We start from the raw sequence: 72,089 nt of genomic DNA on the forward strand, positions 1-72,089 counted from the left end.
CCTCTGAACTATTGGGGAATTGACACTTTGAGTAGAATTGGTAGTTTGTTGGTGTCCCTATTTGTGCCAATGAATGTACTTCAAGGCAACTTAGGGTATCTTTTGCTAAAATTCTTGTTAAGGTTGATGTTACTTAAGCTATACCTGATTCTGTTTGGATTTAAAGCCCTGCTCGTGAGATTGTTGAGCTAAAATTCAGTTTGAATGGACTCCTCCATTTTACAAGAAGTGTGATAGGGTTGGTCATGACTGCTCTGCTCCTAAGAAAAGGTTTCTCAGGCCAAACAAACTACTCAACCAGTTCAGAATGAAGCTGCTCAAGTGCAAAAGCAAGTCAGGATTCCTATGCCTCAGACTGTTGCTTCTCATGAGACTGTTAGACTTACTAAACTACATATCTCAAATCTTGCACAAGATCGCAGTATTTTTAACTCTGATGATGGCTGGAGAATGGTGGGAAAGAAGACTAAAACCCAGAATACTAGACAGTCTCAGCAAGTGGTTACTAACTAGGGATAATGCTTATAATGATTCAATAGAAAATGAGGTGGCTACTATTCCTATCGGGGGTGATGGTAATCCCCCTCTAATGATTCTTCTTACTTGGAATGTTAGAGGTCTGAATGCCTCTGGTAGAGTAACTGATGTTAAAAGGCTATTTAGGAAACATTCCATTGATGTGATTGGTTTATTGGAAACAAAAGTCACGCATGTTAATAGTAACAGAGTAAAGAGAAAATTTAGTGAGGCTTGGTCCTGGGTGGATAATTATAGTTGTTCAAAGACAGGAAGGATTTGGTTGCATTGGGCTGGAATTCTAATGTCATAACCCTTGTGCCGTAACCAATCATGAATAATAATTCATTCATTATTTAATCTCTCACATAGATCTTTCTTCTCAGATTATGCCTACAGTGACCTATGGGCTTCATTCTTTTCATGACAGAACTCAGCTATGGGAGGGAATTAAAGGCTTAACTATGTAGTAGACTCCTTGGGTTTGTGCTAGTGACTTTAATACTGTCCTGCATACTGATGAAAAATTGAATGATAACCCAATTTCTGACTAAGAAGTCAGAGATTTTCAGAGATTTATTGATGATATGGAGTTTATTAAAATTGAAAGCAAAGGAGCTTTTTATTCCTGGACTAATAAAGCTCATTTTTGGGCCTGTTACTTATACTAGAATTGATAGGGGTTTGGTTAACCAATCTTGGTTGGATATCTTTGGTCATGTTAAAGCTCATTATCTTTCTCCTACTATGTCTGACCATAGTCCTTTGCTTTTTGAGATTACTTCTACTCCTTCTGCTAACGGTAAGCCTTTTAGGTTCTTAAACTTCCTTTCTCATCATGAGCATTTCTTAGACTGTTAAGAACGCTTGGGTTGGCTATATTTCTAGTAATGCTATGCAAAGAGTGTGGTACAAGCTTAAGAGAGTTAAAACTGCTCTTACTGCTCTTAAATCTCTGCATATGGAGCATTTTAGGAATGTGGATGAGAAAATTGAGGCTGCTAAGCTAGATTTGGATCAAATCCAACAAGATTTAGCCAGTAATGTTGATGACAGAGCTTTATTTGATCTGTAAATTAATGCTATTAAAAAGATTTAAGAATTGGAATACAATTCAAGAAAGTATATACAAGGAAAAGTCAATAATTGAATGGGTGAAGCTTAGTGTTAGTAACAATCACTATTTCTTTTCTGCTCTGAAGCAAAGATAGGCTAAAAACAGGATTAATTCTATCTATAATGAGAATGGTGATCACTTGAAGTAACCAGCTCAGATAACTGTAGAGATCTATAATTTTTATAAGATTTTGCCAGGCTTTTCAAGTACAATGCTTCCTGCTCCTGATCATGTAACCTTGAGAAAGGGAAACAGTTGATTGTCAGCTCTTAGGTTTTTCTGACTACTCCTATTTCTCATGCAGAGATTGATATGGATTTCAAGAACATTGATGATAGCAAGGCTCCTGGTATAAATGGGTTTAACTCTTGCTTCTTTAAAAAGGTTTGGCCTGAGATCAAACATGATGTGTATGTTGGGGTCCTGGATTTCTTAAATAAGGGTTTTATGCAAAAGGAGTGGAACTGTACAACATTGACTCTGGTACCTAAGGTTTCTAACCTTGCTTATGTAAAAGAATATAAACCTATTGCCTGGTGCACTGTAATTTATAAGCTCATCTCTAAGGTGAATACTGCAAGGTTAGGTCAGGTCATTGGGGAAGTTGTTAATGATGCTCAGGCAGGTTTTGTTCTTGGAAATCATATAGGTGATAATATTCTAGTGGCTACTAAGCCTATCAAATGCTATTCTCATAAGCATATTACACCTAGGTGCATGGTGAAGGTGGATCTTAAGAAAGCATATGATTTCATAAACTTAAGGTTTCTAAGGACTGTTCTTGATGAGTTGGGGTTTCCAAGGAAATTTACTAAATGGATAATGGGATGAATAACTTCAATTTCTTTCTTTATTCTAATAAATGGGTTTCCTACCCCTCCTTTTAGTGCTAGGAAAGGGTTGAGACAAGGTGATCCGATGTCTCCTTTCTATTTTGCAATTGGAACGGAGTATCTTTCTAGGTGTCTGCATGAACTTTCTTTGAAGGCTGATTTTTTATTGTTTGCCAGGCTAACCTTGCTTCTGTTCAGTTACTTTTTCAGGAATATAGTAAGTTCTCTACTGCTTCTGGTTTGTCTGCTAACCTTGACAAGAGTGAGATTTACTTTGGTGGTATTTTGAGGAGGTGCAATATGTTTTAGCTCAAGCCATTGGAGTGGGGCAAGGTTATATCCCTTTCAAGTACCTTAGTGTTCCTCTCTCTTAAAAGAATTTCACCATTTCTCAGTGTACACCTCTGGTGGAGAGAGTGACTAGAAGGATCAATGGTTGAACTGCTAGGCATCTTTCCTTTGCTGGAAGGCTTCAACTGGTTAGAGGGGTGCTTTTTGGGATTCAGACTTATTAGGCTCATATTTTTGGTCTTTTCCCTTATGTTAAGCATCACGAGGCTCCGTGGTCGCACACACCTTCTAGATAAGCATACAAGGCTTGTGGTTGCTGCTACGCGTAGGTGAAGCTGTGCACTCAGTTGTGCGCGTGCGAGGAAGTGCGAGCTGCTGCGCCCGACAAGGCTCTCGTGTGAGGGGGTACGAGCCTGTCGTCCCCCTTGCTACTGTAGCCCATTTTTCTCGGCTCTCCTCTTGACTATATATGTAATAGACTTTCTCTTTTTGGAATTAAGTAGATTTTTAGTATAATTTTGACTTCCTTATTATTGAGAGAGAAAGTGCATTTTAACATTGATTCATTAAGTTTTAATACAATTCAAGCTTTGATTTAAGTTCTTCTTCTGTATTTTCAATCTTTGTTAGTAGAATCCTTTCTAGGGGAAAGGGCCAAAAATCATGATTGATGGTGATTTGACTTTATTATTTTACTTACAGGTAAGATTAGTGCCTAATATGACTTTATTAATTGTTATTTCACATGAACTATATCTTTTTATAAGTTAAAAACCATAGTTTATTGTTTTGGATTTGGGTGAAAAATTATTACTAATATAGGAATATGTATATTAAAGATAACAATCATATAATTTTACTAGATTGAATAATAAATGCCTTTTTCTATTAACATGATCACTTGAACAATGCATGACATTGGAGTAAATTGTCTCGATTAGCATAAAAGTTAAACCTAGTAATTAATTTCAATTGATCGACTCAATTTGCTTACAACCGGGGGTATGTTAGCATAGTGAGTCCATGATTGATGTCTTTGTTAATGTCCTGTTTTCACTACTAAGAAATGAAGGGGGTGTACATTTAGTTAATAACTAATTCAAGATGTGTTTATGCATTATCTTAATTGAAATTTTTCTTATTTTACAATAATTTTACAATTCAATCTCCTTTTTAACCTTTTATTGCACTTTTTTTTTCTTAGTTTAGTATTATTTGTTAGTTATTAACGTTTTCTGACTACTTTCGTAGCTTATTGTTTAATTAGTGTAAGCTAGTGTTTTGTTAGTCATTATATTGGAAGAATAATATTACTTATGATTATGGTTATTTTTGTGATTAATGAGGTATGTTTTACTTTAGGTTGTTTATCATCGTATAAATAAAGTCACTATTTGAGCTTTAAGAAATAGTTTGGTCATACTCTTGGACAATAAATCGTAGTTCAAGCAATATAAAGAAGGTAAGCTTTGGAAAAAGTCAAGTTAACTTTGTTTATTCATAACTTTTTTCTTCTCACAAGAAGTCCTAATATAAAGGTTTGTATGTTGGACTTAACCCTATCTTATATATGTAAGTATCAATTGAATGTTTTTCCATGATGCTTTACCATAATTTAGATTATTTTTTGTGTAGAGAATAAAAAGAACCACCCCCCCCCCCCTTTTTATCTTTTAAAACTTACCATGATTATTGAGGTAATCTCTTTGGAAACCTTCAAGAGAGCATTACTTGTCTTATTAAGCGACTAAGTGGTAAATTTAGCTTGCTATTAATGCTAAAAATATATCAATGATTGATACAAAAATGAATTTTGATTTATCTCTTTAACATTAGGGAAAGTTGTTGAGTCTTTAGCTGATTTTCAAAGTTGTGTGTTCAAACTTATGGGAGAATGGTTAGCCATATTTTACCTATCCTAGGGTTATTTTTTTCCCAATTTTTATTGGAAAATCCTCTTTGGTAATACCGTACTTTTAATTTTTCTCTTTGGTAAAGTGTGAAAGTTTTGATTATCAATGCTAATCAACAATTACTATTAGAAAGCAAGTTGTGACTTTAGTTAAACATTATATTAATCTCTTAACCATGGTTTAGCAACTAAGCTGTAAAAAAGACATAAATACCCCCAATTAATTCCGTTCCAACCAACTAATGTCTAATCATGTTTAGAGGGAAGGGTGTGGCTTTTCATCTTCCTTCATCAACACCATTAATTTGAACTTCATTGTTGTTACGAAGAATGATTTACGAAGAGCATCACTTTAAAGAAAAAAAACGAGAGCTTTTTAATTAATCTAGGTTGTTTCGTAAATTGCAAGGGTTTTTAATCAATGATTTTGGATTTTTATGGGGGATTATTTGGTGATTTTCTGGGGAATTGTTGTAGAAGATTCGTGAGGGTATTGGGTTTAGTTACAATCAATGAATGTACTTTGGGCTTTAAAGTTCCAAGCTTTGACCCTCATTGGAACGAATTTACATCTTTTAATTCGAATCAAAGCCAAGTACATTATCGAGGAATATTGGGGTTTTTATACGGAATGGTCGTTATGGTGAAAGCCCTCGCTGAAATAGAAGAAGAACTTTACTATGAAAAACTCTAGTTAAAAAGTGTGATAATGGAGGATTGTTTGAGTTATTACAAGGGATTAAGGAGCAATCGAAATAGGAGTGAAAACAACCACTATAGATTAGAGGGAAATAATTTTTTAAGGGTAGAATTGTAAATTCTTATTTACTTAACCAAGATTAACCCTTGGTTAGTTGTTTAGTGGTGTATTATTGTCATTAATGTCACCACATGCTTAGTAATAAAAATTGTTGATTACTATTGATAATTAAAACTTTCATACTTTACCAAAGATAAAAATTAAAAGTCTAGTGTTACCAAAGAGAATTTCCAATTTTTCTTTTTATTCAACCTTTATCCCCTTTTCAATGAATTCTAGATATTTTATTAATCCACCTCCCTTTTAGTAATAGTTTGTTATTTTTCTCCTTTCTCCTCAAAAACAAAGCTTTTTCTACCCCTTTGACCTTAGAACATTTAGAAAACTTTCCTCTGCCTTCCATCCTAGATTAGTTTGAACACTTCTTTTTTGCAAAAGAACTACTATTATTTTAATACATTTCCCATTTCACTACCAAGAATTCAATGCCTCACTTCTTTCCACATTAAGTAATATAATACCCTCTATCTTCTACCAGATAAGCTTTTATAATAAAATAATGTTATACTATATATCTCTTTTTGTATCCACTATCCTATCAAATAGTTACTTTTAAATTTTTTAGCATACAAAGGGGGTTTCACGCCTGCTCGCTTCTTCTATAAGATTTTAAGCTCTAGCGGCTTGCAAGGGAGAATGCTTTACTTTATATAAGGCCACATATTAGAGCATCTGCTACAAATTTAATTAATATTTTTTTTCAAATGTGCAAGAGAAGAATATATACTTGAGATACAATTAGGGTTTCATCATAAATGAATAAAGTAAGAAAGTCCACTCAAAATATTGATCATCTGCTCAAATTCAATAGAGAAATTTCATATCCAAAGTGTGCAAGATACGAGCACTTATTCTAAGTGGGTGCTTTGAAGTTGTAAAATCAACTTGAAGTGCTTCCTACAAATGTGAAACGCCCACTCTTATGTTCGAAATAATTCTTATTTTTGAGGAAGAAGTGAGATAATTGAGAAAGAAGCCAACTTTAGAAACATATACATACTTATAGAGAATTAGGGAACTTTTTCAACATAACTAATAATTATTAGTAATTTCTAATCAAAATTTAAAACTTTTGTCAATATGTAATTTAGGCCCTGTTCACTTCACCTTAAAAAAATAATATTCAGTAAAAATAATTTCAATTCAGTAAAATTAATTTCAGTTTAGTAACAATAATTTCAGTTCAACAAAAAACTTTCAATTCAGTATAAATAATTTTAGTTTCGTAAAACTCAGTAAAGTTAAAGAAGAAATATAATAGAAAATCAGTAAAAAATAATTTAAGTCCAACAAAAGTAAATATAGTTGAGTAAAATTAATTTCATTTCAGTAAAAATAATATAAGTTCAGTAATAATAATTTCAGTTCAATAAAAATAATTTCAGTTCAGCAAATATAAGGTGAAGTGAACGGCGCTTACTTTCTCTCTTTCTTTCTCTCTCTCTCTCTCTCTCTCTCTCTCTCTCTCTCTCTCTCTTTCTCTCTCCATGTTCTAGAATTTTCTAATGTTCTCTTACCTGTACAATTTCAGATAAGGAAACAATTGCCGTCAAAATCCATTGAAGTGTTTGTCAAAAATTTTATTTTCCTTTCTTTTCTTCGTTTTAAATCCTTGAATTTTCAATCTCTTCATTGTTAACTTTTTTGTGTACTCGCTTTAAATTTAGTGTGTTATTTCTGCAAAATAGGGTTGTGATTTTGAGTGTGAGATGTATGGTGGATTGACAGGGATTACGAAGAGAGAATGAAGAATGGTAGTAAGAAAGATGAGAATAATCTTTGACGGAGAAAAATGAGTTTGTCAAGGAGAAGAAAATAAAAGAGGGGAAAACATAAAAAAAATAAATGTGCTTAATTTTTGAGCTATACGGGTTCTTTTTTTTGTACTAAAATGTGCATAATCTTTCATATACATAAGTTACCTCTGGAAAATTTTGTAGTACTATTGAGTAGTGATTCAATGTTGAATATATTCTTTGAAGTAAAGTTGTGAATGATTCCACAGTATCTCCGAGAATATCTACCTTGAAAATAACAAACAAGTCACTATTAACCAATTAGCACATAATGTTATAATATCAATAAATTTTTTGTTAATACGCGATTATATTAAAGTTTATTCTACTAAAAAATTTATATTTATAGGTGAGACATAGAATCTATTATATTTTAGCATCTAGCATTTTGTTCTATTAAGAATTTCATTACCAAAATAAATCGTTATCTTGCTTTAATATATCGAGATTTATCTAATATATTTAAAATAACATTTAAAATTGTTATATACCTCAATTTCAGCCTTTTGAAGGTTTTGGCATCTTTGTATAAAAGCAGTCTTGTATGTAATTTGTTCTCTCTTAATATACATGATTTCATGAGTTAAAATCTTAACATGGTCATTCAATTTCTCCAACCTGCAATATGACATCAGTTAATTATAAATGATCACCATCATTTAAATAGTATGACTTTTTTTTTGTGTAATAAATATGTTAATATAAAAGAGAAATGTACAAACCTCAAATAACTTTGAGCTAACTTTTCTTGCAACATAATCCTAAAGTTATCTACTACATCATAAAACACTTGAGCACATAAAAAATCCTGATGAAATATGAAAGTAAGAAGATACCTTATTAGCTTGGTGCTATTATTTAGAATTTGTATATCATTATTATCATCTTTTTTTGTTCTGATTTCAATAAGACAAAGCTTGAAAATATTAAAAGCATATTTTGTTACCTCATTGTTTTCATTCAGGACCGTATGTGGAGACGATTTATTATCCTTGGTGTAAAATCTTGGATTGCATGAAGAATCCACATGAGCTAGTCTAAAACATGGTAAAGCGTATTTCACCTCTTCTTCAACTTTTTCAAAATCAATTTGTTCTCTTTTTATTATGTCATCACTTCTTATTTCTCTCAATTTTTCTTTGAATTCATCCAATTGTCGTAGAGCTTTTTCTAACGTAGAGTTAAATTCCATAGACGGGACATCTTTATCTATCTTTAGCCCATCATAAATTTTATCACTATGATCACCAATAACTTCGATGCAAGTTAATTTCAAGTGACTATTCTCATTTCTTAGTACACCACTCTTCCCTTGACCATAAAACAAAAATAGGGATTGAGAAATCTTTATTTTCTCAATTTCGAAGTCACTGAATGGAAAACTAAGTTCATTAATTAAGCTATAAAATCCTTTTAAATGAGTAATATTTGAACCCTTTCTCGATAATAGTTCGCAATGTTTGATTACCTCAGAAACTACACACCACTGAATATATTCTCTAATTAAATATTCGTATGTGTAATCAACACATTGTGATTTCCATAAATTAAGCATTTCTTTCAAATAAATCATTTTCAATTCCTCTTGAATTAATATAGGCATATGAGAATCTAAATCATGAATTTGATGCACTTGCTGCGAAATACCTCTCCCATCTTGTTCTCTAGTACATATAATATTTGTACGTGTAGTTGTATCTTTACACTCATTTATTAACTCCTTAAAAAAAATATATAATAATCCTTCATTAATATTGGAAACAAATGTACACTCTTCAAGATGATTACTTAATTCAATAGAATTTTTTTCTTTGTTATGTCTCATTTCCTCAATTGATTCCTTGAGAAATTTCGTATGTACATCTTCTTTAATTAAGTTTTGTACCACATATTCATCTAATCTTATATCATAATCATGTGTCAAATATTTTGAATTATTGGCTACCAAATATTGTAAGTTCAATTTTTTCATATGTTGTTCAACTTCATAATGATATCTAGCTATAAGGTCTTTATGATTAGGATCTTTTGCATTTTTTTTGTCCCTTGTTGAACATTTTGATTTTTCATGATTCACACAATTATTGCTAAAGCTAGAGTCCAAACTAATCACCCAAGTAATAATTTCATCCATTTTTCGTAAAATATTCTTAGGAATGTACTTTATTATAGTTTCATATTCATACAAAAAACAAGGTTTAGTCTTCTCAGTATCACTTTTTTCTTTTTCAGAGTCCTCATGAACATGCTGCCATAATTTGTCATCATGTATAATGATCTCCTTATGTGAGTCATGAATTTTTATATCTTTTTTTCTTTCCTCGTATGAAAATTTCACCTTTTCCAAAACATCTCGTAATAAGGTCACATCGTGAATAAAATTTGACCATGTTTGAACATATAGAGGTCTAGCTGAAACCAAATGGTTATTTCCAATATTATTTTTAACTTGTAACTCGTTGTTTACAATTTCCACAAACTCTTTCAAGAAGATTGTGAGTATATCTTTTTCTATCATACGTAACCACTGTTGTTCTAAAGGGTTATCATCATACCTTGAAATCATTTCAAAAGTTGTGTCCAAAGTTTTCTTTAAACTATCAATCTCTATTCCCATATGACCAAAACTCGTGAGAAATTCACATGTACATTCAAAATTATTATCTATCTCCTTTACATAATCGTTTTCTCTATAGGCTCCAGTTTGAGACTTAATATCTTTATCAAGCTCTATATTTTCAACAATCTTAAATGGGGAAGAGTCTAGTCCCAACCTTGCAGTTTTTGGAATTCTTTCACCTTCTAAGTGTTGTTTTATATTCCAAACATGTTGATCCATTCTATACTTTAATTCACTAATGTTTTCATAAATTTTGCTATTGTCACTTTTTTGGTACTGTTGTAACTCCTTTTCTTTAGCTTTCAATATTTGTTGCAATCTAGTCTCATTTGCGGACCTTTCAATCAATTCATTATCTTTTTCAGCTATTGCTAGCTCAGTTTCTTTCAACCTGTCTTCAAGTTTATCCTTCATTTCTAATAAGTCAAATAAAAGTCTCTCATGTGTAGTTTCAAGTATGTAATTACCTGTTTCCTCTTGGACGAACTTTAGGCAAGCTTCTAATTGCATGATGGCTAATTCATAGAACTTGGATTGCTCATTTAATCTTTCAACTATCCCATGCTTCGACTGAACTTTTGCGTGTGCCTTGTTCATTGCTGAATGCAAAATGCACATCATAGTTGAATCTGCCATAGATACCGTGAACTTGTTGTCAACCTCCATTATAAACTCATCCATTTTTTTTTTTTATTATAATTGACCTAGAAAGTAAATATAATTATTAAACTTAGAGGTTATTTAAACATAATAAATAATTAATTAAACTAATTATCACCAATAATGAATAACGTGAAAACATTGTTATTTTATTCAATAGATTTTGTGGGTATAGCTGAGATCCAAAAAACTAGTCACATTATTTGATTTTGTCCATAACAATAGGAATGAAATATATAAATAACTTTGACCTTTTCAATGATCTTAAATTTAATGTAGCATACTATATTAAGAATAAGAGAATAATAATTTTAATTTATTAAACAAATATATATTTTATGCATTGTATTAATGATTTTGTGAATAATAAAAATGTAAGATTTTTGTGCCACAAATTTTGTTATAAAGAAAAATAGTAATTTAGAGGAATAAATTTAAACAACATATTAATATATTTGTACCAAAATATGTAGATTAGTGTATATTGATGACATTTGGAACAAGGATGGACTTCATATTTTTCAAAGTGGTATTGTTTATGAGTTATAAACTTTAGTTGACAATAATGATATCTTTAATTTTTATTGAATAACAATAGAGGTACTTGATTAACACATTAAATTAGTATATTATATTTAATAAATACAATTAATTCATAATTTTAATTACCATATAATTAAGTTATATTAGGTTCTTTTCATATATATATATTTTAATTATATTATACTTCACTTTTGTTAGTTCCATAAATATTGCATCACGTTGAGTTATACACTTTGCAATAGGACTTAAAATTAATGAATCTTGTCAGTGATGATAATAATTATATAATATTAATATTGTTAACCTTATAGTATGAATAACCTAACAAAAATATGGTTTTCCTTATACACAAATCATAATAGATGCTAAATAAATTTAAATGTTGCTAAATTTATGAAATTGCCTACATAAAACTTCGTAAATGTAAATGTTATTTTATACTATCGTTGTTTTTGACAAAGTCTCCAATGTCGAATTTCATTAATGATATTTTTTGCACCTAATGAAGAGGTTTGTATTGCTATGGATACTATTCAAAGTTCATGCCGCTACATGAATCTTATTCAAAGTATGTGTTGTTGAGACTAATTTTACCAATAATTTTTTGGAACAATTATTAAGAATAATACAACCTTTCAGCTATTTTCTTAAACATGTCAACCTTTTGATTATTTCTCAATTTTACACCCTTTAGGGGGTATTCTCTTTAAACAAGTTACAACATGTTGGTAACCTATTTTAATAGGATATTGTGACATGTGTCGCTTTGTAATTCGTTAATTGGTCTTTTAAATTTATTTATTTACTTTAATTTTTTCTTAATTTCTTAAAAAATAAATAAATCCCTCCTCCCTGCGACTTCAACTACAACCATTAGCCTGCCTTTTCCGCCTCACTCCTTCCTTTAGCTCCTTACCACTTACTCCTCTTCAAACTTAGCCACCGTCATAATACACCTACCAACTACCGCTAGTCAAAGGACTCCCTTTGACCATTACTATTGATGTCACCTTCCTAAAGTATTTCATTAATTTGTAAAGAAATGAACTTTTCTCCATTAGTCATATCTTTTCCAAAGTCACGTTTAAGCTAGAAGTACACAACGTCAAGAGTGCTGGTGAAGATATTGGTGAGAAAAGGGAATATGAGAAGAAAGCTAGGGTTACTGGTGGTCATACATGGAGGGAGGGAAAAGATGACTATGGGGGAAAAGGAAGGAGGAAGATAATTAGATAACAATAGTTATGGAGGAGAGGGGGGGGGGGGGGGAGGTGAGGTTTTAGATAAAAAGGAAAATTCACATTGTTACCACTCTAGATTTTGCTTTTCCCAATGGTACACTATTAACTTTTTACCTTCCCATCGGTACACCTGTAGTTTATGTTTTTCCCCAACCGTGACTAACATTGTTAATATAATTAGCCAATGGCACTAAAAAAAAATCTTAATCGGTGTTAGTCACAGTTGGAAAAAGACTAACTAAAGGTGTACTGGTGGGAAGGTAATAAGTTACGTCAATAGTACACTAATGGGAAAATTCAATTCTATAGTGGTATTAATGGGATTTCCCTAAGAAATAAAATTAAATAATAAATAATAGATAATAAATTAATTAAATTAAATAAGTTAGCTTAGACTAATTATATGATGACGCGTGTCATGGTTAACTTAATTTACTGGTCACAATTTTTTGACCTATTTAGAGTAAATACCTACTTGATGAGTGTCATTTATGGCACTCATATGGTAGCATCTAGGACGTTTTACTTCTCTTTTATAGCTTTCCTCTTTAAATTTAAAGGAATGGTGTCCTTCGAACAAGTGTATTATTCCAATAGAAGGTTCGGAATTAATTAGAAATATAATTATTAATTGAGGTCAAGTGATCGGAATGCCTAGCTGGAGGCCGCTTTCGATTAGTAATATTAATAAATAATTAATATTACAGCTAAATCTTGACTGCACCGTTCCGGTCACACCTAATCGTGTAACAGAACCAAAATGACAAATTAATCCGAAAGATTAAATATGCCGATAGAGATTTTACGAACTAAGACGTCGAATTCTGAGCTTAGAGCATTGACACCGAGCGTTAAGCGTCGAGTCAATTTTAGGAATCAAATGACGTATCGTGCTAAACTTACAAGGGTAGCACGGGTCCTAGCCACGCCTCGGATCAAAGGCAAGTGGCTAGGGGCCGCAAGCACCGAAGCACCAAGCCACCGCAAGGCCCAGCTAGGCTGGCCGTTGCGTGTGGGGCTAGCTGGGGTAGCTTAGTAGGTCTGCGCGCCAAGGCAGCCTAGCAGGCTTGCCTAACAAGCAGCCAGTGCTCGCGACGCTGCTGTTGGGCCTGTGCTGATGTTGTTTCGTGTTGCGGTAAGGCGCATGGGCCTGCTACTAGGCGTGGGCTTGCGGCTAAGGCCCAGCAGGCCTAGCCTTGTGGCGCAAGGCTGGCAGCGTGGCTGGCCTTGCTGCCCCAAGGCCGGGCAGCTGCCCTAGCTGGCCGAAGTGGGTGGGGCAGCTCTTGCCTTGTTCTTCAAGGTCAAGGTGGTCCTCCCACCTACTCCCTCTTTGTGTGATGACACTTGTCATTTGATTATTATTGCATGGATTTTAATTTAATATAGAATTCAATTAAATCTATATTTTTCATTTTTATTAACTATCCCGCATCGAAAGATGATGGGAATTCTTGGGAACAATTCCCTGTAAATACCAATCATTTGGCATTTGGGACTTTCACTTGAGTTGGTGAACTTTAAGGGATCTCCAAAAAAGAAAAAAACCTTATTTTGCAAACTCTAAGTTGTTTTGGTCTAGCCTTGACTAAGCTTTTCGAGGTAGGGACCGGTAATGATTCGGTAGCGAGGGTGTGAGCCGTTGGAGGTTCTTGTACTTGCGGAACCAGAAGCTTTCAAGTCGGAGCTCAACGGTTGAGCGAAGCACGCTGCTAAGGTGAGCATTCTTTCTCTCTCTTCTCTCTCTTCTCTTATGTTTAATGTTTATTTGCATGTTTTTATATATGTTGTAAATATTATGCATGTGATTCGGTTATCGTGTTTTATTTCCGCGTGGTGTAGGACACCGCAAAACCCAACAGCGCTATTAGAGTCTCTTGAATTTAATTTTTCAACTAAAAATTAATTAAGGTGATTTTAAATGGATTTAAATTTCTGATTTTGCTTCCTAATTAGAATAGGAGCTCGTTTTTAATTGGGTTAAAATAGTATTTATGTTATTTTTGGCTTACGAACTCCGATTTTGACTGAAAATTAGTGAATTTTTGGTGGAATCGACGTTCTAAATCATTATTTATCCACAAAGTGATTAAAATTGACCTTCTAGAAGCCAAAATCCACCTAGAAAGTGGTTTTTTAAGGGGTTTTTCGTTTTAAACGAATTTTTTTAAATCTTTAAACCTTGATTAATTATGGCATGGAATTGTTGGATTATGTGTTTGATTATACCATTAATCTTCTTTAATTTTAACCTTCATTAAGCATGTTTCTGAAGTCATAATTGGTGCTTAATTTGGTTAGCTATTATTTTCACATAAACTTGCAATTTCACATTTTTGCAAATTAATTGCTTGGAGTGTGAATGTTTATGGTGTAAATGTATTTTTGAAGCCCCTAAAATGTTAATGATTCAATATTTATTCAATTATTTGGTTGGATCTTAACTTTCTAAAATCCATAATTAACAAATTTTTGGTTTTAATCATTTTTTAGTTGATTAAAATCTAAAAATGTTCACACTTATGCTTGAAAAATTATTGTTCTTCATATTGGAAGATTACAATATTCAAATGTGCACAAGTGAGTGTTTGATAAAACATTTTCATTAGATCAATGATTATTTATTCAACTATTTTTGTCAAATCTCATTATTAATTTATGTAGGTTAAATTAATTGTGAGAATAACCCTCAATTTTGGTAGCATCAAGTTGAGCCAAAAATAATTTAGAGAATGGTTTTTGAATTAATTCTGGTTTGTGAACTAAAATTGTAATTTATTTAAGTTGGACTTGTTTTATACTCATATTGCTTAATATTAGTTCTAAAAATAATTTATAATTAATTTTTATGTCACACACAACATCGGAATAAAATTCCGAAGCACAAGCACGTAAAACGAGGCATCAAGCCTCTAGCACAACCCTCGGCTAATTGAGCTGCTTGCGCAGCCCGCATGTGGTTGTCGAGGGAGTGCACCGTGCTGTTGCGTGTGTGCATGCGAGCAGCAACAACTTAGTGCGGAGATATGCAGCTAGGCAGTGTGCAGCTCGCAGAGCGTAAACTAGGGCCAGCACATGCATGCGTGCAAGCACGCTGCTAGCGCCAGCGTAACGCAAGCTACGACACTGTCAGCGACTAGAAGGTCACTTGACGCTGTTGTGCTTGTGCGAGCAGCACCCACGCATAGCTACGGGGCCTTGGTGCCTAACAAGCCGAGCCTTGTGGCTTGGATGTTAGGCACTCGAGCGTTTGAGGGGCTATGAATTTTGCAATTTTGCATTCTTTTTTAATTAATACGAGGCTAGGCCTCGGTTTTTCCCGGCATTTGTACAATAATTTGGCAAATTTTTTGGTTACCGGGTTAATTTATTTTAATTGGATTAATTTTAATTAAGTTGGATGAGGAAATTAGTGGGATCTTCATTAATCGTTTTGAGCTAATATTATTGCGTTAATTCACATAATCGGATTGACTAGTTTTAATTAGGCGCATTAACTAGATTAACCACCTAAGTTAGTAACTAGTTTTGTGCTCGTTTTGAATTGTTGCTTGAAATTATCTGTAACATGCATGGGCCATTCACGTTAGTGAATGGATGAATGGAATAGATATTCTAATGTAGGTTTTACAAAATGGAAACTAGTGGGGCTCGACTAGGATAGTAAATACAGACTGCGTTTCGTTTTTTATTTATTTAAATCTAAATACGGACTGCATGCCGTTAAGTATTTTTATACTTAAATTATTTGGATTAGTCCTAGCTTTACTAGTAATTACATAATTGGTGGTGATGTCTCAAATACGGCGTTTCTAAGAAGACGAAGCAAAGAAGATGCAATGAAGGCCCTCGAAGATTTGAAGACTCAAGTTTCAAGGGGTCATGCTAGTTGTCAAATGCATATTTATTTATGCCTTATATATTTTGTTTATATATATAATTGCGATGTTAGATGCATATTTAGGATTTCGAATGTTGAATGATTAGTTTAGTTCACTTCAATCAACCAACATAGAAACCCTAAGTCCCTAAGAATACTAAGTAAAATCTGCCATTCCAAAATGACACTTAAGGAACTAATAAGAATTGTAATGGGCTACGCTAAAGCCATCGGAAGAGGGTTGCCTTGCTAAAGAGAGGTACCGGCTTTGGTCGAGGGTCTACAATACCAAATTGAGACCCAGTATGCCCCTCCAACCTCATGTGCTTAGATTGACTAGGCTCTTCAAGCATATGGAGCTTCTTGGAATCCCATCGGAGGATGAGATGGCGGGTCATATCTTGCTTGCCTCACTCCACTCGGGCTATGATGCACTTAGGATGCATATAGCTGCGAGAAAGGAGTCACACTCATTGAGAGATGTGGTGTAGCTACTTCGCAAGGCCAACTCCTATGGAGCAACCAAAATGCCCTTGAGATCAAAGAAGAAGGAGTTCAAGAATAAAGTGAAGATGCGATGCTTCTATTGTGGTGGATAAGGCCACTACAAGAGGTAATGCAAGATCTTCCAAAGGGATGAGGAAAATAGGAATGTTCCATCTACCTTAGGTATCTTCATTAACACTTGTGTATAAGCTATTCATAGGTATTGGATACCATGTATGACTCACTTTATGCTCCCATTTTCAGGGACCAAATGAGAGGGCTTCACAAGTAGATGTGCAACTACAAGCAGACAATGAAGATGGTCTTTTTGTCGTGCTTGTAGGCACATTATTTGTCTTTGGCTTGTAGTAGAACTAATTCTTGTTTTATTATGTTTTGCTTACCGTTGAACATATTTTGATCTATGGCTTGGACGCCGGGTTGCTTTGATCACAAGACTATAACAATGGTTGTTTTAAATTTCTTGCTTATATGTTTTACGAGATCACACATTCTAAATGTGAGTAGACAAATGTTAATGATACCACCAAAAGAGCTAATACCATTGAGTTGAATCGAACCTACTTGTTGCATTTTCGTCTTGGCCACATAAACATCAAACGCATTAAGAAACTTCTTCATGAAGGGATTATTGATTCATTCGACTTAGAGTCATTTGAAAACTACGAAGGATGCTTACTAGGCAAGATGATAAAGCAGCCATTCTCCAAGTTGGGAGAAAGGGCTAGTGATTTTTTGGGTCTTATACACACGAATGTATGTGGACCAATGAGCACAACCGCAAGAAATGGTTATCGCTACTTTATCACTTTTTAGGATGACTTTAGTAGATATGGCTATGTCTACCTTATGTCGCAAAAATCTGAATCTTTTGAGAAATTCAAAGAATTTCAGAGTGAAGTGGAAAATCAGCTTGCTAGAAAATCAAAGCACTTCGATTGGATCGAGGTGGCGAGTATTTGAGCTATGAATTCGATGATCATCTGAAAGAATATGGAATTCTCTCATAATTGACACCTCCTGGAACCACAATGGAATGGAGTGTCCGAAAGGAGAAATCAAACTCTGTTAGACATGGTTCGATCAATAATAGGTCTTACCGATCTTCCTATCTCTAGGCCATTACAAAGTGGTATCTGGGAGCTTTGGTTGAGATTTTTATTACCACTAAAACCAAAAACGTGTTTTAAAGTATTTTGGTTTAAACTCGGCCAATTGCTTATTTAATTAAGTAATTTTTAAAAGTCAGTTATTTTAATTTGTTTTGAATTTAAGACAACCAAACATTTATTTATTAATGTTTTTTTTAGAGGCCCAAATTTTCTTTTTTAATTTTGAGAAGTGTGAAATTTTTTTTTATAAGAGTGTCCGAAATTTTTTTTTTTTTATGTTGGCCGAATATTTTGGTCTTTTCGGGGTTTATTTTCGATAATTAATTTTAAAAGTGGATTCAAAAATATTTTTAGTTTGTTCATTTTGCAAGAAAGTAGGATTGAGGTAAGTATTATGTGTTAAAAGCTTTTAAAGCATGTTGGTGAGCTTTGGTAGGAGAGAATTTGGGTCATACAAGTTAGAAATAATCATGTTCTTGTATGAATTAATATTTTAGGTTGTGATGTTTGATCATGTGGATTGATTAGTTGAAAGCATGTAATTATATGATTAGAAATAGTAAAATTATTTTATTGAACATTGAACCTAATTCATGCAAGAACTGTATTATTTTATTTTCTTTGGGAAGGGAATTCTTTTCTAAGCTTTTTCCTTCACAGGTATCGATTCTTCCTAGCAAACTTTCCCTAATTGGTATCTAGTTAAGGAAAACACTGAACATCCGTTTGACTATGTCAAGAAAATCCAATTCTATAGTTCCCACATGAGCGATGTCTTAGGAGACAAGCACTATAATCTTCCTGATCGTGTTTCCGCTATGATTATTCACTGTCTTCCAGATGAACCCCCATATCTTGTTGTCAAAGCAAAGTTCCCTGATTTTTATTTACCTGGCGACATCCCAGACTACTGTAATTAAAAAAATTTCTATGGACAGTGGTACCCTGACTACAGATACTTGATTTCTTACCTCGTTAGAGTTGAGAAAGATCATTGTCAGCAATTACACATTCCATATCCCAATTACTACTATGATAATCCAGCAGGAAATAATTTCCCTTCCATTAGTCATCAATCAGGAAATTCTTCTCCCACTCAGGGTATTTAAGCAGGGACAGATGGAGGGCAGGAAGAAGGAGAGATGATGGATGAGAGTAACCATACTGTTGATAATTCCATTATGGAGATTCCAAATCCACCTCCAGCTCCAATTATAATTGATATTTCATCTGACGATGAAGAAGATGAAGAGTTTGTCCAAGTAGAGCAAGAACCAAAGTCACCTGAACCAATGGAGGAAGAAGATGACCTTGAATTCGACCTTGGAAGCTACAAACAATCTACCGACAAGAAGGATAATGTTCGAAAGGACTAGATTTTTGTAGTTTCATTTCTGTTAGGATTCTAAGATTCGTTTCCACATTTTAACAATTCTAGTTTCAGTGAAGCAATAAGTGGCATGTCTACAGTGAGTCAGGAAACTTATATAGTTGCATAAGTTATTTAAACTCATTTTATTTTAGTATTCCATTCATTTTCTTACTCAGAAATAAAATTACATTTATTTGCTTGTCAATTAATTCAATTTATTAACAAATCATTCATTTCGTTCGTAAATCATTCATTTAGTATCACTACTCCAAGAAGCCATTTCTTGCTCACAAATATTCCAATAATTCATTTCTAACCTCTGGGAATCCATGGGAATTATTTTTATTTATTAATGTGATGCTTTATTAAATGTGTGGTTGGTTAGCAATTAATATTTCGATGACGAAGTTGCAAATTTTGGGAATTTTAACTTTTGTAATCCCAATTTGTTAGCTTAAAATTTAATGTGTATGCTTAAAGGGTATTAACTAGTTAGATGGGTGTCTAACATGAGAGCTATCCTAGAACATATTTAATAAAGACCCCTTTGTGTTAATTTAGGCGAAGAAAGATGGCAGGAGGGAATGGTAACAACAACGATGGAGGAGAGCTAAGTGAAGTTGTGAGGGAGTTGGAAATTGTTGCCCAACAATTAGCAAGAAACTCAACCAATAATGTATATAGATGCACAGGGAGAGCTATTTAAGAAGGTGGCACATAGTAAGCCACCAACCTATCAAGGAGATCCTGATCCAACTATACTGGAAAACTGGTTGAGGGAGTTTGAGAAACTGTTTGGGGCAGTAGGGTGTCCGAAAACTTCAAAAGTAGGCTGTGCTACCTATTATCTCTGGGGTGAAGCTAACCTTTGGTGGCAGCAAAATGAAGCTACCATTAAGGCATTACCTGGATTTAAATGGACTATGTTTCAAGAGAAGGTTAGGGACAAGTTTTACCCTAACTTCTTATAGAAACAAAAGGCTGAGGAATTTTTTAACCTTGTGATGGGGAATATGTCGGTCACTGAATACAACACCAAGTTATTGAGTTGTCGCGATTTGCTAAAGAGTCCGTCTCTACAAAAAAGTATAAGGCTAGGAAGTTTGAGAGTGGACTAACTACTAATTTGTAGTGAAAGCTGTGTGGGCAAGTATTTGAAACCATGGATGAAGTGTATGGGAGAGTTGAACACCTTTATGCGTTGGAGCTAAAGAAAAAGAAAGAGCTAGATGAGATAGAAGGGAAAGAAAAGAGAAAAGAGGTGGGACACAACTCTGGAAAATCGCAAGGCAACCATGACAACTTTAAGAAGCAAAAGTACCACCATAACAACAACAACTTCAGCAACAACAATAATTTCCAAGGTAACAACCGTCACGGAGGACGAAACTTCAATGGAGGGGCTAAGAACTCAAACCAAGGAAATAATACAAATAGAAGGCACTATTTTTGCAAAAGGTGCAAGAATAACCACCCTGGGAGAGATTGTGACGGTAATCTAGTTACTTGTCGTGCTTGCAATAAGTTAGGACAAAGGGAGTACGAATGCTTCTCCAAGGACCCCAATAGAAACAAACAGGGTAATAATTAAGGAGGGGCTTAGAGAAACTTTTATGGAAGCAACAACTATTCTGGGAATAAGGGGGCACAACAGAATGCGGCGAAAACTAACAATAATAATGGAAATAACCACTATAAAAGTGAAGCTGCAGGAAAGTTGAATTTAATGAGTAAGCATGAGGCTGATTCCACGAAAGATGTAATCACTGGTACATTTTTTATTAACTCCATTCCTATTAAAGTCTTATGTGATTCTGGTGCAACTTTTTATTTCATTTCTAAGGCCATTGTTTCAAAATTATCAAACTATTTGAAAACCGTAGATGAGGTAAATTTTCCTATAGTTATTCCTACGGGTGGGGTAGTAAAGTGTAACAGGACCTTTAATGATGTACCTTTAGAAATCAAAGAAAAAGTGTTTTTGTCAGATCTCATTAAGTTTGGGTTGAGTGACTTTGATATCATTTTGGGAATGGATTGGTTGAGCAAGTATAGCGCAGAGATTAGTTGTAGATCACAGAAAGTAAAAATGAATACAGTTGATAATGAGTTGTGACATATTGGATGCATGGTGAAGCCAAGTGCCCAAGGATCATATCTGTGTTAAAATTTGCAAAGTATATTAAGAAGGGGCATCCAGTGTATTTTTGTAGCGTGAGAAATATGGAACATGAAGAAAAACCTAAGCCTGAGGATATAGAAGTAGTAAATGAGTTTCTGGATGTGTTTCTAGAAGAGATTCTTGGAATGCCACCCAAAAGGGAAATTGATTTTACAATCGAGCTAGTTCTAGGAACAACACCAATTTCCAAGGCACCATATCAAATGGCACCTGCAGTGATGAGTGAGTTAAAGGAGCAATTGAAGGATTTATTAGAAAAGGGATACATAAGACCAAGTGCATCACCTTGGGGAGCGCTAATGTTATTTGTGAAGAAGAAAGTTGGAAGTATGAGGTTATGTATCGACTATATGGAGTTAAATAAGGTCACCATAAAGAACAAGTACCCATTACCTAGGATTGATGACCTATTTGACCAGTTGAGAGGCACAACTATGTTTTCTAAGATTGATTTAAGGTCTGGATAGCATCAACTTAATTTTGCAAATGAAGATATTCCCAAGACTGCATTTAGAACCAGATATGGACATTATGATTTAATGGCTTTTGGATTAACGAATTCTCTTGAAATCTTTATCAACTTGATGAATAGGGTGTTCCATCCATTTATGGACAAGTTTGTGGTAGTGTTCATAGATGATATACTGGTGTATTCGAAGAGTAAAGAAGAAAATGTAGAACATCTGAGGGCAATTCTGCAAACACTAAGGGAAAACGAGCTTTATGCAAAGTTCTCTAAGTGTGAGTTTTGGTTGGAGAAACTAGAATTTCTATGTCATTTTGTGTCCAAAGATGGGGTAGTAGATCCAGCAAAGATCGAGGCAGTGAAAGGTTGGCCTACGCCGAAAACACTATCTGACGTTAGGAGTTTCTTAGGTTTAGTAGGGTATTATAGGCTTTTTGTGAAAGATTTCTCAAAGATTGCTAAACCTATGACCTCCCTAATGAAGAAGGACAAGAAGTTTGAATGGGATGACAAGTGTGAGGAAGCATTCGAACTCTTGAAACAAAAGCTAATCACAACCAAGTGCTTACACTGCCAAACGATAAAGGAATTTATGATGTATATAGTAATGCATCCAAGAATTGTCTAGGATGTGTACTTATGCAAAATGGGAAGGTGATTGCGTAGGCATCAAGAAAGGTTAAGACTCATGAAGTAAATTACCCTACTCATGACTTAGAACTAGCTGCAATCATTTTTACGCTAAAGATTTGCAGGTACTACTTGTATGGAGTGAAATATAGGATTTATACAGACCATAAGAGTTTGAAATACATTTTCACTCAAAGGGATTTAAACTTACGCCAAAGGAGATGGTTAGAATATACAACGGATTATGACTTAGACATAAAATATCATGAAGGGAAAGCAAATGTAATCGCAGATGCTCTAAGTCGTAAAACCAGTCATGGACTGAATACTTTAATATTGGTTGATGAATTATGTAGAGAAATGTAGAAAATGAATCTAGAAGTGGTAGAACGGGGAGTGCCGGCAGGCATACTTGAGAACCTAAGTATTCGGCTAACAGTATTTGATGAGATAAGAGAAAATCAAGCAGGAGATTTAAAGTTGGATAGGATTCATGAGAAAATAAAGCAAAGAAAAGCTACGAATTTCAAAATTTATGAAGATGGGAGTTTAAGGTACAAGAGTCGTTGGTGTGTACCATAAAAATGTGAGGAGGTATAGAGAAAGTTGATGGAAGAAGGCCACAAATACACCGTATTCAGTACACCGAGGAGGGGACAAGCAATATAAAGACCTCAAAAAGATGTATTGGTGGCACAAAATGAAGAATGAGGAAATTTGTAGCAAAATGTCTAACTTGTCAGAAAGTGAAGATAAAACACAAAATACCGCAAGGAACTATGAAATCATTGGAAATTCCTGGACGGAAATGGGATTGTATTTCAATGGGACTTTGTGACTTGCCTCCCAAAGTCAAAGAATGGAAATGACACCATTTGGGTAGTGGTGGATAGACTTACAAAATTTGTTGTGTTCATACCAATGAAGGAGACCTGGAAGATGGAGCAACTTGCAAAAGCTTACATCATAAATGTTTTAAGGTTACTTGGAGTTCCAAAAGATATTGTGTCTGGTAGAGATTCTTGGTTTCTTTCAAAGTTCTGGAAGAGTGTGCAGGATAACTTTGTTACAACACTTAAGATGAGTACAACATTTCACCCTGCCTTATATGGGAAAACAAAGAGAACAATTCAAACCCTGGAAGACATGTTGAGGGATTGTGTTATTGATTTCCAAGGGGGATGGGAAGATAGCTTGGACTTAATTAAAGTTCCTATAATAAAAGCTACCATGCAAGCATTGTCATGGCTCCATTTGAGGCATTATATGGAATGAAGTGTCGCAGTCCGATCTGTTGGAACGACATATGTGAAACAATGATTTTAGGGCCTCAAATGTTCGAGGATACAGTTAAGCAGGTAAGGGAGATTCAAGCTACGATTCAAGCGGCGCAAGATCGCCAAAAGAGCTACGCGGATTTGAAGTGCAGAGAGAAGGAATTTGAGGTCGGTGACAAAGTATTGTTAAAGGTGTCACCAATGAAAGGTGTAATGAGATTTGGAAAGAAAGGAAAGCTTAGCCAAAAGTATATTGGTCCATATGAAGTATAGCAAAGGATAGGAAAAGTAGCTTATAAGTGGGCCTTACCTATGGAACTAAGTAAAGTGCTTGATATATTTCATGTATCTCAGTTAAGAAAGTATATCCCTGATAAGTCACATGTGCTACAACCCGAAACCATTGAGTTAGATCAAAGGTTAACTTATGAGGAAAGACCATTCAAGATCCTTAACAGTAAAGTGCGTAGTACACGCAATAAGGAAGTTAAGATTGTTAAAGTGCTATGGTCTAACCAAGAGTATGAAGAAGCAACTTGGGAAGCTGAGGAGGAGATGAAAAAGAAATATCCCGAGTTTTTTAAGGTATGGTGAGTTACGGGAACGTAACTCGTTTTCTTTAAGGGGGGTAGAATGCGGTAGAATTTCGCGCTTTTTCCCTGTATTTCTAGTTATTTTTCTGCTTTTTGCATATTTTTAACGGTTATTTCGAGTAATTATAATTTCAAAGAGACATTAAAGGCAAAAGTATGACAAAAGAGTACAGCAATATTATGCAAAGTGAGGAAAATTTGTAGATTTTGTTCCCCAAGTTTCGGGACGAAACTCTTTTTAGGAGGGTAGATTATAATACCCCGTATTATTATACATATTTTAACTTAAATAAGTATTTCTTAAAGTATTTAAATAATTTGAAATGAATTATTTATGGTGTTTCATTAATTTCGAAAGAATTATTTTAATTAAAAGTTTATTTTTAATTATTTAGCAATCTTGATAATATTTTATTTCCTGATTTGGAAACTTTGGGGCATATTATTTTATAAAAGGAAATTTAAAGTCAACGAGTTTTTAAAGAAAGTCAAAATACTAGTTTGAATAGGAAAGGGATCATTAAGGGTAGTAAAGGAATTTTTAGTAGGAGGGTTATTGAGAGAGGATATAAATACCCATCATATGAGCAAAATTAAACTTTGCCCAAGGTGGAGAATACCCAAAGGTAAACTCTCTCTCTCTCTCTCTCTCTCTTATTTTCTTTCCCCCTTAATCTTCCCCTTCCCCCTTATTTTTATTTTGTTACATCACCACCCACACACACCACACCTCGCCGGCCACCACCACACGCCGCCGGCCACTGCCACAGCCACCAACGAACGCCGACGACAGTAGGGGCACCTACTGTGGTGTCGGGCTGTTGGTGTTCGAACAAATATATATATATATATATATATATATATATATATATATATATATATATATATTCTTCCTTTTTTATTTTAATAAATCCACCCTTGATCTAATTATTGTTTTTGGGTTTTGTGTTGATTTTTATGATGTTTGATTTTAAGTATGATGTATATAAATTTTCAGATTTGGTTTTGAATTAAAAAGCCCTAAATTATAAACCCTAGGTTTCTAAGTTTATGTATATTGATGGAAATTGTTTATGGGTGATTTAAATTATTGAAATAAGTGTTTTAAAACACAATTACAGCAATTTTAGATGATTTAATAAAGCTGTAATTTATGTATATAAACTATAATTATTCTTCTTGAAAGGAATTAAAATTACCCATTAATTAGGAATAAAAGTAAGGGTTTTAAATTAAATTTTAGATTGTTTTAGAGGGTTTATGAGTGATTTAAAGAGTGTATATATTGCTGGAAATTTGTGTGGAATAGGTTTTAATGTCTCTTTGTAATTTTGGTTTGTAGGAGGTTTCCAAGTGAGTGATTTTATTTAGTCGTGGCGATTTTGGGATCGTATTCAAGGTACGTTCGCATACTTGGTAATTACTTGAATATGTAGAAATATGCTAGACTTTGTTTAAATAATTCCAAGTAGTATCATGATAGGTGTTGGTTGGAATTTGTTGTATGATTTATGTTGGTGAATGGTTTGTGATGTATGAATTATTTATGATGAATTGGTGATTGGAATTAATTATGTTGGCATGTTGATTATGAACCACACTTTTATTGTTGGTATGATAGAGAGCATGTTTAATTAAACTAAATCTTTAATTGAGTTTGGAATATTGAAAGGAATTTTATTATGATTCATATAATTTTTAATGATGCTATAAGCATGAGGAAGGAGCTACGTAAGTGTCTATGTACATGAGGATTAAATTATATTTTGGTGCCTAAGTGCACTTAAGGTGTTCTAAACACTGAGTGATAGGATGTGTGGTGCTTTATGCGCTTAAGGTGTTATTTAACACATAAATAGTTTAAAAAGGATTCAACATTAAATTTATGTGGTAACTAATTATTCAAGAATTAAATTGGAATGTTTGATTGCTTGAATGAACTATAATGATTGATTGTTTTATGGTTTGAGAGTCATCACCAAGTATAATAATATATAAGCAACATAAAGTGAAAGAGATTACGCACCAAAAATGTTGGAACGTATATACCTTGAGTATGAACATATGGGGGGAGTTATGCGACTTTATATTTGACCATAACTTCTATTGGGAGTACAGGACGCTGTATATTCCTTTTTATTATCCGCAGGAATGCCGCAACTTACAAGTGGTTCTTTAATACTGGCACTGTTAGCTCCCGTGTTAGTACCCCTTTATTGGGGTAGGTTAAGGGGAAACCCGTTCGATGCGTAATCAAATTAAATGGACATTGAAATTTGTCTATTTAAGTATTGAATATCTTGTATGCTTGTTTACAGGTGCAACAAGGTAAGTTATGTGATGATAGGATGAAAGCATGATAGTGTGTTTTATTACACTTATGTACTCAACATTGCTGATTGTCTGTTGTATGTTTGTTTACCTTGTCTTTGTCTTGGCCCTATGACGACCCATTTCTAATAGCCAGTAGTGGGGACAAGTAGAGAGAAGTTTTTCAGGTGATGAAGCATTTTCATGATGGGCATTAGTGAAGAGCAAATCATGCTTAGTTCTCTTAGGAATATGATGTTTTTTATTTGCTTTGAATATTATTTATTTTATTATGCTCATGAGACTAACGTAATGGTTTTCAGTATTTTTTGGTTTTAAGGGCCTACAATGGTTCCAAGTTGTAGGTTGACTTTGTTATACTTTACTTTCGTTTGGTTTGACTTTTAAGTTGACTTGTTTTGAATTGTTTAATGAAATCTTCCGCTGTGTGTCTTTGATATTTGCCTTGGCCGTTTTTGCGGTGGCGGTAATGTCTTATATTTACCTATTTTGTATTTTTAAAAAGGCAAAACAGGTATTTTAAAGGAAAGGAATTTCTAGGGTGTTACAAGCAGCTAAGGAGGCAGTTTGGATTTGTAAGTTCGTAGGTGAACATGGTGTTGTCCCCTCAATGAAGGGACCAATAGACCTCTACTTTGATAATAGTGGGGCTATTGCTCAGGCCAGGGAGCCAAGGGAGCATTAGAAAGTTAAACATTTCATGAGGTGATTTCACATGATAAGGGAATGGAAGTCCAAGGGTGAAATCAGAATTTGCAAGATTGGAATGGACGACAATGTAGCCGATCCACTCACTTAACCTTTGCCTCAAGTGAAACACAACAAGCACGTTGAGGCAATGGGAATTAGGCACATTGGAAATTGGCTTTGATTTCCCTATTTGTGTGTTTTAATTAAGTTGTGGAGGTCTTAATGTAAAACACCATGTTAAACCATTCATCTATGGAGTAATTTAATTTTTCTGTGAATTATTATTCCATTTCTATTTAATTGTGGTTTAGAATTAAATAATGAGTCCATTCGATTTGAACATTCAAAATAGGGTATCAAGACCATGTCTTGGATAAAGAAACACCTATTAAGTGAAAGTTGAATACCATGTCGAAATTATCCTAATCGAGGTCATTTGAAAGTTGGACGACTAACGACCGCATGAGATTAGTGTGTAGTATGATTTATAGCACCATTTCTTGTGCTACAAGGATAAAATTGTCATAAACCATTTGGACAGGTATTAATTTGGAACTATGCCGGATCGACCTATCAGAATAACTTAAGAGATTTAACAATCGTCATAAGTATATTACTTAATATAGCTATCAGAACCTCTTTCCTCAAACATGAGTATTGGTAGTTCTCTTGTTTGAGTACTACTCCGTTTTGATAATGTCAAACGTCCGCCATACAAGGAGATTATAAAGGGAACAGTTGGGCGGCTAGGGCCTCTTAGTAAGGGAAACTAACAATGCAAGACTGGAAATGTCCTCTTATTAATAATAGGGAACATGTCTTTGTTGTCAACAACACCTCTCGAAGAGCAAGACTGTGAAATTGCATGGCCGTGCTCAAATGGATATTAAAAATCATCTGTTTATTGACAGTCGAACTCGAAAATCGAAAAACACTTTTGGACGTAATAAGGATGACGAAAAATCTTACCTTATAGTTCATGAAGAGATATTATGTTACATAGGAAATTGGCAATACACAATTAGCACACTTGTCCGGAAGGAAGAGTGAGAGATTGAAAGGAATGGTGTCCTTCGAACAAGTGTATTATTCCGATAAAGGTTTAGAACCAATTAGAAATCTAATTATTCAGTGAGGTCAAGTGATCGCAATGCCTAGCTAGAGGCTGCATCCGATAAGTAATGTTAATGAATAATTAATATTACAGCTTAATAACTGAACCCTTCGGGTCACACCCAATCGTGCAACCGAACCGAACTGAAACGACGAATTAATCTAAGGGATTAAATGAGTCAATAGATTATTTACGAACAAACACGTCGAATTCCGAGCTTAGAGCATCGAAGCCGATCGTCATAAGTCGAGTTGAATTTAGGATAGTTAGCATGGCTAGCCAAGGCCATTGCCGCAAGGCAAGGCTCGGCCACAACCTCGGCATGCCTAGCATGGCCGAGCATGCCATGCAAGCATCGCAAGGCCAGCATGGTTGGTCGCACTCGTTAGGCAAGCCAGAAGACAGCCCCGCACCATCGTAAGGCCAGCAGCAAGAAAATGCTTGCTAGGCCTCGCGCATGGTCGCAACAACTAGTTGGGCTCAGCTAGCGCTAGAAACGCAGCGGCCCGCATTGCGTGTGAGGCTTGCTGGCAGTGCGTGCGTGCATGCGGGCTGGCTGGCAGGCCCAGCCAAGCACTAGACTGCCAGCAAGGCACACCTTGGTGCCCAAGGCTGGGGACTAGCTGGCACGCCGTGAGTGGTGCCTTGAGGGGAGCTTGGTTTGTGGAATTGCTTGGGGAGCAAAGGGAGGATGGTCCCCCCTTGTGGTCCTCACCTAACCCCTTGCTCTCCTCATGCCACTTGTCATTTTCTGATTCATTTGGCTATTTAATTTAATTTGGAATTAAATTAGATTCTATTTTGCTATTTTACCAACTCTCCCACGTTGATGGGAGATGGGATTTCAAGGGCTCCTTTCCCTATAAATACCAATGATTTGGCATTGGGAAAGTGCACTTGAGTTGTGAACTTGAAGGGATCTCCATAGAGAGAAAACCTTTGTTCTAATACTCTAAGTAATTTTGGTCTAGCCCAACTAAGCTTCGGGGTAGGGGTTGGCTCGGTTCAGTAGCGAGGGTGTTAGCCATTGGAGTTTCGCGCATTTGCGGGACTCTATGCTTTCAAGTCCGAGCACTAAGTTAGAGCAAATCACGCTACAAGGGTAATGATTATTTCTCTCTCTTCTTGTTAATCATGTGATTAAGGTTTTAATACATGTTTAGTTACTTTGATTTGTGTGCGGATTTTGGGCGAGTTTCCTTCCGCGTGATGTTGGATATCACGAAACCCAACAGATGCGAGTTTCCTAACAGACAGAGATGACTTCAAATCCCAGTCAGGGTACATTTTCTGTGTGAATGAAGGAGCAGTGAGTTGGAAGAATTCGAAGCAAAGCACTGTCTAGACTCTACGATAGAATCAGAATATTTGGTTGCTGTTGAAGTAGCTAAGGAAGCAGTTTGGATTAAGTAGTTCCTTACTGAGCTTGATATTGTACCAAGTGCTCAAGAAGGAATTGAATTGTATTGTGACAACAATAGCGCCATTGCTCAATCAAAGGAGCCAAGGTCACATTTAAAGTCCAAACATGTTGAGAGGAAGTATCACCTCATTCGAGAGATCATTCGTAGATGAGATGTCAAGATGGGCAAAGCTCATACGGATGAGAATATCGTTGATCCGCTCACTAAACCCCTTCCACAGCCCAAGCATGAAGCTCACACTAGGGCAACTGGATTGAAGCAAATGATGTAATTTATGTTGTATTTTTTTTGAGAAAACTTATTACATATGTAATACATTAATTTGCAGAATTATGTTTAATCAGAAAATTATTATTTCTCTTATTTAGTTATGGTTTTTAATATTAAATAAAATGTCCGAAATAATTATGAATTGATGGCTCATCAAGTTAATTACTTGGTGAATGAAACCCCACAGGTTAACTAAATCCATAAATTATTTGAGTTCCCTAGTTCGAAATCATTAAATTGGACATAAATGATTTCAATAAATTGACTAGCATGTAAGATTGATTGGATAGCGCAATTTCATGGGTTATAGGGGCATAAAGATGCTCGGTTAATCACATGGATATGCATGAATGATGCATGATTGAACTGTACACCTAATTTGAAGTTCAAGTATAAAGATTCCGGATATATTAGTGGATTCCTTTTACATGAGTGGAACATTAATTTTTTCAATGCATGATTTAACTGTGGTACATTGAAACGTCATGCCGTAAAAGGGGGCTATAAAGGGTGTTTCCCGGTTACTTCAAGAGTTGAGTGGGAGTTTTGGTTGCTTCAAAACGTATTTAATTAGGAATGTGTCATGCCCCCTTGAAGAGGGAGAATTCAGAAAATGCATGGTCGTGCTCAACTGGATTACATAGTAATCATTTGTTTTGTAATTCTAACTCAGTTTTCAAGAAAAGATTTATAGATTAATATGATCACGACATGAGATGCAATCATATTATCAAATCGACACACATTGACTTAAGGAATTTGAATATTGCACACTTGTCTCAGACAAGTGGGAGATTGAATGAATTATGTCCTCGTTAAGTGCAATTACTAGATATATCAAGGATCACTATTATGGAGATAATTAGTTAATTCTTTTGGGTCGTCATTGTCTGTTGCTAGATATGACAAATGATCTTTAGGCTAGTCAAATAGTCCAATGCCCAATAGAATGGATCCTATGAGGTCACACACAAGGGTATTGGATTGAACAAGTGTGAGGCTCATTAATAGGCCTTATGAGACTATGACAAACCATAATAGGCCTTATGAGACTATGACAAACCATAAAAGGGTTTATGAGACTATGACAAACCATAATGGGCTTGACATGGAATCTTATTTCTAGATATGATCTATAAATATATTCCACGCTTAAGGTTGACATAAGACACAATCAACAGTCAGTGAATTGTGAAGCAAGGCAACCAAATTCCCAAAACCCGAATCTCTCTCTCCTCACTCTCGTACGCCCTTCCTCCTTTCACCAAACTGTATGGCTAGCCCCCCCTTGGTGGCTTGTGGTATTCGTCGTGGTGGATCGTGGTTAGTTCGTTCCTCTCCTCTCCATAGAAGGTTGATTGAAAGGGTTTAACCACAACTAACTAGCATTAGTGGAGGTTCAATCCGTGCTTATGGACTAAGTAGAGGAATCACACTTGGGGTTCTTGTTCTCCTATTGTTCTTTCTCGATCACACGTGGAATCACGCTTCACAGGTATAATTTTATGTTCTTTATGTGTTATGCATTGATCTTGGTTATTAGATGCTTATGAATATGATTCACGCAATTCTTCTTAGTGCATCTATAGTCCTACACGATCAATGATGGGTCTTAGCGATCTTACTATCTCTTTATAGGGATACGCACTTCTAACCGCAACACTAACACTGAACCGCGCTCCGTCAAAAGCTGTCAAAAAGACTCCAGATGAATTATGGACGAAAAACCTCCATGGTTGTCTTTTCTTAAGATTTGGGGTTGCGAGGCATATGTCAAAAGACTCATATCTGACAAGATTGCACCAAAATCTGATAAGTGTTTCTTTGTGGGATATCCAAAAGAAACAAAGGGGTATTACTTCTACAACCAATCTAAGAAAAAAATCTTTGTTGCTCGAGATAGTGTCTTTCAGGAAAAGGAGTTTCTTTCTAAAATGACAAGTGGGAGGAAAATCGAACTTGATGAAGTTCGAGAAGGTGAGAAACAAAGTCTAACTGACAATCAAATTGCTTTAGAAGCAACTGTTGAAAATGGTAAAAGTCAAAATTCTCAACCTATTACTTTGCGTAGGTTTGCAAAGGCCAAAAATCAAGACATCCTAGTTATGGATCAAGATGAGCCAGCGACATACAAACAAGCTATGACGAGCCCAGACTCTGCAAAATGGCAGGATGCCATGAAATCCGAGATGGACTCCATGTTTGAAAATCAAGTCTGGGACTTGGTTGATTTTTCCAAAGGTTACACAACTATCAGTTGCGAATGGATTTTCAAGTTGAAAACCGACAATGATGGAAATGTATCTATATACAAAGCTAGATTGGTGGCAAGAGATTACAAGTAAATACACCGAGTTGATTATGATGAAACCTTTTCGCCAGTCGTCATGCTTATGAAAGGAATGGTGTCCTTCGAACAAGTGTATTATTCCGATAGAGGGTTTGGAATGAATTAAAATGCTAATTATTCATTGAAGTCAAGTTACCAGAATGCCTAGCTGGAGGCCGCCTCCAATCACTAATATTAATGAATAATTAATATTACAGATCAAATAAGTCGATAGGGATTTTACGAACTAAGACGTCGGGTTCCGAGCTTCGAGCATCGAAGCCGAGCGTCGAACATCGAGTCGTTTCAAAGAATCGACAAGACGAGAAAAAAATTCAAATGATAAGTCATCAGACCTAGCCTCAGATTGGCTTAGCCAACCGAGGACTAGGCCACATTAGCTAGCAGCCATGCTAGCCATGGACTAGCCTCAGCAGCAAGCCTAGGAGCCACACATGTGTGCTGGCTGTGCATGCTGGTCGTGCTAGCTAGCTAGCTAACAACATGAGGCCTTAAAAAGCGTGCCTATGCTGGGAGAGCTAGCAATGCTAGCATCAGCCCGTAAGCATTCAAGTAGGCCAATGCTAACAACGCTAGCACTAGCTCGCAACCACGCGAGTAGGCTTAGCAGCAGCCCGCTAGTAGGCCTAGCAGCAGCCCGCTAGCTCGCGTGGGCTTAGGGCCTGCTAGCAGGCCCAGCTAAGGGTAAGGCCACAAGTAGGTGTGCCTTGAGCCCAAGGCTTGAGGCTGGTCTTCCTTGTGTTGACCAAGTGTGTGAGTTGATGGGTTTATGCTTGCTCTCCAAGGATGGGTTTGTGGTCCTTACCTACTCCCTCCTTCATGTTGACACTTGTCATTTGACTATTGCATAACTTATTTAATTTAATTTGGAATTAAATTAATTGCTTATTTTCACATTTTACCATCTATCCCACACTGAAAGATGATGGGAATTCTTGGGGACATTTTCCTATAAATACCCATCATTAGGTATTGGGAAATTCACTTGAGTTGGTGAACTGTAAGGATCTCCAAAAGCGAGAAAACCTTTGTTCGTAAACTCTAAATTATTTTTGGTCTAGCCCCGACTAAGCTTCGGGGTAAGGACCGGCTACGATTCGGTAGCGAGGGTGTGAGACGTTAGAGGTTCTCGCACTTGCAGAACTTGAAGCTTTCAAGTCCAAGCTCATCGGTTCAGTGAAGCACGCTTCTAGGGTGAGTATTCTTTCTCTCTCCTCTCTCTCTTCACTTGTGTTTTTTGGCTTACGAACTCCGATTTTGGATTAAAATCGTATTTATGCTATTTTTGGCTTACGAACTCCGATTTTGACTCAAAATTAGTGAATTTTGGGTGGAATCAACTTTCTACATCATTATTTACCCACTTAATGATTAAAAATGGCCTTCCAGAAGCCAAAATCCACCCAGAAAGTGATTTTTCGAGGGGTTTTTCGTTTTTAACAAAAAAATTTAAATCTTTAAACCTTGATTAATTATGGAATAAATTGTTGGATTACGTGTTTGATTATAGCATTAATCTTCTACAATTTTAACCCTCATTAAGCATGTTTTGAAGTCATAATTGGTGCTTAATTTGGTTAGCTCTTATTTTCTCATAAACTTGCAATTTCAAATTTTTTGCAAATTAATTGCTTGGAGTGTGAATGTTTATGGTGAAAATGTATTTTTTGAAGCCCCTAAAATTTTAAAGATTTAATCTTTAATTGTTTATTTGGATGGATCTTAACTTTCTAAAATCCACAATGAACAAATTTTTGGTTTTAATCATTTTGAGTTGATTAGAATCTTCAAATGTTCATACTTGTGCTTGAAATTTTTTTTTCCTTCATATTGGAAGATTACAATTTTCAAATATGCACAAGTGAGTGTTGGATAAAAAATTTTTCATTAGACGAATGATTATTTATTCAACTATATTGTTAGATCTCATTATTAATTTATTGTTGGTTAAATTAATTGTGAGAATAGCCCTCGTTTTTGTAGCTTCAAGTTGAGCCAAAAATAATTTAAAAAATGGTTCTTGAATTAATTTTGGTTTGTGTACTAAATTTGAATTTATTTAATTTGGACTTATTTTCATTTTGCTCAATGTTGGTTCTATAATTAATTTAGAAATAATTTATTTTTTTCACACACAAAACCGGAATGAAATTCTAGGCACAAGCATGCAAAACAAGGCACCAAGCCTCGAGCACCACCATCGGCTAGCAGGGCTGCTTGCGAAGCCCGCATGTTGATGCCGAGGGAATGCAGCGTGCAAGCGCGTGGGTGTGTGTGTGTGTTCGCGCGATGTATGCGTGTAGCTAGTGCGGTGATGCGGTCAGATGCGCGTGGGTGCGGCAGCTAGCCAACAAGGGCTGCTGGACAGCGAACCATGCGAGCACTAGCAGGCCAGCCACACACTGCCAGCGCCAGTAGCATGTTGCGAGGCAGCTGGTGCCAGCAAGCGCGCCATGTGCTGCTAGCTGGGTATGCCAACACCCGCATGCAGCCTTGACCTTGGTGCCTAGCAAGCCTAGCCCCATGGCTTGGATGCTAGGCACTAAATCATTGAGGGGCTATTAGTTTTGCGTTTTGCGATTTTGTTTTAATTAAAATAAGGCTAGGCCTCGATTTTTCCCAACACTTACTATATAATTTGGCGATTTTGGGTTAACTGGCTTAATTAATTTTAATTAAGTTGGATGTGGAATTTAGTGGGAGCTTCATTAATCGCTTGAGCTATTATTGCGTAAATTCACATAATCAGATAACAACTTTGACTAGTTTTAATTAGGCTCGTTAATTGGACTAACCACCTAAGTTAGTAACTAGTTTTGCGCTCCTTTTGAATCATTGCTTGACTGATATGTAAAATGCATGGGCCATTCACGTTATTGAATGGATGAATGAAATAGAAATATTCTAATGCAGGTTATACAAAATGGCAACTAGTGAGGCCCGACTAGAATAGTAAGTACGGGCTGCGTTCCGTTTTGTATTTTTGTAAATCTAAATGAAAATTGCGTGCCGTTTAGTATTTTTGTACTTCAATTATTTAGATTAGTCCTAGCTTTTCTAGTAGTTACATAATTGGAGGTGATGTTGAAAGGAATGGTGTCCTTCCAACAAGTGTATTCTTCCGGTAGAGGGTTCAGAATTATTACGGAGCTAATTCTTCAGTAAGGTCAAGTGATCGGAGTGCCTAGGTGGAGGCAGCTTCCGATCAGTAATATCAATGTGCAATTGATGTTACAGTTTAATCTTAACTGAACCCTTCGGGTCGAACCCAATCGAATCACCGATCCGAGACGACGAATTAATCCGAAAGGATTTAATGAGTCAGCAGAGTTTTACGAATACAGACGTCGGAAATCGAGCCTAGGGCGTCGAGACCGAGCGTCGCAAAATCACAAAGCGACAAGTACGAACATAGCCCTAGAACCACACCGGCCTAGCCATGTGGATGCTGGGCTAGTTCAGACTAGCATACACCTAGCATGGCTAGGCGCAAGCCTAAGCACACTAGGTGTGCTAGGCGCAGCATCGCAAGCTCAAGGCGCACCATCGCAGCCTAGGCGTGCCATCGCAGCCTAGGCGTGCCATGGCAGCCCATCGCAGCTAGCAGCATGCTAGCATGGGTGCCTGGGTGCGCATGACAGCTATCACAAGCGCCACAAGCACCAGGCAGCCCATCGCAGCTAGCATGCCTGCGCTCATGCGTGCGTTCGCATGGCACTGCATCGCAGCATGCGTGCTTGGGTGCTAGGCACCATCGCAGGCACCACGCACAAGAACAACACCATGGCAAGCCTTGTGTGGGTGTGCATGTGCGTGGAGGGCATCGCAGCAGCATGCGAGGGTGTACGAGGCTGGCGCACATGGCTGGCAAGGCAAGGGCCAGCATGCGTGGCTCGCTAGCAGCACGCTTGCTGGGCCATGCTAGCAATTGTGTGAGGGAGATGTTGCGAGAGATGCGAGGCATGGTACCAGCGCCAGCACTCACCAGCGCCAGCACGTAGCACCAGCACAGCCCAGCAGCAGCATGCACTGGCTGGCTGGCTGGCTGGGTGCTGGGCAGCAAGGGGATGCTAACTGGCAGCCCTAGCTGGCACGCTAGTTGGCAGCCAGCTAGCCCTCCTTGACCCGGTTTTGGGCATTGAGTGTGGGGACCAAATCATGGCCTTGGGGATCAAGGCAATGGTCCCCCCAAGCCTTGGTCCTCACTTGGCTTTCTCTATTATTGTGCCATGTGTCGATTTGTGATTGAATTAATTAATCATTTAATTTTGGAATTAAATAATTATCATTTTACCAACACTCCCACATTTATGGGAGATTGGAAATAAAAGGATCATTTCCCTATAAATACCAAGCTTGGGTATTGGGAAATGAACAACCTTGAGTGGAATTAAAAAGGCAACTCTAAGAAAGAGTAAACCTTTAATTCGTAAAACTCATAGTTATTTTGTCCGGGTCTTGACTAACCTTCAAGACTTAGGACGCTCGGGTCGGGTCGAGGGTACGATCCGTCGGAGATCTCGTCTTTTCGGGATTTTGAAGTAAGAGCTCTTTGGGAGCGAAGCACGCGTCAAAGGTATAATTCTTGTTCTTAATCTTGTTTGATTAAGTTTATTATGCTTGTTAATTGCTTTAATTAAGGGGCGGGTCTTGGTGGGTTTCCTTCCACGTAGTGTCGGGTCACTATGAAACCCTACAGATGTCATGAAGACGACGTTTTTAGGAAGACAAAGCCAAGAAGATGCAACGAAGGCCCTTGAAGATTGAAGATTCAAGTTTCAAGGGGTCATGCTAGTTGCCAAATGCATCTCTATTTATGCCCTATATATTTTGCTTATATAACTGCAATATTAGATGCATGGTATAGGATTTTGAATGTTAAATGATTAGTTTAGTTCACTTAAATCAACCAACATAGAAACCCAAAGTCCCAAATTAAAGAATGTTGAGTTAAACTTGCCATTCCAAAATGACACTTACGGAACTAATGAGAATAGTAATGGGCTATGTCAAAGCAAGGCATTACTACTTTCCTAGGGAAGTAAGGTGTGTTAGTGGGTTTTCCAAATCAAGGCATCATATACACGTTAGTTTTGGTGAAACTCAACGATATCAGTAAGGAGTCATTAGATTTCGTGGCAAAGTAGATAATCGTCAAGTAAGCATTGGATGGGACGATTTATCGAACCAAGTATATTTAAGAGCTATTAGAAATTATATTGCTTACCTTAAAATATTAAGTGTTAAGACAAGCCAAAGCATGCTTAATCACTTTTTGATTTTTGGGATCTTGGAATCGTTTGATTCTCGCCTAATTAGGACAAATTTATAAATGTGTGAATAGAACGTTAATAAGTTATTTGAAATTGCTTGTTTGCATGTATATCAATGCTTGTTATGTTATCTTGATAAATGGTAATACTTTGCACTTATACTTGTGGTTCTCAAGAAAAGAAAAGGCATTTCTAAAATACAACTTTTCATAAATGACTTTTATGGCTTAGTCCGAAAAGACGGTTGAACATCATGTATTCAAAGTACTAGGTAGTTTTGATAAACATGAAGTATTGAGTTGAAAAACTCAAATTGTCAATAGTTGACAACCAACATATCTTTTCACTTCATACACTAATGAATAGGACCATAGATATAGTAATTCAAGTACGAATTAAAGGAAAAGATGGAACTTTGTTTTACACCGCATTAATGCTTAAATATGCCTAACAAAGTATAAACGTCAAAATACTTAAAGAAAAGGTTCTTAATATTATGAGATGATGTATGATAAGAAATATAGGAAACAAGGAACAAAGAAAAGGAATTCAAGATTCCAATTTACCTAAGAGTTCATGTATCGTAGTTAAACATAACAACTTATCTTCATAAGTATAGATACTGCTTGAGAGTTCCACTTTCGAAGTGACCTCAAAAGAAATGAATTTAAGCTAAGTTATTGACTTACGAGCTTGGAATAAAGCAAGTAGTGCTACATCAACTGTAAGGTCATCTGCATTGTTTAAAGACCTTTTAAAGCTAAGGCTAGAACAAATATGGTTATTGTGTTCCATAATAAGAAAACGATCCGTTTACACACGGAAAGACTCACATTCAAAGTAAAATAGCAATAGTTGTTGGTTTTATTTTAATGGCATGGTTGTTTAAGCCATGGGTAAAGGATGCTTGATTATAAACAAACATTTCTCTAACATGAAAACTCACAAGGTTTAATTCATGAACATGATTTGTGTTCCAAACATTTTTAGTAATGGCACATCGACAAGAACATACTAAAGGCTCTATTAGATAGACTCTTGATAGTTGATCGATTCGGAATCGTTTAAGCAAGCAAGTCTTACTTGTTGAAATTGACAAAGAAAGGATATTAAGCTTGGTATAGACAATTGACTCCGAAGGCTAAAGAGAATTCCATTACTTCAACGTTTACACAATAATTTGAAAGAATATGACTATATTCATCAAATGTGAACAAACTGGATCTTGAGTAGCTTAAAAAATCAGTGAAGTATAGAATCAACTTGGCAAGATATCAAAACATCTAGAATAGATCGAACGATGTTTGCTTGAGCCAAAAGTGATCATATCAAAGTTATGAAATTGAAATTTCATAAATAGCTCCACAAAGAATATAGTATGTCTTCACGGAGACCTCGATGCCATTTGGAAATGACTCGAACGATGATGGATCACATCCCTTCCTATAACGCTCTTAAAGATTCGCACGAATAACTAACGTTACACTAAATAATATATCGAAGCTAAGAAAGGACACCATATTCAGTTATAGATAGAAATAGATTCTAGCATCTTTTCAAGTACATGTCTAGGGCTTGAAAGGAATGGTGTCCTTCCAACAAGTGTATTATTCTGATAGAGGGTTCAGAATTATTACAAAACTAATTCTTCAGTAAGGTCAAGTGATCGGAAAGCCTAAGTGGAGGCCGCTTCCGACAAGTAATATTAAGGTATAATTAATATTACAGCTTAATCTCAACTCGACCCTTCGGGTCGAACCCAATTGAACAACCGATCAGAGATGACGAATTAATCCGAAGGATTCAAGGAGTCGTCGGAGTTTTACGAACACAGACGTCGGATATCGAGCCTAGGGCGTCGAAACCAAGCGTCGCAAAATCACAAGCATCAAGTACGAGCATAGTCGTAGCATCACATTGGCCTAGCCATGTGAGTGCTAGACTAGGCCAATTCATCGCAAGCCTAGACACACCATGTGTGTGCTAGGCGCACCATGTGTGTGCTAGGGGCGCCATGCGTGCTGGCAGCACCATCGCAGCAGCATGCTTGCGTGTGTGCGTGCCTTCGCATGGCATAGCATCACCATCACATAGCCCTTCGCACAAGCACAGCACCATCGCAGTGCTACGCACTAGCGTTTGTGTGTGTGTGTGTGCCTTCGCACAGCACAACACCATCGCAGTGCTGGGCACTTGTGTATGTGCGTGTGTGTATGCCTAGGCCTATCGCCACGCACCAGCCATCTAGCATATGTGTTGTGCGCATATGCGAGTGCCGAGGCCAGCTGCTTGCGAGGTAATTCCCAGCATGCGTGGCTCGATAGCAGAACGCATGCTGGGCTTGCGTGTGTGTGTGCGTTGGCTAGGCAGCAGCACCACGCTAGCAGCGCCCAGTAAGCAGCAGCAGCGAGGGCCTCGCCCAGCACAGCAGCATGCGTGGCTCGCTAGCAGCACGCATGTGCTGGCTGGGGGATGTTCATGCTGGCGTGCTGGCTGGCAGCCAGCCCAGCTGCTTTGCTTGAGGCGGTTTGAGGAGAGTGGGGACCAAGGCTTGGAGCCATGCCTTGGGGAGCAAGGCAATGGTCCCCCCAAAGGGACATGGTCCTCACCTAACTCTCTCTACCCTTTTGCCACTTGTTGCATTGTGATTACATTTGATTAATTAATTAATTTAGAATTAAATAAATTAATGCATTTGCACATGATCCCACATTGATCATGAAATGGGATTCAAGTTCCCATTCTCTATAAATACCCACTTGGTTGGGTTTTTGAGAAGACACACTTGAGTGGAGCTATAAAGGCATCTCCATTGTTGAGAATACCTTAAGTTCGTAAAACTCCAAATTTATATTTTGTTTAGGTCCCAACTAACCTTCAGGGCTTAGGACGATCGGGTCAGGTTCGAGGGTACGAACCGTCAGAGGTCTTGCATTTGCGAGGTTGAAGTAAGAGCTCTATTAGCGAGCGAAGCACGCGTCTAGGGTATAATTCTTTATCCCTTCTTCTTTTAATTATGTATTAATTATATTTGCATGCTTTAATTTCTTTAGTTATCGGAGCGGGTCTCGGTGGGTTTCCTTCCACGTAGTGAGGGTCACTACGAAACCCTACAGCGGTATCGGAGCCGCGCTCCTTTTAATTATTGCAATTATTTATTAATTAAGGTGTTTTAAAGTAGATTTAAATTCTGGTTTCGCTTTTCTAATTGGATTAGAACGAAGCTCGTTTTAATTAATATTAAAACTCGTATTTTTTCTCGTTTTGGCTGTCGAACCCAGATTTAGGCTTAAAAATAGTGTTTTTTTGGGTGGAATCGACATTCTGAATCAGTTTCAATTCTCCTCGAGAGCTGTCCAGAAGCCAAATTTCGAACCAGAAACCCAGTTTTTTTTAGTGTTTTTTTCGTTTTCAACGAAAATTTTAAATATTTTGTGCCTTGATTAATGCAAGCATGTCAAGGCTAGATTAAATACATTATTGCAACCCTAATCTACTGCAATTTAAATATCTTTTAAGCATGATTATGGAGTTATAATATGTGCTTAAGTTGATATGTTCTTTTTCACATAAACTTGTTTTTCACAATTATGCAAATAAATTGCATTAATGTGTGAATACTTGTTGTGAATATGTAATTTTAAGTTCCTAGTATGTTAAAGATCTAATCTTTAAATGTTTAAATGATCGGAAATTTAACCCTAAATATCATGTTGAACTAATTTTGGATTTTTCATATTTGGTTGATTAAAATCCTTGAAGTTCAAATGCTTATGATTATTTTGATTAATCTTCATATTAGAAGATGTAATCTTGTTATTTTACACAAGTATAAAAGTTGGAAAATTTTATCATTAGATGATTAATTAATTTTTCCAACTCCCTCTTTGTCAAAATCCATTATTAATTTGCATATTGGCTAAATTAATTATGGACATAGCTCTTTCAATTTTAAGCATCAAGAAAGACCTAAAATATTCCAAAGTAATTTTAGAAAATTAGGCTTGTGGACCATTAAAATTGAATTTAATTAAGTTGGACTTATTTTATTTTCATTTTGCCCTAAATATTTTCTAAAATAAATTTAGAATAATTTTACGTCGCACGTAATCGGGATTAAAATCCCGAGAAAAATGCACGCAAATCGAGGCAAAACCCCAAGTGTCACCAAGGCAAGCCGGGCTGCCCAGCAGCCCGCATGTAGGCTGCCTATGGTGCTCACAGGGGAAATTCCATGATGCTGCTGTGCAATGTGTGGCAAGGTGCTTTGGCCTCAGGCTGCTGCTGGGCAGCGATTCAGCATGCCCCAGCTAGCCAACCCAATGCTGCCTGCGCCAGCAAGCAGCTAGCATGCGTAGCGTGCTGCTGGTGCTAGCTAGCAAAGCAGGCTGCGCTAGGCATGCTTGCTAGCAGCAAGCACCACACGCACATCCCATGGGCTACCTAGCAGCCATGGTGCGCAACCCACAAGAAAATGTGTGGGCTATTTTTCTTTAATTTCGAGCTATGTAATTTTGCGAAAATTTTGCCGTTTTAAAATATTTATGTAATTATTTTAACAAGGTTATACCTCGACTTTTCCGGCTCTTGCAAAAAAAGTTTATTTTGACAAATTTGGGTTAACCGGCTTGATTAATTGTATTAATTAAGTTGGATGCGGAATTTAGTGGGAGCTTAGCTAATTACGCGAGCAAATTGCACCTTAGTAATACATAAAGTATTAAACAACTTTGACTAGTTTTAATTAGGCGCATTAATCGGATTAACCACCTAAGTTAGTTACAAGTTTTGCCTGTTTACTTGATTTATCTCGTAAATTACATGGGCCATTCACAAATAGTGAATGGGTGAATGAAAGATTGTTTCAAAATAGGTTTTGAGAAAAATGGCAACTAGTGGGACCCGACTAGGATAGAAAATACGGACTGCGTTCCGTTACGTATTTTTTGTAAATCTAAATACAGTCTACGTACCATTAAGTATTTTTGTACATTAGATTTATCTTAGTCGTAGTAGCTAGTAATGTTATTTTGGCCAAGATGTCTCAAGACGGCGTTTCGATGAAGACGAGCCAAGATGAAGGCCCTTGATGATTTGAAGATTTCAAGGGGTCATGCTAGTTGCCAAATGCATCTATTTTTTATGTTCTATATATATTGTTGTTATATATATACTTGAATGTTAGATGCATGTCTAGGATTTCAAATGTTGCGATGATTAGTTAAGTTCACTTAAATCAACCAACATAGAAACCCTAGGTCCCTTAAAATATTGAGCTAAAAATTTGCCATTCCAAGAATAACACTTACCGAACTAATGCGCGTATGTGGTGGGCTACGCCAAAGCGAGGCATCACTACTTCCCTAGGAACGTAAGGTATACTCGGTATACAAGTTTTCTTGGTTAAGATCAACGATATCAGTAAGGAGTCCTTAGATGTCGTGGAAAAAGAGATAAAATGTCAAGAATGCATTTGATGCGACGTTTTATCAAACCGAGAGTAGCTTAGAGCTATTAGCAATTGGATTGCTTACCTTAAGATATTTAATGTTAAGATAAGCCAAAGCATGCTTAACCATTTCTTGATCTTTAGGATCTCGGAATCATTTTATTCTCACCGTAAAGGGACAAATTATAAATGCGTGGATAAAATGCTCAATAAGATTGAAAATTTGCATGAACGCTTTTAAATTTCAAACTTATTGATTATATGAATGGTTTTTCATTTCAAATTCTTTCAATTTTAGAACAATGTCTGCAAGTAACTCAAATAACAATTCTATATGCCCGGAACTCCCCAACAAGTTGGCATTTTGCCTAAACTTGGTAAACTTCAAGGAGTGGGAGGAGGAAGTCAGGAGAACTCTTCGGAATTGTTGCTTGGAGTACACTCTTAACACTCCCATTCCAAGCTTCTTCTCCAAGGGGATCATGACCGATGAGGCTCATGAAGAAAGGTCTTCAAATTGCAAGAAAGTCTCAGGACTTATGGCTAATTCCATCCCAGAAGATTGAAAGGAAAGTCTTTCCTCCTACCTTCCGGACATGTTCCTCAAAGCACTTGAGGACGTTGTCAATGTAAGAATCACTAAGAGTGACAATGGAAACTATGATGGACTCGTGTTTGATTTGACTAGGTCACTCTCAAACATAAAGATAAAGCCACAAATGTGGGTTGACTTGCTAAGGAAAGGCGTCGGCTTTGGACAAAGGTCTACAATGCCAAATTGAGACCTGGCATGCCCCTCCAACCTCATGTGCTTGGAATGACTAGAATCTTCAAACACATGTAGCTTCTCGGAATCTCATTGGAGGATGAGATGGCGGGGCATATCTTGCTTGCTTCGCTCCACTCGGGCTATGATGCACTTAGAGTGCATATAGCTGCTGGAAAGGAGACAGGCTCCTTAAGGGAGGTGGTGCAACTACTTAGCCAAGCCACTGCCTATGGAGTGACCGAAAGGCCCTTGAGAGCAAGGAGAAGGGAGTTCAAGAAGGTCAAGGCAAAGATTTGATGCTTCTATTGTGGTGGGCAAGGCCACTACAAGAGAGAATGCAAGCTCTTTCGGGAAAAGGAGGAGAGGAATGGAGCATCTTCCTCAGGTATCTTCCTTAAACACTTGTGAATTAAGCTTATTATAGGTATTAGATACCAAGTATGACTCACTTTATGTTGCCTTTTTAGGGACCAAGTGAGAAGCTTATCAAGTGTACGTGCAAGGACAAGTAGACGACGAAGATGGTCTTTTGGTCGTGCTTGCAAGCACTATTTTGTCTATGACATGTAATTAAACTAATCTTAGTTTTCATCATGCTTTTGAACATACTATGATCTATGGTGTTGGACACCTAGTTATTTTGCACGTAAGACTTTAACAATGGTTGTTTCAAAATTGTCTTGCAAATATATGTTCAATGAAAATTGTATGATTTTGACATTTGATTAGACAAAAGTTGATACCACTAATTAAACTAAGACCCCTAAGAATTCACCTTCATTAACAAACATTAGTAGACATGGCAATGTCTACCTAATGTCGAATAAGTCTGAATCTTTTGAGAAATTCAAAGAATTTCAGAAAGAAGTTGAGAATCAACTTGGCAAGAAAATTAAAGCACTTTGATCGGATCGAGGTGGCTAATATTTGAGCCATGAATTCGACGATCACTTGAAAGAAAATGCTATTCTTTCAGAGTTAACACCTCCCGGAACTCCTCAATGGAACGGAATATCCGAACGGAGGAATCGAACCTTGTTAGACATGGTTCAATCAATGATGGGTCTTAGTGAACTTCCTATCTCTTTTTGGGGACATACGCTACAAACCGTGGCACTAACACTGAACCGAGCTCCGTCAAAAGCTGTTGAAAAGACTCCATATGAATTATGGACTAAGAAACCTCCTAGGTTGTCTTTTCTCAAGATTTGGGGATGCGAAGCATATGTCAAAACGATTAATTTCGGACAAACTTCAACCCAAATCAGACAAGTGTTTCTTTGTGGTATACCAAAAGAAACCAAAGGGTATTACTTCTACAATAAATCCGAGAACAAAGTATTTTTTGCTCGTGATGGTGTCTTTTTGGAGAAGGAACACCTTTCCAAAATGACAAGTGGGAGGAAAATCGGACTTGACGAAGTTCGAGTGGACGAGCAACAATGTCAACCTGATAAAACTGACAATCTAAGTGCTTTGAAAGCAGCTGAGAAGATTGGTCAGAATCAAACAGACAATGTAAATGCTCAACCCATTACCCTTCGTAGGTCGCAACAGCCAAGATCTCAACCAGACAGATACATTGGTATTGTCTTAACCAATGATCAAGACATCCTAATTATGGATGGTGATGAGCCAGCAACGTACAAAGAAGCTATGACGAGCTCTAACTCTTTTAAATGGCAAGAATCCATGAAATCCGAGATGGACTCCATGTCTGAAAATCAAGTCTGGGACTTGGTAAATTTGCCTGGGGGTTACACACCCATAGATAGCAAATGGATCTTCAAACTGAGGACAGACAAAGATGGAAATGTATCAATATACAAAGCTACGGCGAAAGGTTATAAAAAAATCAACGGAATTGACTATGATGAAACCTTTTTACCGGTTGCAATGCTAAAGTCTGTCCGGATTATCCTAGCGATTGCTGCATATTAAGATTATTAAATATGGCAGATGGATGTCAAAATCGCCTTCCTAAATGGGATTTTTGAAGAAACTGTGTATATGACACAGCCAGAAGGTTTTGTTGATCCAAGCAACGCTGGAAAGGTATCTAAGCTTAAGAAGTCCATTTATGTACTGAAGCAGGCAAGCAGAAGTTGGAATCTGCGATTTGATGAAGCCATCAGCAAGTTTGGTTTTATCAAGAATCCAGATGAGTCATGTGTCTACAAGAAGGTCAGTGGGAGTGACATTGCATTCCTAGTCCTATATGTCGATGACATACTGCTCATTGGAAACAGCACAAAATTACTAGAGTCCGTAAATGGCTGGTTAGGAAAGTGCTCTTCAATGGCTGGTTAAGATCTATAGGGATATATCTAAGAGGATGATTGGATTGAGCCAGAGTACTTACATTGATAAAGTACTGGCACGATTCAACATGGAGAATGCCAAAAGAGGGCATCTACCCATGTCCCATGGAATAACTCTCAGCAAGAAACAGTGTCCACAGACACCTGTTGAGCGAGAGAGAACGGATCAGATTCCATATGCTTTGCTAATTGGGTCGATCATGTATTCCATGATATGTACTAGGCCAGATGTATCATATGCTTTAAGCGCTACGAGCTGATACCAATCAAACCCAAGAGAGGCGCATTGGACTGCGGCCAAGAATATCCTGAAGTACCTGAAAAGGAACAAGGATAAATTCCTGGTTTATGGTGGCCACAAAGACCTGGTTGTTGAAGGTTACACCGATGCTAGCTTCCAGAATGACATAGACGAATTCAAGTCACAATCAGGGTACGTATTTTTCCTAAATGGAGGAGCGTTTAGTTGGAAGAGTGCCAAGAAAAGCACCACTGCAGATTCTACAACTGAAGCCGAATACTTGGCAGCTTCAAAAGCCGCTAAGGAGGCTGTTTGGATTCGCAAGTTCGTTAGTGATCTTGGTGTTGTACCCTCCATCAGGGGTCCGACAGATCTCTACTTTGACAACAATGGAGCTATCGCTCAGGCTAGAGAGCCAAGAGAGCACCAGAAGGTCAAACATGTCCAAAGGCGATTTCACATGATTAGGGAATAGAAATCCGAAGGTGAAATCAGAATTTGTAAGATCGGAACGGATGATAATGTGGCCGATCCTTTGACTAAACCTTTGCCTCAAGTGAACACGACAAGCACGTTGAGGCAATGGGAACCAAGCACGTTGGAGATTGGCTTTGAATTCCCTGTACATGTGTTTTAATTAAACTGGTTGTTTTAATGTAAGACATTGTATTAAAACCATTCATTCATGGAGTAATTAATTTTTCATGCAAAATTTCTATTCACTCCATTTGCTATTAAATTGTGGTTTAGAATTAAATAATGAGTCCATTCGATCTATGGAAGTATTCAAAACAGGGTATCAAGACCATGTCTTGGATAAAGAAACACCTGTTAAGTGAACGTTGAATATTTAAATCGAAAATTATCCCTAATTGAGGTTATTTAACTGATGGACGATTAATGACCACTGGAGATTAGTGTGTAGCATGATTTACAACATCGTTTCTTGTGCTGCAACGACATAGTAGTCATAAATCATTTGCACAGGTAACAGTTTGGAACTGCACCGGATCGACCTATGAGAATACTTTAAGAGATTTAAAACGTTATAAGTACATTTCTCATTAGAGCTATCGGAACTTATTTCCTCGACCATGAGTATTGTGAAGTTTTCTTATTTGAGTACTAGTCTCTTTGATGTTGCCTAACATCTGCCGTAACTGGGGATCATAACGGGAACACTCAGGAGATTAGGTCCTCTTAGTAAGAGAAACTTACAGTACAAGACTGGGAATGTCTCCCTATTAACAATACGGAACGTGCCTTTGTTGTTTACAAGGCCGCTCGAAGAGCGAGACTGTGAAAATGCATTGCCGTGCTCAGATGGATTTTAGAAATCATCTGCTTATTTACAGTCAAACTCGGAGATTGAGAAACACTTCAGAACGTAATAAGTATGACAATGAATCTTACCTTATAGTTCACGAAGAGACATTAAGCGACATAGGAAATGGGCTATACATTGTATGCACACTTGTCCGAAAGGACAAGTGAGAGATTGAAAGGAATGGTGTCCTTCCAACAAGTGTATTATTCTAATAGAGGGTTCAGAATTATTACAGAGCTAACTCTTCAGTAAGGACAAGTGATCGGAATGCCTAGGTGGAGGCCGCTTCCGATCAGTAATATTAAGGTATAATTAATATTACAGCTTAATCTCAACTGAACCCTTCGGATCGAACCCAATCAAACAACCGATCCGAGATGACGAATTAATCCGAAGGATTCAATGAGTCGTCGGGGTTTTACAAACACAGACGTCGGATATCGAGCCTAGGGCGTCGAAACCGAGCGTCGCAAAATCACAAGCATCAAGTACGAGCGTAGTCGTAGCATCACATTGGCCTAGCCATGTGAGACTAGGCTAATTCATCGCAAGCCTAGACGCACCATGTGTGTGCTAGGGACACCATGTGTGTGCTAGGGGCGTCATGTGTACTGGCAGCACCATCGCAGCAGCCTGCTTGCGTGTGTGCGTGCCTTCGCATGGCATAGCATCACCATCGCACAACCCTTCGCACAAGCACAACACCATCGCAGTGCTAGGCACTAGCGTTTTTGCGTGCGTGTGTGCCTTCGCACAACACAGCACAGCACCATCGCAGTGCTGGTCACTTGCGTATGTGCGTGTGTGTATGCCTAGGCCTATCGCTACGCACCATCCATCTAGCTAACATATGTGTTGTGCGCAATTGCGAGTGCCGAGGCCAGCATCTTTCGAGGTAATGCCCAGCATGCGTGGCTCGCTAGTAGCACGCATGCTGGCCCTCCGTGTGTGTGTGCTTTGGCTAGGCAGCAGCACCACGCTAGCAGCGCCTAGTGCCCAGCAAGCAGCAGCAGCGAGGGCCTCGCCCAGCACAGCAGCATGCGTGCTCGCTAGCAGCACGCGTGTGCTGGCTGGGGGATGTGCATGCTGGCAGTGCATGCTGGCGTGGTAGCTGGCAGCCAGCCCAGCTGCTTTGCTTGAGGCGGTTTGAGGAGAGTGGGGACCAAGGCTTGGAGCCATGCCTTGGGGAGCAAGGCAATGGTCCACCCCAAGGGACATGGTCCTCACCTAACTCTCTATACCCTTTTGCCACTTGTTGCATTGTGATTACATTTGATTAATTATTTAATTTAGAACTAAATAAATTAATGCATTTGCACATGACCCCACATTGATCATGAAATGGGATTCATGTTTCCATTCTCTACAAATACCCACTTGGTTGGGATTTTGAGAAGACACAATTGAGTGGAGCTATAAAGGCATCTCTGTTGTTGAGAATAACTTAACTTCGTAAAACTCCAAAGTTTATATTTTGTTCAGGTCCCGACTAACCTTCAGGACTTAGGACGATCGGGTCGGGTTCGAGGGTACGAACCGTCGGGGGCCTTGCATTTGCGAGGTTGAAGTAAGAGCTCTATTAGCGAGCGAAGCACGCGTCTAGGGTATAATTCTTTATCCCTTCTTCTTTTAATTATGTATTAATTATATTTGCATGCTTTAATTACTTTAGTTATCGGGGCGGGTCTCGGCGGGTTTCCTTCCGCGTAGTGAGGGTCACTACGAAACCATCCAGGGCTCTTAGCTCAGTAGGAGTTCATTGGCTCAGTGGGAGCTAAGTAGCTAAATTAGGGCTAAGGTAGCTCAAGTGGGAGCTAACTGTTTGTTTTACAACGAACTTTTACCCAAAGACAATATACATGTCTCTTTGTAAGCATTCAAGTGAGACAACAGGCATCACTTCCACAACGTGATTGAGAACATAGTATTTGTTGCTCTAAGTGGTGTCTTTCTAGAAAATAACACATTTCCAAAACGACAAGTGGTAGGAAAATGAACTCAATGACCATCGAGATAAGCAACAAACTAAAACTGAGAATCTCGGAAGACTTTAGAAGGGCTTCATGAGAATGATTGATAAAAAATACTTAAATTAAAGGACTTTACTAGTGACTTAAAAGAGAATTTAGTACTCACAAAACAGTAGAAGTAGTGTTGGAGTAAGATCAATATAATCAAAGGGCTTAAAAGCACCTTGAAACTCAGTGTTTGATGTAATTACCCCGTATAGGTATAGAATTCACCTAAGGCTTGGATTGAATCCTATAAATTTCCATTAAGTTATAAATAACTCTAAGACCTACAAGCATACTATTTACTATTGGATGGTGAAGGAATAGTGTCTTGCAAATTAGCTATGACAAATCCAAATTGCGAATAATGGTCAGAGGCCATAAAAATCTGAAATAGACTCCATGTTTTAAAATCATGTTTGAAACATGTTAAATTTGCATGATGGGTAAAGACTCATCAATTGCAAATAAGTTTTCAAGGAGAAAACTAAAAAATATGGAAATGTATATGCATACATAGCTTGATTGGTTGAAAAGGTTACAATTAAATTCACCGCGTTGATTTAATAAAACCTATTCACTAATCGGAATGCTTAAGTCTTTTCGTGATTATTCTAGCAAAATTGCGTGTATGAAATATGACAAAGTAGTTATCGAAACCGCCTTCCTAAAAATGGGATTTTAGAAGAGACTACGGATATAGTCTAAGGGTTTTGTAAATATAAATAATGCTAGATTTAAAATCAATCTCAAGAAATCCATTGGTGGATTGAGAGAAGCATTACATATAGGAAATAGAATGTGTTTTATCATAAAGTTAGAAAAAGGTTTGGCTTATGGAGAAACATAGAAATTATTATAGATAAGAAGTTTAGTGGGAGTAAAAGTCAATTTTGTAAGGTCCAATAAGAAGTTTACGAACTCTATTGTAAAATAACTATCAAATGCTAAATTCTTAGATTTGAAAGAATTTTTCAATGATGGACCGAGCTAAAGGCGATACTTAGTACATAGTGGAAATTAAGATCTATTGAATAGACTTAATAAAATATTTGAACGAGTAAAGGAATTTACCGTGTTAAACATAAAGGACCGAAAAAGGCTTTCGACCCATATGTATAAAACTAAGAATATGTTTTGAACTTAGTACAAGTTAGGCAAATACTAAGTCAAACAAGAAAAACTCTAGTAGAGACTTTCCATCGTATCATATAGCAAATAGTTTAGCAAGACTCAGTGAAACTAGATGAGCTAAAAGTCACATGAATGGGATCAAATTGGAATAATTTTGCAATTAGATCCATCATGTATGCTACGATATGGAATGTCACATGACCTGCATGCTTAGAGCATGACATGTATAAAATACCAATCGACTTGAATTTAAGCAATGGATCGTTAGATTATGATCTAGAACATCCAATGTACTTGGTTAAGTAAAAGGATGAGTTCTTGATGCATGGAAACAAATATAATTTGAGTATTGATGTTGCAAGCACAACCTCAGTAAGGATTAGATCCTTGATGAGAAAGCCATTTATAAGCACGAGGTTAAGACGCGCTGTGGCTTAAGAATGGAAACATGAACTTATGTCCATGTATATTGTGCGGAAATTTAAGGTAAATTTCCATAATAAAAAATGATTAGGGTATCCAAATTATTCGAAGCCAGTTGGAGTAAAATCCAAGCAAAACATCATTAGGAAATCTACTAAAGTATATGTTGAGAACATTGCTGCCTTCGAGGCGATAATAAGGAAATTGTTAAATGGATAGTTCATTGTTGAAATTTGATGATTGTAGGTTGTTAAATTAAAGATCTCAAATCATGAAAATGAGTGGGAGCCATGACTTGGACAATAAATCCTAAATCACATATAATCCATAACACTCTCGAACTTGATGAGTGACATTTATGTCACTCTAAGGGAGTAGTTTTAGAATCATTTCGTGTTTGTTTTCTCTTATTTTTTTCCCCTTTATTCTCTTGTTTTCTCCGTAATAAAGTTTCTAGTTTATTTTGTAATTTTGGTGTGTTTTAGTTTATTAAGTTTACTTGATTAATTTCTAGTTTATTTTCGTATTTTATTTGCTTTAATTCGTTTTCATTGTTTTATTTATTTTTGGTTTGTGGTTTGTGTGTCTCTTTATCATTTTACTTTATTTTATTCTATTTAATTTTATTCTCGATTTTCCTTTTTGTTATTGGTTTTGTGTGTAGGTGATGGCCAAGGTTCGAGGTTCAAATGTCCGACCTTAGTGTTCAACACATGGCTTGGTTGTGCTGCTACTTTTGCCCCTTGATTGCTGTCATTGTTTCCTTCACCACCCAATTTCCTATCCTACACTACATCTACACAATGCCACCAAACACAGCCCCTACTGCCCCTAATCACCTCTCTTCCCACAATTAACACCAGCCGCAACTGCATCCTAGCAGCCCTGCACGCACCAATTTTTAGGCCACCCAAACCGACACCAACATCACCTCATTCCAACCTCACTCTCACTCCAGTCACCAATTTACAATCACAAGCACACACCCACTCGCATCTTCAAACACCGCAGCCACACCTGACCACCTGACAGCGCATCCACCAATCCGCACCCATCACCACCAGCCAATTCCCCTGCTCCTCTTCTCAGCCCCGCGCAGAGCAACCGCAACCAACACAGAAGCAAATTCTGACCTCCACCCTTCACCAATTCGCGCAAGAAATAGAGCAAATTGCAGATTCTCAAGGTTCGGGCAAACTGTACTTTAATTCGGTCGAACCTCGTCTAGAAAGTAATTTGAGTTTTCTACTGACTTTCTTTCAGATTCGACCGAACATACCCATGGTTCGACCAAACCATTTCATGATTGATGATTGTACGGAATTAATGAAATCTTGTGGTCCAGGTTGAGCAACAAATGAAATAAACGGCCAAGATCAGTTGATGGAGATGATTTTCTATTTAGTCGTTTCATTGCGTTGAAGCCATTGATTTAAAACAGCCAAAATCGAAGGAGATGAGCTGCGTTTTGGGGGATCTGATTTCGTGCTTCAAGTGGGGATTTCATTTCCCTTTTTCCTTTTATTTTCTTTCTCTTTCCTTCTTTATTTCTTTATTTCTTTTCTTTCTTTCTTTAATTTATTTTTCCCTTTCCTTTATTTCTTTTCCTAGCTTAGTATAAATACCCATTTTTGGGGTAAGAAGAGAGGGCTTAATTATTATTACTCTCTTAATTACTTTTAACTCTGTCTTCTCTCTCTCTTAGCTTAGGTTAAGGTTTGAAGGAAGATTAGCCTCCATAGTTAGGGTTTTAGGGAGAGAAAGTGAGGATCAAAGAGAAATTGTGGATTTTTTATTATTAACTAGTGACAAGGTATTTTAAGATCTCCATACATCAATCAATGAGCTTTTCTTAGTCTCTCTTCTCTTATTTTATTGTTAGTTGATTTTGTTTATTGTTTTTTTATTATTGTCTTTGGTATTGCTAGTTAATCATGTTGATGCTTGTTAATTTATTGATTAATCTTGTTATTAGCATGATTTGTGAGTAATTCCCCCATTACGGGGATGGTTGTGGTGTAGTTGGATCTTGAGCATGTTTTAGAGTTTGGAATTGATTTTGTCGCGATTGAAGTCTTTATATGCTTGATGTTCTTCAATCTACTTGCAAAGTGCACATTGTTAGTTGATTGAGGGTGAATTGACGCTAGGTGATGCGATAATTGAACTAGCTGGATTCATTTGTATTGATTGTTAATTGATTGCACCTCCTAATATATGGTTCTAATGTTAGAAGAAGCGAATTGACCCCGACAGATGGCTAGATTGGATCTTTCATCGATATTCAAGCATGTTTATTTCATGATTAATTTAATTTCATGCTTTGTTTATGCTTGAGTGATTGCTATACCTAAACTGTTTCCCTTAGTGCTTTATTTCTTGTTTTAGTGTCATTATACTTTAGTTTACTTCCCTGTGGTTTGACCCCTATGCTTACCTTATACTCGTATTAGGTTTGTTTAGGTTGTATAAATTGTATTTGATCTAGGAATAGACAATTAACGACGCGTTTATTCCCTTATTAAATTGGCGTCGTTGCTGGGAAGCGGCTACCGTTACTGTTATGTTATCTTATTGAGACTAGTCCTTTGTGGATAATTTACTTTTCTTTGTTTGTTTATCTTTGTGTTGTTTTTGTTAAAAAAAATAAAAAAATAGCATGTTTTTCTTTTCCTCAATATGATGGTGACTCTTTTAATGTCAATTTCCATATACATAAAAGGTTTTTAAACTATAATTGTTGTAATCCTTGTGAAGCTTGTGGGATTTGTTATTATGGCATGAATGAGCAAACGAGAAATGAAGTTGAAAGCAAGTTTAATGGTGAATTTCGAGCATTAACAGTTCGTGATGCTGGGAACTTTTTGTGTGGTTTGCTAGGGATGTACGCAATAGGGCATGTAATGTTGCTAATCTTGATTCTCAATGTGATAATAGTTCTATTGGTAGCATGAACCCCCTTGATATGTCTTGTGATCCCCTTTGCAAACCTAGAACAAGTGATTTCAACTCTTTTTCTCTTATTGTTAATGATGAATCTCATTTGTTTGATTGTGTCCCCTCTCCCCAATGTGATGATGCTCATGTTTCTAATGTGAATGATCCTCCCTCTTCATCTTCTTGTTGTTACAAGGATCCAAATGATTTCCCTTGTGCTTCTAATGAATCCTTTCATGAGTGTCATTCTATGGAAAATTCTAAGAGAGAGAAGTTGATGGATATGTTAGAGAAGTTTAAAGAGATGATGGAAGAAGTTAGTAAGGAGATAGAAGCTAGGATGAAGATGCTTGAGAACCAAATTTCCCACCTAGCTGAATCTCAAGAAAATGCCCTTCCTTCTTCTCCCTTACCCCATTTGAGTGAGGATTTCATTAGAGAGCATTCGAGTGATGGTGAAGTTATTGAGAATGAAGTGAATGTCAATTTTGTGAATCCCGACCATCTCTGCCATTTTGATGAGTCTCAAGTGTATGATTGTGACCCTTCAATCTATAAGTATTTAGACTCTTTTGAGGTTATGTCCTAATTGTTTTTCGAGAGTCATATGAGGACTTATAGATTTTTGGATGATTTCATCGAGAACACTTCTTGGGAGTTGGATGACTTTGAGATGAATCTACCTCCATTCATGCACGGTTTTGAGACCTTGGGTTTTGAGATAGTTGAAGGAAAGGTTGTTTATTGTGGTAGAAAGGAGGTTGAGGTTGATTCCCTTGGAGTTTTTGAGCGTGAGGGAGGTTTAGATCGTGATAGTTCTTCATTTGAGGATTCTATGATTGATTTTCATGCCCTCATGAGCGATGTGAGACCTTGTGGAGAGGGAGTAGCTACCCCATTTCCCGTTTTTCATACCCCTTTTCCTCAAAGGTTTGACCACATTCCTCCTTACCTTATTTCTCTCCCTTCCTATCTCAAAGAGCCTAGTTGGGAGCCGCCTTCTATGGATGATTTTCATGTCCCTCATTCCATCATTGTTGAGGAAGAGAGGAAATATGCAAACCAAAAATTTTGTGAGGAGGATTTACCTTATTCCTTTTCTTTCCCTTCTTATCTTCTATTTCCTTCTTCTTCTTATTTTCTTGAATTTCCTTTTGATTCCTCTGCTTCATTCTTTTGGCATCTCCCTCCTCACTTGCGTGCAATGATCTTGTTGCACGATCTTTTCCCGTAATTTATCTACCTACAACTCCACGAAATGTGTAGTAATACATTTGACAAGCTCCTGCGTGCGTTGAATTATTATTTCCTAGAGCGGTCTCGATTGGACGTTAAACAAGCCTTTTTCGGGAAGTAACCCGTGTTTTATTGCATTTGTTTTTCTTTTCTTTTTAGATTAGATATTCTCTCATGAAAATGTTTATGTGTCTTGTTTCGGGGTTTTTTTTATGTACTTCGAGAGAGTTACAATTCCTAGACTGACCTTTGGACGCTTGTACCTGCAAAACAACAGAGACTCCGATGGGGGGGAGCTCCGCCTCCGACGATCAAGTTAGAACGTGTATGAGGAGTATAGTGCAGAAAGTAAGGGGTCTCTCTTGGATTCCAAGAGAGGATATGCAATGTGTGATTGCTCAGTTCGAAGTGTCAGGTGTCTGACTTTCTCTGATGGAGAGTTAATGTGTATGTAATTTTCTGAATAAATGTTCCCATGAGGGAAACATCTCCCTTTTATAGGGTGTTGGAAAACGTACCCAACACCAGGTTTTAGTAAACCTAGGGCTGATTAGGCTTTGCCTAGAACTTAGGGCCGTAGGAGGCAACTTGCTCAGTTGGCAATTCTGCCTGCCACGTGTTGTGACCTGATTGGTCCATCTTAGACCGCTCACGAGCTGACACGTGGCAGACTATGATAGGTCCACGTGGATGACATGTGGCAGGATACCATTAGTCCACGTGGCGAGGAAAAATCCCCTAATCATTTGCCCCTCACAGGGGTGACGTGGCATGCCACGTGGCGCCTGTGACAGCTGTCACATCATGATTGGAGGACGATTTTTACCAATTTTTTTTTACTGTCTCTTGGAATTCACCCCCCTATAAATAGGGGATGTCCAAATCATTTGTTTGGACGTTTCCATTTGTCTGAAAAAGAACAACCGACTGCAATTGACCGCCTACTTTACAGACCGCCAGCTCCTACAGTCGCTGGGGACTTTTGAGTACCTTCACCATCAACTAGTAAAGGTAACCGTTTGTTCCTTTTTATTTTTTCATATATACTTTGTTTTTTCTTTTTGAAAATAGTTTCCTAAAAGCACAAGGCACGGCCTAGGATAGTGATCAGCCGGTCACCGGAGACGGCTGAATCTAGAACTAGGAGTGCCGACTGCCCCTTACTGGACCACCCTTTGCGAACTGCCCCAAGTTCGACTGTCTATGTGCCTGTGCAGGACACCATGGCCAGAACCAAAAGAACAACAAGGGTAACCAATTCAGACGGCTCCTATTTCCATGCGCCTGTCAGCGAGTTCTCTAGCATGCCACCTGCCCCTAGTACCCCTTGTGATTCCATTTTAGAAGAATCAGGGGAAGAGGCTGAAAATGCTATGCAAGTGCTAGTTGATCCGGCAAACCAAGCGGGCTCTTCATCCGAGAGCTCAGATAGTGATTCTGAGATAAGTACTTCAAATAGAGTCTCAGATGAATTTGAAGAGAGGCACTCTCGGCTAGAGACTGCGCGAGAGTCCCTTTTAGTAGACATGGGACCAAGTTGGGCGGAGCCGTCTGCTTCCAACAGAGAGCAATACACCGCCTACTTTCATCATGGCCCAAAGGGCAGGCGGAAAGTGATGGCTGAAAAAATGGAAAGTTTCAAAGCTGAACATGTCATGGGATATGGGTATGCAATCTGCATGCCGGATGCAAAGGACACGATAGTCTGGCCCAAGCAATCTAGCTACAGGGACGCTTGTTTCGGCTGCTATGAGGCGGCAATTAAGGCTGGCTTGAGATTTCCTCTACATCCGGCTGTAGAGAGGACTTTGGACGGATACCAGCTGGGTGTCTGGTAACTAGCCCCTAACTCTTGGTTCAACATCTTTGGCTATGTTGCCGACTGCGAGATGCATGAGGTAGAACCAAGCTTTGAGGCATTCGCCCATATGAAAGTACCTCAGCCGGACCCTAAAAACAAGCGGTACCGGCTGGTATCAGCTATCCAGCCACAAAGGCTATCTGATGATTGTGGGGAAGGAGAATAAGTGGAAAGATTGGAGGAACACTTTCTACATCATCTCCAGCCCTGACACAGTTAAAAACAAAAATTTTAACAGGTGGAATAGGAACCCACCTTTCCTAACAAGCGGCTCTGAGCTGCTGCCTGTTCCCCGTAAAGACAAAGAGGATATCCTTGACAGAGGACTCTTCAAGGTGGTCATACAGGCGAACCTCGAGACTGGGGCGAGGGAATTCAGTCCTTAAAACTATGTTCCCAAGTATAAGTGGTTATACTATGGGACATATCTGGCCGCCTGTGGCCTAAGTGATGAGATGCAGAGAGGTAGCTGTCCGCCTATTTACATGTCTTGTGAAACTTGTTTTGTTTTGTATCAAACTAACTAGATTCATCTTTTGCAGACAAAGCAATGGAGAAACTCTCGGCCTCCAAAAAAGCTACTACTCAGTACCGTTCGGCCATCCTTGGCAAGCGGCCCGCTGAAGAGTCGCCTGTTGTATAGGCGTCAAAGGTGAACTTTGAACTTTGAACTAAACAGCTTCTATTTAGTTTAACTGCCGCCTGTTTTTTCTCACTTGTTGTTATTTTGCAGGGTACTCTAGCAAAGCCTTCCTCCTCTGCCCAGCCGGCTCCTAACGTTAGGAAACATTCGGCTGGTGACGTGATGACTCTTGGGAGAACCCAGAAGCACATGGCCTCAAGGCTAGGAGGCCATGTACCCCCAAAATCTCCAGCCGCCCCAGGCGGCAGTCGGCAAGGGAAGAAGAAAGACAAAAAGGCGGCCGCTGAAGGTATCAAGGACTTGTGTCCTTACCCTTACCCTTTGAGGGTAAAATTCAATCGACAGTTGCCTAGCGCTTCTAAGAGCAGTCGGTCTATTGGCCGCATTTACACCAAGTATTTACAGGGTATTGATTGTGTAGATGCTTCTCAAAGGCCGGACCTGGTTCAGATTGTTAGGTCCATGCTGAAGGCCATCCCTGCCGAGGATAGGGAGTCTGTTAAGGGAGTCGGCACCCTTAACCTTGAGTCCATCCTGGCTATCCTGGCCGAGGTTACTTGGTAACATTTTCATTTGCTTAAATAACTGCCCACCGCCTGTTACTGACGACTGTTTTTTGGCCGAGTGTAGGCAATGCTGCGAGTGTATGGTCTTCGCAAGCCCCTGAACGAAAAGACCAAAGAGGGAAAGGCTGCGAAAGCCCGGGTCGCCTCTGATTTTGACAAAGCTATGTTCCAGATTGCTCAAAACAAAATTCTGACCACTGACATACTGTATTATCAGGCAACTGCCAATTTGCAGGTCAAAGATGACTTGGAGCTGGCCAAAAAGAGGATCCTTGAGCTTGAGAAGTCCGTCTCGGACCTCAAGGCTGAGCTTGAGCCTCTAAAGGAGGCGAACAAGGAGGCCAAGAGATTCCGCAGCCGGGTGGAAAAGCTGAAGCAGAAGCTAGCCAACCAAGAGACCCAGCTTGCCCAAAAATTCACTTCCCAGGCCGACGAGGAGAAACAGGCGCTGGTCAAAGACATGATGGAGGACAACAATTTCATCATGGAGATGAACTGGGCGGCTCTCTTCCCCGATACCAGCTACGACAGCTGGAGGAATCAGTTCGCCACCTGTACCCGAGAGTACAATGACAACATCATGGGACAAGGCCATGATGAAGAAAACAAGGGTGGCGAGTCGTCTGATTCCACATCTGGGGAGTCGGACCAAGAGGAGGCAGATGCTGCTAAGGAACAGGCGCCGGTTGTTGATGACCCAAATCAAGCGGCTGCCAACACTGCAGGTCCTCCTCTAGCTGCCTTAATTCAATTTTTATGTCAACTTTCTTCGGCCTGTGTGCCGTTTGTTCTGTATCTTTACCCAACCAAGGGGTCGGGGTTTATATACAATTTTTAATTTCAAATTTTCAAGTCGGTCATCTGGCCGACTGTTTATATTAATCATTCAGCTATTTATGCCGTTTTTCAAATTTTGCACTTTTTGAATTTTTACTTTTCATGAATTTTGCTAAGTGTATGTAGCTTCCTTCTTGCTTTCATGAATGCATAATATACTAACTGTTCTTGCCCCTGGGCGACTGGTGCCTAATTTTGAAAGGTGAGTTGATTAACTTAGAATTTTTGATACTTTGTCAATATTACTAATTCTAGGTCAATCAATCACTATGGTGATTGCCCCAAACCAGGCGGACAGTCGACCATTTCCCAGGCGAACCCCTGGCATATCTCAGCTCTCGGCCTCAATAATGTTCTTAACAAACTTGGGCTTTATACTTAGCGAATTCCTATTTGATTACAAGTAGTTCGTCTTTGGTGCTTGTATAGAACAGGCGCCAACCTGGACGTTTTAATCAACGTAGCTTTATGGTACTTAGCAAAATTTGGAACAATGGTTGAAGGTCGTCTGTTTGCCAAAAAGCAGGCGGTCTCATTCGTACATTTTAGATTCCAAATTTAGATTTGACTATGAACTTATTAAGATGGATAAATCTTTGCCACTTGTATTGAGTAATCAAAAGAAACACTCAAATTTGGCCGTTTTGATTTAAATGAGTAGAAGAAACAGGCGGCTTTGGCCACATGGTTCCTCATATGTACTACAATGTACTAAGTTAGGTACTTAGTTTATTTTGTTGAATATTAGCTGGCCGTTTGCGATGATGGCTGCATAGAAGCAGGCTTCAAAAAGGGTGTCCAGCCGAAGTACCTCCGCCTGTTGGGTTACAGGCGGTAGATTTAGTACAATTAATCTAGTAGGAATAGTGGTCGAGTACCCCTGTTTTCCAAAAAGCAGGTGGACGTCTCATACCTTTTAAGTTCCGTACTAAGTTGAGAGTGTGACTATGAGTTTACCTTGGGGTTACCCAGTCTGTTACTTTAGTTTGAGTAGTAGAAGAATCAGGCGGCTTAGGCCGTATGAACTCCTTTATTCGCCAAGTTTTGCTTAGCTATTTACTCAGATTGGACCGTCTGCATTTATCCCAAGTAATAATAAGCGGTTTCTGACTCAGATTTTAACTGTCTAGTGCTTGTTCGGGGAGCGGTACGTTTATCTTTGTCTCATGTCAAACGGTTACGAGTTTGTCAAGTGGACACTTGGCTGGGTCGTTTGCTTTAAGTTTATAGAGCAATGTGCCACCCAATGGGAGATGCTATCTGCGACGAATTCACCAGGATGGATGTTGCCGGACACCTGCTCTAGTTTTGGGATAGACGTATTAGTTTAATTTTAAAAAGATCATTCGGCCATGGGCCTTAGGTTGATCATCCGGCCTGTGGCCTCATTAGGTTGTTCGGGAAAGAATAGATTACTAAGTAAAGAAAAACGGCCGACTGTGTTCTGCACAGACGGCTTGCCCCACTGAGGAGACTTGTAGAATAATTGAAATAAATTTCACTTTTATTGATATGTTCACAAATAATTTACAAATCTCAGAAGTAGTACTTTTTTAAGTTGTCTACATTCTAAGTTCTGGCTAGCTGCCTGCCATCTGGTGTTTCCAGTCGGTAGGTGCCGCCTCTAACTTCTTCATAGATTCGGTAGGGGCCATCCCAATTGGGATTCAGCTTTTCCTGCTCGGTGGCCCTATCAACTGCTTCCATCTTTCGTAACACAAGGTCCTCTACTTTTAGGGGCCGCTTGTGCACTCTTTTGTTGTAAGCTCTCGTCATTCTTAGACGATAGATCTCATGGCGCAAGGCTGCATTGCCTCTGCATTCTGGAAGTGAATCTAGTGCTAACCGCATGGCTTCCCAGTTGGCCTGTTTGTCATAAAGCATGACTCGAAGAGCAGGCTTATAATGTTCAATAGGAAGAATTGCCTCTGCCCATAAACCATGAGAAATGGCGTTTCACCAGTCGCCCCTTTTTCAATCGTCCTGATGGCCTAAAGAACATGCGGTAGCTCGTCAGCCCATAGGCCACCGGCTCTTTCAATTTTCTTTTTGATGCCATAAGAGATTAAATTGTTGAATGCTTCAAACCGGTTGTTTGCTTGGTGGTGGCCGACTGATGCAAAATAATGAGAGATCCCCTGGTCTCCTAACCAGTTCTTAAGAGCAGGTGTTTCGAACTGAGGTCCATTGTCAAAAACCATAGACATGGGTACCCCATACCCAGTGATGAAATTTCTCCAAATGAAGGAGATGAAATCTTTTGTTTTGATGCCTTTGACTGCATCTTCCTCTACCCACTTGGTGAAGTAGTCGACTGTTATTAAAATATATCTCCGTCCGCCTATAGCAGGCGTATAGGGACCCAGAATGTCCATGTCCCATTTGGCGAATGGTACTGGGCTATGGATAGCCGTCAGGTCAGTGGCCGGACGATGGATGAGCTTGCCAAACCTTTGACACTTGTCACATTTTTTAACCATCTCCATGGCATCTGCTTTTAGGTTAGGCCAGAAGTAGCCTTGCCGCCTGGGTTTTTTTGCTAGGGTCTTGCCGCCTATGTGGGAAGCACAGAACCCTGAATGCAAATCTTCGAGGACCACTCGGCCCTTCTCCGGGGTGACACACTTCAAAAGAGGTTGTAGGTAATCTTTCTTGAAGAGATCCCCTTTGTGAATCTCAAAGTTGGACGCACATTTTTTCATTACAATCATCTCTGGATAAGTATCTGGCAGGGTACCGTCTGTTAAGAATGTCCGGATGCCATCCATCCAGGTTGAGCTTCGATCAAGGACTCCAATACGTTCCTCCTCAATGCTCCTTTTCTCCATCACTTCCCAGAAAACAGATCTTGGTGTGTCACAAGAGGCGGATGATGCCAATTTGGAGAGGGTATCCGCCTGGTTATTCTCGGACCTGGGCACTTGACTTAGGTGAGATTCTTTAAGTGTCCCGGTCTCTTCTTTGAACGCCTGTAGATACTTGATCATAGCTGGATGTGTGACTTCGTAGTCACCATGATATTGGCTAACGATCAGTTGTGACTCAGAACAGGCGTCCACTTTCTTTGCCCTAGCCGCCTTGCACATACGGATGCCAGCTAGTAGGGCTTCATATTCTACCTCATTGTTTGAGGCTTAGAACTTGAAACATAATGCATACTCATACTTGTCTCCCAGGAGACTAACATATGACGCCTGCACCACAACCATTCATTGTGGAGCTCCCGTCCACATATACATTCTAGACTTGGTCTGGATTTTCCAGATCAGCCGGCCTTGTCATTTCAACAATGAAGTCGGTAAGTGCTTGCCCTTCACTGCATTCCTTGGCTCAAAAGTAATTTCTCGGCTTTGCATTTCAATTGCCCACTTAATCATTCGGCCGAATGATTCCATGGTTGTCAGTGGCCGCTTGATCGCCTGGTCAGTGCAGACCACGACCGGATGTGCCAAGAAGTAAGGCTTCAAAATCTTAATTTCCATGTTGAGGGCCAAGCCAAAATTTTCAACCATGGGGTACCGTAACTCAGCATTCTTCAGAACATGGCTGATGAAAATAGACAGGGAGCTGACAGCCGTCTCTTTCAGCAAGTAGAACGACACTGAGAGCATGATCAGAGACGGCCAGATACATGTACAACACTTCCTTTGACAGAGGGCTGACGAGCCTTGGCAAAGAGTGCAAGTGTTCCTTCAACTTCTAGAAGGCCGCCTCTACATCTGTCCCCCATTCAAACATAGTCGTCTTCTTGATCGCTTGGAAGAAATAGTGGCACTTGTCGCCTAACCGACTGAGGAATCTCCCCAATGGCGCCAGACAACCTGTTAGTTTTTGAACTTCCTTCATAGTGCGTGGCGACTGCATGTCTATGACCGCCTAAATTTTTTCCGGATTGGCCTCTATCCCCCTTTGATCAATCAGAAATCCGAGGAACTTCTCAGACTCAACACCAAAAACACTTTTCTTGGGATTTAGCATGACCTGGTGCCACCTGAGTGTGGCGAATGTTTCTCGGAGATCTGTAAGATGGTTCATCTGGTGTTTGGATTTAACAATCATATCATCAATATATGCCTCCACATTCCTTCTATTTGATTAACGAAGACTATATTAATCATTCTTTGGAAGGTGGAAGGCGCTTTCTTCAAACCAAACAGCATCACAGTATAGCAGAACAACCCCTGATTAGTGACGAATGCTGTCTTTTCTTGATCTTTCTTCTATAGGGGTATCTGGTGAAAGCTTGAATAGGCGTCTATGAAGCTCATCAAGGCATGGCCGGCTGTATAGTCAACCAGACTGTCGATCTTTGGGAGGGGATAACTATCCTTCGGACATGCCTTGTTCAAGTCTGTGTAGTCTACACACAAGCGTCAGGTTCCATTCGGCTTCTTTACTAGGACAACATTGGCAACCCAATCAGGGAAGTAGCATTGCCGAATAAAACAAGCATCTAACAAATTTTTTACCTCGGCGGCTGCCGCCTGGATTCTTTCTTCACCGGCTTCTTTTTGGGATCCACAACAAGTTTATGGACGGCTAGATACTGGCTGATGCCTGGCATCTCGTCCACTTCAAAGGCAAAGATGTCTTTGAATTCTTTCAGCAAGTGGTGCAAGTCCGCACCAAGTTCAGCAAAAGCAGTTGTCCCCACCTTAACAGTCCGGTCGGGATGAGAGTCATCTAGGACGATGTCCATGTGTTCACCAGCCGGCTGGGGACGAAGTTCATCCAGCCTTTGACCGGTCAGTGATTGCTATTGCTTGTCTTTTTTCTCGTCCATCATTTGGTAGGCCTTTCACTTTTTGCCGGCTGCTGTTGCAGCAGGCGCGGCTTCCTTGACTGGGGCCAGCTGCGACCACAGTGGGCTTGACATCAGAGAGGTAACACTCCCTGGCTATCTTCTGGTCACCCCGTAGGGAGCCGACTGTTCCATCATCCCTCTCAAACTTGAGAAGTATAAGAGAAGGGATGATAACAACTTTTGATTGATTCAGGGTACGACGCCCTAAAATCATGTTGTAGGCCGTCAGTTCTTCAACAACTAAGAACCGAACCACAATGTGGTGTCCCTCTCCTTTCTCGCCTAAACGAATGGGTAGGTCTATGCGACCTACCGGATGTACCACACCACCCCCAAATCCTACTAAGGGATGAGAGACCTGGTGCATACTCTCGGGCTTGTACCTGAGCTTGGCGAGGCACTTGTGACTGATGAGGTCAGAGGAACTTCCAGTATCAATGAGGATCTGGCCAACTCTTTGGTTGGCCACTTTGCATTCGTTGACAATATGATCATCATGCGGGCTCTTAATTTTGCCCTTGTCCTCCTCAGTGATAACGACTTCAGGGAAGTAGTCCTTGGACGCTTGTCCATTGTCTACTGAGTTAACATCGAGGCGCCTGGCATAGTTTTTTACCCCGGATGGTAAGGCCGCCTCCAGCGAATCTGCCTGCTATTTTATAGATCGAAGTTTAATCCGTATCCGAGCTATTAGTAGAGTGAGGCTTCTTCTTGGACAAATGTCCAGGGTTGGTCTGCAAGGTAACCTTGGACCTCAAGATGTAAGACTTTAGGTTTCCTTTATCAGCCAGACGGTCCAACAGCCGCTTGAGGCTATAACATTCATTGGTGTCGTGGCCAATATTAAATTCAATACTTTGGGGAGTACGTCTTTGCTTCTTTCTTTTTCTTCTGGGACGGCTGTTCAGAGGATTCAGCCTCCCAGACTTGTTTTCTTTTCTTTTCTTCTTTGTTAGCCGGCCTTGATGTCCGACTCTATTTTTTGTCGGACCTTTTTGTGTCCGATTGCTTACTGATGTTGCATAGCTCGGTCGCCTGTATATAGGCGTCCGCCTCCATCAGTGCCTCTTAAAGGGTAGCCACCCTCTTTCTGACGAGATCGAAATTGAAGGTCGACCCGTCCTTTAGACCTTTGGAAAAGTCTGTGTAAGCTACCTCATCAGATTGCCCTTGAATCTGAATTTTCATAAGATTAAAGCGCCTGATATATCAGCGCAGCCCCTCCTTCTCTCCCTGTAGTATGGCATTCAAGTCAAGACTTGTCTTCTTTGCAGGGATATTCATTGAGAAGTTTGACGCGAATAGGTATGCCAGCGTCTTAAAGTTATTGATGCATCCGGCTGGCAGGTTGTCGAACCATTGCTGGGCGACGCCCTTCAACGTGGCCGGGAAACATCTACACCAAGTAGCATCATCCAACCCTTGTAGATACATAAGGTTGGTGTATTCCATCAGGTGGTCTTCTGGGTTGGAGGTACCATCATAAGTGCCTACCAACACATTCTTCACCTTGGTCGGCTTTGCGGCCTCAGTTATTTCCTTGAAGAAAGCTGAAGGTTGTTCCCCAAGTTTGAGCAGTCGGAGCTGCCAATCCAAAGGCTGGATATTGGGTGCCGCCTGTCCCTCGAAGAGGGTAGGCTGCATGTAATGTAGTCTATACGGCATGTATGCCTGTTGAGGCACATACGGGGCCGCATGGAACATATGAGGACTAGAATGGGTGGACAGGCCGCCTGTCTGGTCTTCTTGGTTTGACTGGGAATACCTCAACGAGGCATTTTAAATACTGTTATTGAAGTTCGACGTGGACGCCGACTCTGACAGTTGCATATTCGTCTTTTGCTGGATTATCATCCGAGCATAGGTATATGTTTTCTTGGAACCATCCGGCTGAATATGCCGGATGACCTTCCTCTGCCCTGGCTCAGGGAACCGCAGTCACGCCAGGTTTATCAAAGGCTTACGCCCCCCTCCTAGTTTAGGGTAAGGAGTGGCCTCTCGGTCTTTGACCAGCTTTTTCCTCCCAGAATAAGAGGGTTTCTTGGCCGACTATTCCTTGGTAGGGACAGCCGTCCGTTTATCAATGAGATCCTTTATCTCCCCTTTGAAATTTGTCATGAGGGTCATGAGCTCATTTCTAGTGATGGGGGTGGATCCTTCAGCCATCCGAGGCTAACCTGCCGGCTGGCTGACTGTTTCACTAGGGCTTGCCTGGTTAGTGTTCCGTTCCCTCCTTTCAGTGGGACGGATGTGACGTGTCTTGAGGGACCCGTTAGGGGCCGTATGGGTGGCGACTTCATATTCATCATCCGTATCTTGGTCTGAGAAGACCAGGACGTCGGCCGTAGGCCGCTTCTCATTAAGTGGTGGTATAGGTTCTTGTGAAGTCATCTTTGAAGTTCTCTCCCCACAGAGGGCGCCAAATGTTTCTAGGTTTTTTGATGTCCTTCAGGAGAGTTACAATTCCAAGATTGACCTTTGGACGCCTATACCTGCAAAACAACGGACACTCCGGTGGGCGGGGAGGGGGGGGGGGGAGCTCCGTCTCCGACGATCAAGTAATAACGTGTATGAGGAGTATAGTGCGGAAAGTAAGGGGTCTCTCTCGGATTCCAAGAGAGGATCTGCAATGTGTGATTGCTTAGTTCGAGGTGTCAGGTGTCTAACTTTCTCTAATGGAGAGTTAATGTGTATGTAATTTTCTGAAAAAATGTTCCCAGGAGGGAAACATCTCCTTTTTATAGGGTGTTGGAAAACGTGCCCAATACTAGGATTTAGTAAACCTAGGGCTGATTTGGCTTTGCCTGGAACTTTGGGCCATAGGAGGCCACTTGCTCAGTTGGCAATTCTACCTGCCACGTGTCGTGACCTGATTTGTCCACCTTAGACCTCTCACGAGGTGACACGTGGCGGACTATGATAGGTCCACGTGGATGACACATGGCAGGATATCATTGGTCCACGTGGCGGGAAAAAATCCCCTAATCATGCCTTGTTCTAGATACATGACTTGATATAATTTTATGCATCGGTGTTCGATCAAGAAACAAGGAGGTTTGATTCCACATTTGCTTGCATTGGGCATACAAGACATAGCTTTGGAGGAAATTGGCCAGCTTTTATAGGTTCTATTGGCTCATTTGCAGGTATTATTACCCACATATATCCGTTAATATCTTACCTTGCTCTTTCTCTAATGGTTGGTGACTTGTTGGTCATTTATTGGTGATGTTGGATTGATTTCTTCTTTTTTCATTCCCATGTATTCTTCGGTTTATGTTTGAGCATGTTGTCTCATTCAAGCTTGGGGGAGGGTATTCTATCATGTTTGGTGGGATGTTGATTCATATATGCCATGCACATTTGTATATGCATTTCCATGTTTTTCATGCTTTTGAAAAATCCAAAAAGATATTTGTTTAGGTCAAGGCAAGTTTAGCAAAAGTGTGTTTTGTTTGTTCTAATTTGGACATCTCTTGATTGAACTTGTGTTTTTAAATGTGTACTTTCCTAAGTGGTAAATGTTTGCATGGTTAGAGAATGTCATTGGTTGATTCTAGGATACCATATGCTAAGGTAGCCCAAATTAAGAACTTTAGGGTCCATGAAGCCTTAGTTCATTGAATTTGGTAAAATGGTGTTGATTTTCATAGTGGATTTGAAGTCCTTGAGTTGGTTTTTCCTAAACACATCCGATGCAAGGTCAATTTGTTCAAGCCATCAACATTTTCGTTGAGCGGCACCTTTGGATCCTTAGCTATGCATGTCCTGATCTATGGTTTGACTTCTAGCTTTCCAAGACTGTGACCGAGCCACTTTAAGGGAGGAAAAAGGAACTTTTCATTTTCTTTTATGTTCCTTTTATTTTGTGACTTTCTTGTTTTCATCTGCATTCACCATCTTGCTACCCCTTTGAGCTTATTTTCTTTCTTGGAACTAGCCTCATTACAAGCCTTACGACCTTCATCACCCTTAGTTTTGTGAAGCAAATTTTGTTTGGATGTTTGTTTTGGCTATCTAGTGAATACATGTTGGTTTAAGTTCAAAAGTGTATGGCAAGATTGAGACTTGTGTATTTAGTTGATTAGAAAATGCCATAAGAAAGAAAAAAAGAGGAGCATGAAAAAGGAAAGATGAGAAAAGTGCATTGTAAAAAAAAAAAGAGAAAAAAAAAGAAGAAAAAAGAAATTTATTTTTAAAACAAAAGCAATAAAACCATTTTTAGTTGTGATCGTTTCTCCTTAGCTTGAGCATTGAGGACAATGCTTCGCTCAAGCTTGGGGGAGTGGTTCTTAGTTTCATGTTTTGAGTGTTTGTTGAATAAGCTTGGGGGAGATGGTATTTTGGCATTTTTTTTTTGATAATTGGTGACATCTTAAGTTTGTTTTTGAGAGACGACCGCTCTTTTTCTTCACTTAGGAAATGCCACCAAATTTCAAAATTTTTGCCCCACCATTACCCTAAGCCATGACGTTACAACCAATAAAAAACCTTTAGACCCTAGAAGGGTTGAGTCAAAACTGGTGAGGGAGATAGATTTCAAGCCTATAGAGAGAGTGTACATAGCTAAGACGTCGGGATAACCTTCTCATGCTTTTCATTCTTATTATTTTTCCGGTTCCTTCGAGGAATCATGAGAAGCTAACTTGGGGGTTGATTTTAAACTAGTGGAGAGAACGCGAAAGTATGGCTAGAATGAGGGTGGATTGAGTCTCCTAGAGTTCTCTATGCTTAGCATGTGTTATGTTTCAATCAACCATTAACATCTTGGAATGTCCATACATCTGTCTATTTAGAAAGTTTTGCATTCATTGGTGCTTATTCAATTCCTATCTCTTTGTCCATTTAAGTTCATATGTTTTCTTTTCTTTTCTTGGTTTTATTTGCCTTTCTTTGCTTAGGTTGCCAAGAGTTGTGGGTTAAACCTCTAAGGAACCCTCACGAGAGCTTACTCGTCCTCTTTGACGACATGAAGGTTTAAAGGGCTTGATGTGTTGGGTTTTGTAGTGTCCGACACTACGCGGAATGAAACCCGCCTAAGACCTGCACACTAATTAATGTAACTAAACATGCGATCACATAATTAAACAACAAAAGAAAGAGAAAGAGAAAAGACAATCTTACACTCGACGCGTGCTTCGCTCGCTTACGAGGTCTAACTTGAAAGTTCTAGCTTGGCAAGTGCGTAAGCCTCTGACGGCTCGCACCCTTAACCCGACCCGAGCGGTCTCTACCCCGAAGGTTAGTCGGAGCGAGACCAAAGAAAAACTAGAGTATTACGAACATAAAAGTTTTCTCACTAATAATGAGATGCCTTATTGAGTTCAACTCAAATGCCTCTTCCCAAACCCAAAACAAGGGTATTTATAGGGAAGGGAGCCTTGATTTCCCATTCCCCATCAATGTGGGAGAAATCCATTTTTGCTCAATTTATTTTAATCAAAAACAAATTAAAATGCAAAAATGAATCAACAATCGCCATACTGGCAAATAGTGAGCAAGGTTAGGTGAGGACCACTAAAGAAAGAAGGAAGGGGGAACCATACCTCACTTGCTCCCCAAGGAAAGCACCAAGACCGATCTTCCCCTATGACCGTGAGCTGCCCCCATGCACATTTGGCTAGCTGCCCACCTTGGCTGCCAAGGCTGCCCAGCTGGTGCCTAGCACCAAGGCTGGGCTGGCTGCCAGCTCACACCCGCATGCACGCAGCACGCAAGCCATGCACGCAATGCAGGCTGCTGATGCTGCTGCTGTGTTGCGTGTGCTAGCAAGGCCCAGCTAGTGCTTGTGTCTAGTGCTGCTATGCTAGAAAACACGCACAGCCATTGCACACACACCCATGGCAGAATACTTGCGATGCTCGTGCTGTGCGATGTGCGAGTGATGGGCGATGCCCAGCTGCTGCGTGCTACGAGTGGTTAGGTGCGATACCCACCACGCTAGCATGCATGCGGTTGGTGCCCTCGCCTAGCCTAGCACTCGCATGGCTAGGCCAATGCGAGGCTAGGCTTTACTAGTACTTGTTGGTTGCTTGATTCTACATCTCGTCGAATTCTAAATTCGACTCGACTTATGATGCTCGGGTTCGACGCTCCAAGCTCAATATTTGACATCTTTGTTAGTAATACTCTAATGACTCATCTAATCCTTCGGATTGATTCGTCTCCTCGGATCAGCTATTCGATTGGGGTATGACCCGAAGGGTTCAGTCAAAATTAAGATGTAATATTAGTTATACATTAATATTACTGATTGGAAGCGGCCTCCACCCTGGTATTCCGATCACTTGACCTCACTGAAGAATTAGCTTTTTAATAATTTTGAACCCTCTATCGAAATAATACACTTATTAGAGGAACATCATTTCTTTCAATCTCCCACTTGTCCTTCCGGACAGGTGTGTGGTTAGTGTATAGCCCATTTCCTATATCACTTAATGTCTTTTCATGAACTATAAGGTAAGATTCTTCGTCATCCTTGTTACGTCCTGAAGTGTTTCTCGATTTTCCGAGTTCGACTGTCAATAAGCATATGATTTCTAAAATCCATCTTAGCACAGCCATGCATTTTTCACAGTCTCACTCTTCGAGAGGCCTTGTAAACAACAAAGACATGTTCCCTATTGTTAATAGGGGGACATTCCCAGTCTTGTATTGTTAGCTTCCCTTACTAAGATGACCTAGCCGCTCGAGTGTTGCCATTATGATCCCCATTTGCAGCAGACGTTTGACATCACCAAAACGGACTAGTACTCAAACAAGAGAACTTACAATACTCATGGTCGAGGAAAAAGGTTTCGATAGCTATAATGTACTTATGACGATTTTAAATCTCTTTAAGTATTCTCATAGGTCAATCCGGTATATTTCCCAACCAATACCTGTGCAAATGATTTATGACAATCATGTCCTTGTAGCACAAGAAACGGTGCTATAAATCATACTACTATACACACTAATCTCAAGTGGTCATTTGTTGTCCAACTTTTAAATGACCTTGATTAGGGATAATTTTCGATTAAAATATTCAATGTTCAATTAACAGGTGTTTATTTATCCAAGACATGGTCTTGATACCCTGATTTGAATATTCTCAAAAATCGAATGGACTCATTATTTAATTCTAAACCACAATTAAATAGTTTGTGGAATTTATTAGTAAAATTTTATTCCACTATGAAACTTTTCAAAGTTTCATATTATGATAAATGGTTTTCCCCAAATGTTTTAAGAGTGATACTCTTGATAAAACATTAATAGAAATCACACCCATATACAATATGCTTGATTTCTTTCATGCAATTGTGAATGTTGTCATTCACTTATTGCATAGGTTTAGTTATGATTACTTTGAAAATCTTAGCATCTTCATTATCGAACACTTTCATAATAAGATGATAAAATTTGAGAGTGTTAAGGATTATATGTGATTTAGGATTTATTGTCCAAGTGATGGCTCGCACTCATTTTCATGATTTGAGATTTTCAACTTGACAACCTACAATCATCATCGTTCGACAACGAACATTCCATTGAACAACTCTCTTATTATTGCCTTTAAGGCAACAATATTCTCAACATATATTTCAGTAGACTTCCTGATGGTGCTTTGCTTAGATTTATTTCCAAACGACTCACAATGATTTGAGATACCCTAATCACTTGTGATCATGAAAATTTACCTTAAATTTCTACACATTACACATGGATGC

At 38.6% G+C, this 72,089-nt stretch overlaps 1 protein-coding gene across 1 annotated transcript; it reads right to left on the reverse strand.

Annotated features, from left to right (window-relative positions):
* Positions 1-7,375: 7,375 nt before the first annotated feature.
* LOC110722348 (WPP domain-associated protein) lies at positions 7,376-10,571 on the reverse strand. Its single transcript, XM_021901624.1, has 5 exons — positions 9,056-10,571; positions 8,232-8,596; positions 8,008-8,093; positions 7,777-7,903; positions 7,376-7,513 (listed from the first exon to the last, which is right to left on the reverse strand). The coding sequence occupies exons 1-5, from the start codon at positions 10,569-10,571 to the stop codon at positions 7,376-7,378; spliced, it is 2,232 nt and encodes a 743-aa protein (XP_021757316.1).
* Between the last annotated feature and the right edge of the window lie 61,518 nt (positions 10,572-72,089).

This window comes from Chenopodium quinoa, unplaced genomic scaffold (assembly GCF_001683475.1).
Source record: "Chenopodium quinoa cultivar QQ74 unplaced genomic scaffold, ASM168347v1, whole genome shotgun sequence".
Taxonomy (NCBI): Eukaryota; Viridiplantae; Streptophyta; class Magnoliopsida; order Caryophyllales; family Amaranthaceae; genus Chenopodium; species Chenopodium quinoa.

Excerpts from the sequence above, each read along its gene's own strand:
- LOC110722348 (XM_021901624.1), bottom strand. The coding sequence starts at position 10,571 with ATGGAGGTTGACAACAAGTTCACGGTATCTATGGCAGATTCAACTATG. Across the intron at positions 8,597-9,055 it reads AAGTAATCATCTTGAAGAGT|GGAAGAGTGGTGTACTAAGA; the intron begins GTACATTTGTTT and ends TTTATGGTCAAG. Across the intron at positions 7,514-7,776 it reads TTCAAAAGGCTGAAATTGAG|GTAGATATTCTCGGAGATAC; the intron begins GTATATAACAAT and ends GTTATTTTCAAG.